Genomic DNA, 72,089 nt, shown 5'->3' with positions numbered 1-72,089 from the left:
ACACATTATTGAAATGAGTGGTAGCTGCTAGCTTAGAGTTTCATTGACTATTTTTCTAGACGGTTTAACAAAACATATAAATTCAGACTAACCGCCTAGTCTAAAGGTGATTGCAGAGTGTGGCTAACGATAGCAGTGCTAGCACCACCAGTCTTTAGTCCTTCCAACAGCCCACATCACAATTTTCTACATCATAATACTCCCAAACTGTTCTCCTCCAACGAGATGCTATCTGTTCACATACTGGTTAACATCCAGGTAGTAGAGCAGGGAGAGCAGGCCTCTTAACCAGAAGTACAGCCAGTCCGTGGCCACAGCCCCAACTAGAAGCTGGTGGTTGCATTACAGTTTGAGCATGAGGGCATTGTGGGCCAAAATATTAATTTGTTTAACCTACTAGTAATTCTTGTGCCGACTGCCGAGGGTGAGAGGTTTAACCATTTAATCAGAATGTGCCATTTAAAGTGTTTTTTCAATGCTGAGGGCAACACAAACACAATTTCATTTACTTCAGTGAATTCAGGTATGAGACAATGCCATGTAAGGCTTGGTTAATTTGAACAAAAGTGATATGTACTTTTGGAGGAACTTGCTCAGGTTTTGTGTTATATGTCGAAGATTACCAACTCCAACCAAGAGGTATACATGGACTTCAATTTGTTGCTCACAGAATTTAAAAAATCTAATTTAAAAACACAAGAGTTCTGATTTATTAGTTCAAAGCTTAGGTTGTGGATTACCCAGACTAAACAAATTTTTATTCTGGAAAAACACTTTGATGAAATTTCCATTTCAATGTGTTTAACACCTCCATTAATAGAGCTGGTGGGAGAATCATGTCATAGTCTATACAAGTATAACACTGTTAGTATGTAGGGGAATGTTGTTCACATTTTAAAACACTAAACAGTTCTGATTCAAACTTTAACTTGTACTATCTGAGTTGTCAGCACCATTTCTGGACATATCTTGGCATTACAATTTGAATGATCTATCTTAGCTATTATGGTAATTACAAGCAAAAATCCGTTTACATCCATTGTGTTGGAGTGGAGGCAGAAGTCTGCCCCAGTCGGAGCGAATATTACCCAGTTTATCTGAATGGCTACAAACCACTGGAGGCAAGTCAAACATAATGTATGTAGGGTGAACTGAACCTTTAGGATCGCTTGCAGTGCCTGAGAAATATCTAAAGAGTATACTACTCTATAATTTCTGTGACTTTTGCAGCAGCTGCAGAAAACACTGGTGTGGTACACTTACAAGACCTTTTCCCTCTGAGGCAGCCCTCAAATATCCGAGGCCAATTCGGCATGGCAATAAGTGAAGAATTACCATGGAAGCACTCCTGATTCGAGCCCTTTAGGTTTCTTCCAGCAGCTTGTTTACAGTCGGGCTTGCTGAAGGTTGACCCCGGCTCTTGTCAACCTTGAGCAGGTCTCTGACCCCAGGCCTGTCCCGTCCAACGCCTCCATCCATTTGTGGATCTTGGAGGGCTGAGGGGTCAGCTCCGTTCTTACACCGTCAAGCCCCCTCGCCTGGATCCTCACTCTGCCAACTCCACTTACTGTCTCCTGCCCCATCTCCTGCTCCCTCTCCAATCTGCCGCTACCTCCGACCGACCCTGATACATAGCAGAGCACTAAGACATGTTTCTCTCTCAGCCAGCTGGGAGGGCTGTGTGTTGTGTTATCTCCCACTATCTGTGCCTTTCTCAAGTTTTTTTTCCTAACTGTCGACTCGGATTGCATTACAGCTGCGTGCTATAAGACTGGAAGCCATTGCAAAGGATCAGCTTCTATTAGGGCGCCTATTATCATCCCAAATCAGTCGCATTTTAGCATTTAAGTGTCGAAAGTTCACGCTGAAATCTCCAGCACCGTGCCTCAAGGTATAGAAGGCACATCAGGCAGCCGCCGACAACATGTTCGCTCTCTTTTTTGCCCCCTCTGCTTCTCTAACACGCTGACTGTTTGTAAAATTACAAGGGATTTCACAGGGCCAGAGTTGGGTGTGATGAAATGCTTGCTGAAAGTTCCTGGCACTAGCAATAAATGTTCACAATGTTCAGCCAGTGTTGCATTGTGCAACAAATATTAAGCTAATCATCAGTCACTTTTGTCTTCTAGGCAACACTGGAGCCCTCTTTATAATCCTATTTACCATTTCCAGTGAAGCCACCCCCTCCCGTACCCACTGCCCACCCCCTGCATCCACACACTCGCCCCCGCCAATCCAACCCGAGGCTGTTCATCTCTAATGAAAGAGAAGATAACGCACAGACAGTCGGGATCACACACTAAGATGCCTGCCCTACATAGTGCCTCTTCTTCCACCAAATACTTCACAAGATGTCACTGACATTATTTAAAGTGATTACATTTAGCAGAAGTGAATGCCACGGAGCAGCACAATTACTCTCATGGCAAATTTAGCCCTTTTGACAATCTCCCCCACAGGTTAGCCCCTCCCCAGGCTCATCACAGTGTGCACCCACACCCACCATGTTTTTAACGCCGACACAAACACAGAGTGTCCTGTCATCCATACTGTGAAAACTATACATCAGGAAACAAAGAAAACGCTGGCTTATGTTTCAGTCCAAGAGGAAACATTTGCTGTCAGGCGAGTTTATTCCAATGAACACTTTGAGGAGACTCGTGTTGGCTCTGTAGCTGCACTATCGGCATCATCACCAGAATAATTTGACTAAAAAAGACTTCATTTGTAAGTGTTCATTTGAGTGCATTCTTTTTATGCACATTTCTTTTTTATTGTTTTTTTTGTTGCTCACATTAGACACCTCGACTAAATGTCATCTAATTCTATAAAAACATTTTTTTTTAACTCAAATCAATGCACCTCACGTGTGGAAAACTTTTTTTGTATTTTTAATATCTACACAACATTACCAATTGTATTTTTAAAAATGCATTAAATTGGAAGATTCAAGGCACACCAGAGATTTCAAGTAATTAACTACATTTATAGCACTCTCTTTTAACCATCAGTTTGATGCAAAATTAAAACTCTAATGTCAACCAATTAAATTGAGCTGAGGCATAGGCAGACTTGTACACACACACACATTCATTCTCACTTACACACACACACACAAGTAATTGAGATTTTTTTTCACAAGGACATGCAGAGCCTGAAGCCAGCGCTTAATTGCAACGAGCTATCATTACACGGAAAATCAACAATTTTAAAAATACACCGAACACCTTTCATCTTCACCCTCCCCTAATCGCACCAGTAAGAGCCGTCTGGAAGGGAGCTTGATGTAGTCAAACTATCTAAACAGCGCCAGCGGGTGCCTCACAATCAGCACCACTGATGCAGATACTTTTGGACATGGCAGAGTGCTGCAATGCTGCCTCACACCGCTGCCATCCTCTCGCCATCTCGTCTCCAGTAGGGAATCAGATGTGACCCGTGTGCCATGCTTGCCTGTTTCGCCCATGGTGAACAGCAGACAAATGAACCAGAATCACAGACACCGACACAAATCTCTCCCCACAGTGTTGGTCTCTATTCGCGTTTGAAAAGCCATTTGGAGATTGGTGTTGAAACCAAACTGTTACTCGTCTCTGTCTTTGTGGAACAGCGAGGATGCACTTGTCTCCCTCCTTTCCAACTGAAGCGCTGCCCTCAGCCCTCAGGGAAATGATATAATGAGGATCCCTATGCCTACACCCTGCCTCATTTCAATTGTAAACGCTGCACACACCCTGCACTTTGGACCAGTGATGGTTGCATTATGGGCCGCGCTCACAATATGACAGTCCATCATGTCCGCACAATGTGCCGCTTCACTTTTCACTGCTGTCTCCTGCACTTTATTTTACACAGACTTCTTTTATTTCTGTGTATGCTGCTTTTGAGAACATGCAGCTTTTTCACAAAGAACTAGCTGCTTGTTAGCGTTCTTATTAACAGCATATTGGCTTTTAATCAGTCATTACAAAGCACCTAAATAATGAATGAATGAATTATCCTGCATTACTACGTTTTAAAGCTAATAGGCCGTTTCAAAACAAGATGAACCTGTAAATAAATCATGATCTCAATTTGAGCTTTTCAGAGGGCCTTATAAAGTGGTCGTAACACAACACTGAGCAAAGTGTGTAAAGATCTCTATTAGTGCACAACAACTTCTGATATTAACACCATTAAGCAGAAAGTAGGAAGTTATTGAGAAATAAGATAATAATACATGATTTAAGTGGCTGATTATTAGCTAATATGCTACTTATTTTTATGCTTTTAAAAAGTAGTTTATGTTTTATGGATGTACTCTAATATACCTTACCTTTTATATATTGGTATTTACCACATATATGTGTTTAGTGGGATGTCTACTGTTGTTGAAACGTCAAAATTCAAACAAATGTTTCCTCAAGTATTGCTTAATAGACCTTCAACATTAACTAAAGCTAGCCCAGCTTTAAGAGGATTAGCACAAGACAATCTTTTTTATAAACAGCTTATATAGTGTTGTTTGTACAACTGAATAATTGAACGTCATTGTTGAGGCTGAACGTGGCAATTAGCAAAGACAAGGTTAGCGAAATGAGCGACATGCAAGGACAAAGGTCAACTCACATTTAAGGTATGCTCTGGCTCCAAACTCCCAATTTACACACACTGGCCCAACCTCTTAGCCTTAATATTGACAAATGCATAACAGCAGTGTCAAGTGCTCAGGGGTGATCTACTTTTTTCCTGATGTGGGGCTCCCTGGAGTACGGTGCAGAAACATATTCTCTTCAAACAATCCCAATGACAGCCAAATAGCCTGCTTGTCGCTTGTAAAAAACCTTCTAATGATGCGTGTCGAGGGAGCGCCCTGCCTTCTTGTAGCAGACGACTCCCTTGTGTACGAGGAAAAGCAGAGGGAAAAAATAATCATGTTTCCCCCCAAATCATTCCTCGTCGTGAAACCCAACAGCACCCGAGCATCTAAACAAACCTTTTCTTCTCTCAGGATCTCTCACGTTTTCTTCAACCTGCTTTTCTGATCTGCTAAGTCAACATTCATTACAATAACCATTAAATTCCCTTTTTCAAACAACATTTACCTACATGCACTGACTGGAATATCTATTGGGGAAAAATTGGACATGATAGGTACATGAGTCGAGGCACAGGGGTCTTCATGCTGCTGTTGCATCAACATAGCAGAGAAGCAAATGTTTCTGTACCGGTGCACACAGCTCGGGTTCCCCCCTCGCCTTTCATCTTATAATCAGAACTCAAATTATACAGAGATGGATGTTTGCTGTCTGGGTTTTAATGTTCCCTCATGAAATGTTGGGGAAAGAACACACTCATGGTTTTCTAAAGCACATCGAGTCTTTGCTTGTCATATGAAATGTGCTACATATATTAACTTGTCTAATGCAACTTTTTGTCAGAGATTTGAGTGTTGGCCGCCGCATATTGGTTTTCCAATGGAACCAACTACAATCAGATAGTTTGGTATTTATTGAAAACGCTGATATTAGTCTTGTGTTTAATATTAATATCTAACAGTATAGGGGTGTAGCAAACAATTATTGTCATGATTAGTTAATCTGAGCAATGATTTATTTGTTTTTATAACAGTTTGTTTAATAAAAAAAACATCCAAAAAGTTTTTCAGTATAAAAGGCATTATTATTAGTGCATTTTTTAAAAGGAAATAAATTGTTTTTATTCCACCTCAAAAGAAAAGAAAACAATCTTGACTCATAACTCAACATAACTGAAATGTTATAACAACATATACTTTAGAATATTATAAAAAATAAGTTTCTGCTTTAACACACCGCAGGTTAACAAAACATACAGTTTTAACAGTTACTTTTAAACATAACCTGACATATATTTAAACACTGAATTCCTAACCCTTTACTCAAGGGTTACATATTTAGGGTACTTAGAACAATGAAAAAAACTCTGTTCACATGTTTTTATGTGTACATGTTAATAAAATAAGTTACAGTACAATTCTATAACTTGAAGAAAACAGGTTCTTTTAAAAGTATTTGACTGAAGTGCTTAGGCAAACCTTATTTATTGACACTCGTGTCACTATGTAGGCTACATACATAATTATCCTGTGCATACAAGATTTTTTTTTTTTACTTTTCAGGACTTCAGGGGCTCTGTACAAATAAAATAATTACTCATATTTAGAAAGAAAATGAAGGAAACAGGAAATAAAGCATTTTATGATCAGATTATTTCATAATAAAAAGTATAATCCATTCATATTTTGACTTCAGCCTCACGCCTTAAAATGTGAAAATCATGAAAAAATTGTGGACCAAATGTTGGGATGTCTATAATAGCATGAGTTAAGAGTATTTTTGCGTCCCTAATTTGGTCTATAAATGATTCTCAAAAATGAGTTAAAGTGGCAGAAGGTTCACATTAAATAAAGTAAAGAAAAGCAGTGTGTCCTCATGGTAAAGAAAACCTAAACAAGGCAACAGTAAGTATTTTTCATGAAGAAAACTGAATGTTTAAAAATGTTTGCCTTTTGATTTCAAGTTGTTGACATGTCATTACAGCTCCATTAAAGTCACATTTCATTACATGTTACTGCTTCTTTATCTAAAGTCTTCCTTATTATGCACCTAAAATAAACCCAATTAGACCATCTGTGTAACTATTGTAATGAGAATCAAAGAAGAACTATCTCAGACTTTAAAAACATGAATTCACTTAGTAATTCAGTGGTTATTAAGATCATTACAGAGGCAGGAGAGCAGTATGTTGATCTTGAGGGAGCGGGCTAGTTCATTGTCAGATCACAGAGCTTTTGTTAAAAACATATCTTTTTCATGTTCACTGAACAGATGACAGGGCGGCCAATGAGAGCGCAGGAGGCTCTGTGTCTTAATGCCAAGAAAGTGGGAGTGCTAACGGGCCCTGATTAGCTCCGTTTATCTCTAATTAATTACCTTTACCTAATTAGATGCTCTGTTTCAGCTAGACACGGAGTCAAGTAGACTAGATTATTAGTGTGCTCATCGGGCCTTTATAAAGAGCTGAAATTAATGTTACGTGCAAAAGAATCCGCTGCCTTAATTGCACAGGTGTTGCCTTATGGCAACACTTCATCATCCAGCGGCTCCCCAGGATTATTAGCAGGGATTCATACAAAGGGACTATTCTGTGAACTGCACCGTCGCACCAGCTCATTAGTTAGGCTTGTTATTGTATTATTTATTACATTTGGCCTTCCCCCATTGCCCATATTGATTCATAGACCCTGTTTTTTTTACCCCCTCTTCTCCTTGACTGTCTGTTGTTTCATAGCCAGTTAGTGAGTCTAATTTCAAAGCCTGTTTTTCTGCAGAACACCAGAAGCTATAAAGATGGAGAAAGTGGAAGTATGTTTTCACACTTATAACTCTTTTATGAAGCAGAGCCCCAATACATTTTCAAATAGCTTTCCTTGATAAACAAAATAATGAACACAACACAAAGACTGTACATAGATGGGCTAACAAAATTAATTTGATATCTATCTTAACATTGATAAAATTTCACGTTTAAATCCCCAGTGTGGATTTTGTGGATTTTGTGGAGAATATTTTGAGAAACACACAAATTTGTGAAGTGTTAGGCAGACAGATTTAAAAAAACAAGCTCTTGGTATTTCCTTTATTAAGACGCCAAACATCAATCGGTTCAACTCGCAGTTTGTTCTTTAATAAAATGTGCGAGTTGCTGCTGTAATATAGGTTTCTAGATTATTTGGAGGTCCCATTCTGCAGAAGAAAACCCTGTTCATTTTATGAATTAGAGCAAATGTCATGCAAACATTTAACATTTTAGCTAAGTGATCAGGAAGCTAGAAACAACACGCTAGCAAGAAGGAGTGGATACAGTCCAGCATTAATTAACTAAAAAAATTAGTTATTATATGACTAATAAAAAGATCAGTACCACTCTCATTTCTGTCATTAAATAATAACAACAAACAGCAGGTAGTTAGCTTAGCATAGCAAACAGCTAAATGACTTAAAAATGGAAAAAATAAGCTAGCTTTGTAAAACTAACAACTTTCCCATAATCAGTCTCTAAAAATAAATAATAATAATAATAGCACTGTGCATATACGTGTCTTCCTTGTCTCCTACCATTGGATAACACCTTGTTGACCGTTTCCCCTCAGCTCTATCTTAGTGTGCTAGGCTAAGCTAGCCACATGCTGGCTCTATAAATTGGCCTGCTACTATGTGTGCTGCTGTGTGGGTTTTATTTGATGTAGTACACTGTAACTCTTGTACGTTTTTCTGAAATTTTGTTTTCTAGTTCTTTCAGTGTTTGTTTCATCACTCTGGGATGTAGCATGTATCTAATTGTGATCTGCAAGACAATTAGCTTGAGGCTAACTCTAGGAAAATATATCACATGTTAGCGTGCATCACTCTCACATCTTTCTGTAACAAATGAAAAAAAAAACAATTTGTAAGAGTAGAGCTTTAACTACCATATCTGCTACACCCCAGTTCAGTTGAATGAAGGTTATTTGTAATATTGAAATGTGAGTATCATTGGTATTTATTGTAACTCCAATTGCAGCTATTTAAAGCTGCCAGGTTGACAGAATTTAAACATTTCAGCTGCCATTGTTTTGAGTACTAATATGTCCTTTTCAGTTCATGTAAAAGTCAAGGATGCATCATGAAAATGTGAGCAACTAGAGACTGATATAACCATTTGTAAAATAAATGTCACAGTGCACTGTCACTTTAAATATTTTTAAAATAACAAGACAGTTGTTTTCAGAATCATGAAAGTAAAACGCTGCTGACTGTAACATAGTGCGGTGAACAGAAAAGGTAAAATAAGGTGTGTGACACACGGGGCCATGACAGTCACAAAAGAAAATGCCTTTAATTGGCAGCGTTAGCGGCTTCAGCTTTCTCTTCCCTGTTTGTGAGGGCTTCCTCTGTACTCATCGCTCTCCAGCTCCACCAGCTGTTTTTTTTCCTTAACTCTCCTCCAATCTCACATCATGTTGTTCTGGGGGAAAAAGCTATGCTGACAGCTTGAGGAAGTCTGATGTCCTGGCTCTTATAGCTCTGGCAAAGGAGTGGATAATGCAGTGAAGTGAGGGATGTGGAGAGAGAGCCTGAGGGAAGCAGTCTACTGGACATGCATATGGTCCTCTCCTGGTTAGCTTCTCCACTGCTTCCTCTTCACCACTTATGGCCCCTCGCAACCCCGTCTTATGGCACCTTTGCCAATAAGAATGGGCAAGGCAGCTGAATCCAAGCATGCTCAAGGCCACTGACCTGGAAATGTGGCTCAACCTAGCAAAGCCCACTCACTAGCCCCTACTGGATTTACATGGCCGGGAGAATGTGAACCCCCACCTTCCCTCCCACTTCGTATCAGGCTGCCCGTAACGCTCAGATTACTGTCAGTGTTATTATCGTTCTAAAATGTATGTGCAAATGCTCAGTCTAAATATGTATACGAGCATGACAAGACACATTAAAATGTCAATACCCTCCAACACGTTTTGTCATGTTAGCATCAGGTATTAGCGTAAAGTGAAGAGAACGCTTCAAAAGCTTAGCAAGTCAAGAGTCTTTGTTTGAGGGTTGTCTTTAAGGTGCTCGACTATAATTCTCTTTGTGATTGATATATTATTAAGCTAAATTTCAAACTACACACACACACCCCCCCCCATCTTTACTTCACTTCATCACACGTCTGTTTGCTATCACACGGTTTGACAATTTCTTAACAAGGCACACTTCAACATTTATTCCACAATAGCCCATCACTTCAGAAACTCTTCACAGAGAAAAGAGCAGGCACGCCATGTTTGTTCAGCAGCTCGGAATGAGTGAAATTAACAAAGATGATGTGACACTATCTGTCATCAGCCATTACAAATCAATGGGCTCTCCGCCCGCTCGGGCATATTCCCAGTGGTTTTACTGCCTTAAAAGTACTGCAGGTATTTTAATGTGTGATGAAAGGTGTGCTTCATAGGCGAAGTTTGAAATATGAGGGACACGTGACGACTGCGATGCGACCTCCTGTCTCAGAAGCTGCTGGTGGAGACGCGACGTGAAATCAAGCGTCACTTTTGAGATGTGACGACAGGCTTTAAACTGAAGTATCTTAACTTGTGTCACGTTTAGAAACAATTAGAGCCCACTGATGTTTGATGGTGGAGTGGGGGAGCGCTCATTTTAGACGTTTAGCATTTCAAGTCGGCTGACATACTCGACTTAAGAGAAAAGGCTGTACTCTGATGGTGTAATGACACACCGCTTTAGCTTGTCTTACACCTGTGTCGTAATCAACTCACGTCAGCATAAAACAAGTAACGCTGACCTAAATTTGCTCCATATCGCCCTTTGATGTTACTTCTTTTATTCTATTATGATACATATATGTATGACAACATGGCAGTGATTTGAAGAAGGATGTTTGCGGCGCTGTTGTTTGCTTGATCATGTATTTCTGAACTTCTGGAGTACCAGGGAGAAGTTGGATGAAGGCCCTGTAGCAGACAAAGGTCACTCCGCCAAGAACACAGAGAACATTCTCCCACTTCCCAACCCCTTTCTTTAGATATGTGGGTGGAGCGTAGGGGTGTCTCTCACACTCTCTATCCCTGACACACTCGCACCGCACTGCTGTCCTCAGCATCTCCGTGGGGCGGTGACTAATTGCCCCCGTAAATCACTGTGCAGGCCACGCGATCCTCCGTTTATTTTTCCTGACAGTAATTTAGTGCTTGCTCTTTTACACACTTGTCATCGCGTGTTTTTCCTCACATTAGAGGCTGGTGGAAAAAGGACGGTAATTAACGGTGCGACGCGCATTCGCCATGGCTCTTTCATCATAGTGTGATAATTGTGCTCCTTGTCTGTCACAGTAACCTCTCAGTTTCCCCTGGAACTTCCTCAGTGCTATTTGTCAACCCTGAGAAATAAGGGAGGATTCTGGGGGCCCTGGCTGCGATTCGGCTCGCCTCGCTACCGGCTTTCCTATTTGTATCAAGACTAGGTCATTTATATTTCACACAAAACTTGTCAGAGATATTAGCCTTATCTTGCAGGGGAAGATAAAAGATATATGGTAAACACACCTGAGTGCTTGATAGCTAAAGGAGCTCCACAGCCTTCTCCATGCTTTTTATTTCCTTAGTGTTTTTTTTATTCCTGATAGGAGGAGGTCGCAGAGGAGGTGGCAGGGACAGGCTAATAAACAGTTCCTCCATTCTCAGTGCTGAGATGCAAAAGCCAGGGCGGTGGGGATGTGCAGAAGAGCTGAGATCGTAGAAAATCCATTCAATGAACTAATCTATTTACAGGAGAGCCCAGTTCACTCATCTCTTTGGAAGTTGCTGTGGAATAATGCAGTGTATATGCTGTACCACATGTCATATTCTATTTTTATCAGCTGAGGGCAGGTGATTCACTGTCTGCCTTGTTATCCTCTGCTGTTCCATGCTGGGGATGCACAGTATCCATCACCCATAACCTGCACCCCAGAGGTTAAGTCATCAATAACTTTGCTGCTGAAAATATTGCAGAGGACTCGCGGGTTTGCGTAAGGTCCTTTGACTGGCTGTCCGCGTCCCGCTCCGCATCCCGCTGCACCTCCTTCTCCCAACTACCCCCAGATTTTTTAATATCTTTATTCTCCTGTCACAGACAGAGGCTAATGGGATGTGTGGTCAAGATTTCAGGATCCATCACTGGCTTGCTGAAGAATTAGCATGGGCCCCATGCATCACCTGCCAAAGCTGTCAGGCCTGCTGTCTCCCGCGCTTCATTATAGCACTGGCACTGTGCTGCCTGTCTCCCCTCTGCGCTTGCTTCTCCCCAGCCAGAAAGCACGGCCGCGGAGAAAAAAGGCCCTACCACGCCCCTCAATGTCAGCCCTGGTCACCAGCCACTAAATTAGGATACACTGTCGCGCTTTTTAGAAATTAGGAAGAGGAGCGGACAGAGCGTGTGTCTGCTGAGGATGCTCTCAGAGACAAGCTGTTCTCCCTCCCTCCTCTTATCCTTTCACTCCTCCTTCTCTCTCTGACATAGCTTTAGGTGTTTTCTTTTCTCTTTTTTATCAGGAGTAAAAAAGTCTTTAAAACTATTAGGGTAATTAAGCAGCATTTGGCCCCTGTCGCGCTGAAGGAACTATTTGATTACTCATGTCCCTGTGGTTACGAGTAGGGGGTACTGCTCATTTTTTTGGTGGCTAACCCCCTTGTGCCTCATTCAGAGCCTGGACCCAGAAACCCCCCCCCTCGAGAGCCATTCTTTATGTCTCCTCTGCAGCGCAGATTAGACCAGCAGTGCTAAGAAGGTCACAGTGAAAATGAAGAGAGCAAAGCAGGACTACAGCTGGGGACCCTGCCCCAGTCCTTTCCCTCTCCCTCTTATTAGCAAATCAAAGCTGCCTCCAGAAAGATTCACACTCCTCACCTGATTTTGTCCTTTTCCGCTAATCACATAGCCACTTTGCCTTGACTGACAGTTTTCTTTATAATTGGCACATGATCTGGCAAGGATCTAATAACCAGAAAATCCCCTCTGAGGGTCCGCCGGGCTTGGGCGACCTGTCTACACACACACACACACACACACACACACACACACACACACACACACACACACACACACACACACACACACACACACACACAAGGAGCCTCCACCATCCCCCTAACACCATCTGCAGAGGGCCGTTGCCATGCCACACTGTTTGTGCACAACAACGGCGAGCTAATCTTAACGTTCAATAATGGTGTGAATATTCAATGAACAGCCCAGGCAGAGGATCCACAGTAGCACACTCTAATTACTGTTCATTTGCCAGAGTATCAAAGCCTAATTACTGTTCATTTTAATGCTCCAGAGAAAAAGGAGGAGAGTCAAGGCAGGGTTAGAGGAAGATGCCCTCGAGAGATCAGCCAGTCAGTCTTTATCCGTCTCTCTCGCTGTCTCTCTCTTTGCCAGTTCATTGTCTTTGTGTGTGTGTGTGTGTCTGTGTACATCCGGCACGCATCCGCACGTCTGTGTGTTTTATTGTGCAAGCAAACATTCAGAATTTCTTCAAACAAACACGTTAATCAATCACAGAGACAGCTTAGAGGAGAGTAACAAAAGAAGACACGAGAGCATGAGACGAAGGCAAGAGACAGGGTCCGTAATCCCGAGCTTATTGTTTCTTTTCTCTTCTTTATCTGTTTAATGTGTTGTGGGTAAATATCAGACAAGAGAAGGGAGGGGACCGCCGTCATATTGTCTTTGACTTCACCAGAAGAAAGCTCCCTTTTTTTTTCTCTCCCTCACCTAATCCTGACAGAAGCCACCACGATCACTATCTGCCACCCGTTTGACAGTTTCTGTCACCAATTAGCAGCTAAATCAGCGTCTCCCCAAACAAGAACACCAAGCGATTTATATGTCTTATAAATCATTATTTAGTGCATGTCTGAGTGGGTTTTCTTCCCTTTTCATTCACACTCTCACTCCTTCACATTAGAAAAACAGACAATCGCAATGCAGTTAGTGGCTCTCTGGTCCTCTCAGATCTTCTGGCTCCCCGCGTCGACGCAGGAGGCCCCTGTGGGCGGGGAATACACCCTGTCTTCACCTATCAGGAAGTTTGTCTTGTCAATCTTCTACCCCTTGCTCCACAAAATTTACAAGGCATCGACAACCTCTTTAATGAGGCACACCAAGCTGTTCTCCAGCTTTTCCCGTGATAGGATGTTAAATGAAAAGCTGCGTGCAACATGCGCGGTTTGTTATCATTCAATCTGCTAGAGACCACAAACTGGTCATTATCCAGCCATTACTTTCCCTGATTTACAATCGCGGGTGGATGAGGCAATTGCCGTGGCTTGTTCTCCCCTCAGTGGGACGGATGGGAACCAGCTTGAAAATTTGCATTTACATGATCTGGCTGAGCAGCTTATTAGATCTGGATATTTATTTTCCACTTAAAGCGATGTTTGATTACACTTTAATAAAGAAGAGGAAAAGCACTGAGCTGGCTGGGACTAACTGATCCTGCTCGGTGGTTTCTGTGGGATTTTGTGTAATAAAATGAGAAGGACAAAAGATGAAGGAGCAACAACAAGGGGGAGCAGAGGGAAGACCCCGCAAGAACCATATCTGTTCCCTCGATACAACCAAACTGTTATTGTAAGAGAGAAGGCAAGCATAAAGGATAATGAAGAGATTTAAAAGACACAGATCAGACAAAGACACTTGTGACAGGTTGAACCAGCTGTTAGGAAGAACACACTAAAACAGATAAAACATGTCATGATGTACAACAAGCAGAGCAGAGATGTCTATGTAGACAAGTAACCACACCGACACACATTCAGCCAGGGTTCAAATGTAGGTAACTTATAGGAGACGAGGGTTTAATTTTAGTGAGATTTACAAACAAACATGGGGCTTTTACTCAAGAGAAAGGTGTTTATAAGGGGTGTTAGTGTCATCTCCATACGATATATCAATAATGGTCAATAATCTGTCCATTAACACAATGTGCAAAACTGTGCAATACTCTTGTAATATCCCACTGTTAATACTGCTCTTAGTATATAATGCTTATTGTGTTTAACTCTCTGCACTTTTGTATGGTACATAGATATGTTTTTTAATAATCTTCAAACACGCTAACATGTGATATATTTTCCTAGAGTTAGCTTCAAGCTAATTGTCTCGCAGATCACAATTCAATAGGCTACTTCCCAGAGTGATGAAACAAACACACTGAAAGAACGATTGCAAATATGCAACGATGATGTCGATATGATTCAATTCAGGGGCCTGCAGTCGAATATTGTGTATCTATTAAACAAAATTATTTAAATTCCACCAAAACAAAAACAAGCAATATTGATGTGTTTTCTGATTTCTGACATTTCAAATTGAAACAAATGTTGTTTTACTGTTAAGTGTTAAATTCCATGTTTATACACAATTTAGTTCCTGATGACCTTTACATTATGAACATAACTATCCACATGTGTATTTTAGGATGGCGCACAGCAGGGCGTAAACTGTGAAACAGGCATGTGGCAGGGATTTCAAAATAAAGGCATATATTAAAGATGATGTCATTTATCAGTGATTTGACTCTCCATCAATTTCATTGGATTATTGTTCAACTAATTGATGGATCGATCCAGATCGAAGGATCGTTACACCCCTAGTGTTCCTTTTAAAACCAAAATTGGATTAAGAACATGTGTAACTTCAAGTAGCATTGGTGTCTAAACCCATAATGCAATGACTTCACAAAGTTAACCAAATGACCCCCATGTATATTCTGTAGGCCTTCTTCTGGACCAATCCTGTTGTTTATGTTTGAGCACTATTGGTCATAGACAGGAGAAATCAATCGACCTATGAGGTCGTATTAGTTGGAGGCGTCATTTAATTAATTAAATATTTACATTACAGAGGGTTCAGAAGAGAGACGGCGCACAGAGAGAGATTAAGCTAAAGATGAAGTCAGGTTTAGGATCTGACCCCTGATGGAGCCTTGCACCTTATGGGTAGTGACTTTTAATGTCAAAAGGTTCATATTCAACACTTATTAAAATTATGAATATGAATAAAACATGACTGCAGTACACACACACCTTTCCCAAACATTAGAGGGTTCAGAAGAGAGATGGCGCACAGAGAGGGATTTCCTGCCTCATGTGAGTTTGACCACTACATCGCCCTTTGAGGATATTTACATCACTCTACTCAAACTGGAGAAGTGAACATAAGCACTGATTATGACAGATTTTTTTACCCAGCAGTCACCAAAGTAAATATTGGAAGACTTTTTTCACAGGTTAAATATTTTCCTTGAACATTCTGTCTCAGAATGACAGTCATCTGAGATCTGGCAATATCACTTTTCTCTAAAGGTCGGGTAAGCAATGTATGTCATATCCATACTTCTCGCTTCAGCCAGTTTAAAATGGGAATAAAGGCGATTTAAAAAGTCTTCAACTTTTGGCAAACAAATGTTGCTTTGCTTAAAAATACTGTTATTGTTTCTTTGAGGGAAAAAGACACCTAGACTGCTTAGAGACAGGAAGTAAATACCATTTATTATAGGCCTATCTTTCACCATGTCATCTGTTTCATCTGTAAAAGAGAATCTTTGTCAATATCTAATATAATGATATAATATACTTGTCTGAATTTTAAAAAATGGTCTGAAGTTAAAAAACTTTAAAATGGCTCAACGACTTTCGAATGGAGAGTACATGTCTTCAGGGTCAGAGGTAAAAATTCAGGATAATGGTTATTGAATAACTATTGACGCAGACTGTACAAGAATGACAGGACATATGGGAATATGAAACAAATGAGGTTGTCAGCCAAAGACAACATGGAAATACGAGGAGACCTACAAGCTGTAATTGCTTATGGACATTTGCTTTAAGTCAAGTGATGTTGCACTTGATTTAATCAATATTTGCCTTGAAAAGTCATTCATAACCGAGTCACAGTCGATGAATAAGTCACCAACAGGGGAGGATCTCTTGGGTAAAGGAAGAGGTCATGATCTGGGGAGGGGGTGGTGTAGACAGTGTGTGTGTTAATGGACACACTGGGTCATTTCTGGACTTCAAGATGATGCATGTAATCCAGACAATAGGCTTATTAAAGCGGCAGACAGAGTGTGAGAAGTGGATCTCCGCATTCTATTAGAGACAATGTCAAATCTTGTCTAGTTTTTTTGGGGTGAACAGATCCGCCATGATTATTCTATTGATGAATACATAAAACCGTTTGGCTATTCAAATACACAGCTCCTATAAATATACAAAAGGAAGTTAGCTTTGTATGTCTGAACTTTAAGCTAGCAGCAATCACTTTCAGAATTCAGTTCCAGCTCATTAAAATCAATGTTTGACATGTTGGGACGACCATTATAACATTACAGGGGGACAAACAAAAGACAAATTAGGGGGAAGGCTTAGATTAATAAAATAGCTTTAAAAAATGACACCAGACTTTCCTACAGGGGAATTGTAAAAAAGGCGACTGTGGAAAACATGAACTATGGAGTGAAACAGAAACATTCTACTGCTGCTTGAGCTCCTGCACAAATGAAATAGATAGGAAGTGATCTTACCAAACGATACGATACCAAACGATACGGCACAGTACGCCACAATGCAGTATGGTACGGTACAGTCCGATACGATATGCTACGATACGATACAATAAGATATGAAACCACACTTAATGATACTAAACGAAACAATACCGAAAACTTTGTTGTTGTGCCTGTAGGGAAATTTGCCTTGGACTCCACAGGCAGACATTATAACAAGAAGGCAAAAAATATTGACAACAGAATATGAAAAATAAATTCAATAAATAAAACAACAAAACTACACCCACATCTCAACACAGGGGAGTTATATGTAAAACGGAGAGGGTAAGTAGCACTTACATTTTTAGGAAGTATACAGAAGAAGAAATTAAGCAATACTCCAACACATTTAGATTCAAAAGTTTGGAGAGCCCTCAGACAAATATAAAGTACAACAGTATAGATGTTGTGTTATTTTTAGTACAAGACAGCTAAAGATGAAGTCATGTAGGCTCTGACCCCTGATGGAGCCTTGCACCTTACGGGAAGTTGACTTTTCATGTCAAAAGGTTGATATCCAACACTTTCTAAAATGATAAATATGAAGAAAACTTGACTGCAGTGGACACACACCTTTCCCACACATAACACAAACCCATTATCCCTCTCCTCCTGTAACTGCAGCTCGTTGTCCAGCGAGCAGCACAGGCACACACAGAGAAAATGCAGAGGTGAGCTTTTGGCCTGGAGTGCCCCTCATTTAAGACGATCGACAAAATCAATAAAATGAAGTATGTTTCCTCGCTCTTTTGGCTCTGTTCCTGCTCCTCAAGCATTCCCTCAAGTAACCCACTGCAGCTGAGTTCTGTAACCGCAGCTCTTCCCCCATGTGTATACATCCTCAACCACTCCATCTTCCCCTCAGCAAATTGAAAACTCCACCAACACAAACTATATGCTCTGCTCTCAATGGTTAACACAGCGGTGAAAAACAAGACAAGTCTCCACACAACTGCAAGAGCACAATCGCAATAGCTTCTGTTTTAAGACTAACACTCTGCCAAGTAACACTTTAACTTATACAATGGACGTTGTTGTTCATTACACCCTGTGCAAGTCTAAAACTGATTTTAAAAACTCAACCACAGGAGCAGAGGAGGGTTTTAGGTGTAATAAGACACAAAGGTTACAAGTTTGTTTCTTACCAATTAAGTGAGTATTCAAGTTAATTCAGTCGATTATAGAGTATAAAGCGACTTTGGCATCCATTGCTTTCACTTGATATTCCATTTGATGTATGAATATTTCCTGTAAAAGTCTTAGCTTAGTCATGCTAGGAGCTTTGGGAGGCTGAAGCTTAGCACAACAGAGATTTGAGCCAAACAGTAAGTTCAGTGAGTAAATGTTGTTATAGTGCAACCACACTGATGTCTGATAGTTTCATTATCTTGCATGTTAGCATCGTTTGCTCATTAACCCTGTACTAAAGGAAATAATAAAATGATGGGAATTTTTCTTGTATTTGGCCGTACACTACAGAAGCTCTGAAAGACAAGTAAGAAAGAAAGATTACAATGGGTTATTTTCAACGTCGTTAAGGCTTAGGAATCCTTGGGGGAAAAGTTTTTTGCCAAAAAAATATCTCCAATCTATTTCTTTACCCTTTGCAAAACCTTTTCCTACACATCTGTGACAAATACCATTAAGAAACTAAGAAGTGAGGTTGTACCAGACTGTAAATATTAATGGATAAAGCTGGAGTGACGTCACCCATCTGTAACTGTAGGGAGCTTTGGAGTCCCCTCGATGGCACTCGCCATGCTGGAAATGCTCTCAACCTGAATTTCAGTCAACCTAACGACAGGCTGAGAGCTGGAGCTCAGGCGAGTTTTAAGCCTCTTGACTAACTGAAAATCGCGCCCACCTATCAATCAGGTCCGCTACATGCCTTATTGTGAATAACAATTATCCTTTAAAAAATCTAAACTGATGAGTCATCAAAAAAATAATCAGCCCTGGTACAGTGTGTGCAGTTCGAGAAACGAGCTAATCAGATCTATTTTGGCTGTAAACATGTTAATTTCTGCCCCGTGTTTCAATGTGGTGTGTAAGTGACTTCTGGTGCATCTTCAGCTGACTTCAACCAACTGCAGGATTTTGCACTTCTGAATTGGCTACATTTTTTATCACAAAAAGTTGCCACTTGGTTTATACTTAATAGAAATTTCCCCTGTGCTTACATCGTAAAATCATGAGGCTTTTTTTTTAAATCAGACTAAATAAATGGATCAATAGATATATTTTTTTCTAACCTGCCACTTAGGGCTTCCATATAAATCAGAGTATTGGGCAAATTGAAATTTTGGCCCAATGCCTGCACTCGATGGGTAGTCAGAGTTCAAGTTCTTCCAATTTATCATCTAGGGAGCTTGACCTGTCTAAATAAAAAGTATTTGTAATAAATGTAATGGTTGTCTAAGAATTTAACTAAAACCAAATATGTAAACATTCCAGAGGAAGAAAACTCAGATCTGAAGTCATAATGAATGTATCCACATTAACAATGAACATTTATGAGAACATCTGTGGTAATAAAATGAATTTGCACTGAATTTAAAATCAGCAGATAAAAAAAAAATTTGATTCATCCTCTGAGGTACACAAATATCTTCAAAATATTTGATGAACACTTTATAAGATACAAAAAGTTTACAGTTTTGTTTTTTTGTAAAGTAACTTGGAGCTACATTCTTGAGTTTGCAATCAATGCGATTTCTCCTCTCACTCCATTTCCTGTTTACCTCTCTCTGCTAACAAAGTATAACCCCATAACCTAAAAAGCAAAAACAACATAAAGCTAACCTTTTTAAAAACAGATTAAGCCTCACTACAAAGATGTTCTAAAAAACATAAACAAAGCTTTGAACTAAACCATCAGCAGATTCAGTAGAGGTGCTTCTTTCTCTTTTTGTATTCCCAGTATGCCCAATTAGCCAGCACCTTGCTGGGTGTGCACCGTCACTCTTGGTTACTGTACAAAAGGGAGGAGTAGTGAATAAATTCAGGGATTTGAGCTCTTTGATTGACACAGAGACATCCCCAGGCTGTGTACCCATCAACATGAAAATCAATCAACAGGAAAATAATCCAGGTGCTGAAAACTGCCATTCTGTTTTACATATGATATCTGTAAAATATTTACTCTTGTTACAAGTCCACTGCCATAAAAACTCGATCCATTCATGAGGAAGTAGCTTTGTTTAACATATATTGTATGTTTTGTGTTCAAAGGCCTTGCTGCTAAACAAGCTAACTACTCGACAGTTGAACACGAGTTAAAAACACAGGTGTAGCTGCTCTCAGATTTTCTAAATTGGGAAGTTTGCTTTCAAACTGTACACTATTAGCCTAGTACACACATAAAACTACAGTCAGGGATTATTAGCTTAGCTTAGTTTAGCTCATTTAAGCAAAAAGACAGTAAACAGCTTCCATTGGAGAAAAATTAGAAGATTCATTGGACACTTCAGACAGGAGAGTATTATCTTAGCTTAGCAAAAAGACTGTTAACAGCTTCCCTGACTTCAAAGCAGGCAAAATATGTCGACGACCCCCTCACAACTTTAACTATAATCATATATCTCTTCTGTTGTGTAATAACATATTGTGGTTATTTATGTGAAGGAAATGTTTCCCCACGTATCAGTTCTTTTAAGCTGCTTTAGCTTGTTTTTAACGCTTGTCTTTTATGACTCTTTTTATATTTTAGTTTCTGTTTTCATTTGATTTGTAACTATTTGCTATAATAACTTTTAAATGCCCTTTGTCATCATGTTTTTGATGTTGTGTGTGACACACTTTGAATGGCCTTGTTGCTGAAATGTTGTTGTGAATAATCTAAAGATAATATTATAAAACACCTGCCTCTTGTAGCTCATCACTTTCATTAAGAAATGAAACAACTTTGTGAAATAACTAAAAATATGAATAAACATTAATAGCCTCATTTTCACAAGTTCTGTAACATTGATTCAATATTATGGGAATTGTTGTCAGTTTACAAAACTTTTAGTGCTACAACAGTGTCGTTGAGCATCATCAGAGATTGAATGTATTATGGGGGTGTATACTGCTTGTCATTGTTCCTCTTAGTTTTTATTGTTTTTCATACATTTATGTTTTTTGTATTCATGTTTTGGTTGATGCTGTGCCCTTTGCCTGGCATTTTAACAACACAATAGTTTTACATTATGATTGAATTAAAAGTTGTATTCAGGGAAAGGTCTGCACTGCCTATGTAGTTACACATTTGGATTCAAGTGAATTAATGGACACTTGAGAGAGACCAACACAGGAGGAGTTTATAGTGTCTTTATGGATTGTAATCATTAATATAAAATAATATGCTGCTGTTCTTTTAATTAAAGGAACCTTTGACTATTTGTGCTCTGTTTGTTAAACGATTAAAAATACCTTTCCTCTGTATACTAATAAGAACTCGTTGAGGTGTGAGAGATGAGGGGAGGGGGGAACAAAGCTCAAGTCTGCAAGGTCAAATCTTTGGGTTCATGGACCCCGAGGAGGTAAATTGATTGTTGAGTGTTCGGGGAGGGGTAGGAGGTAAGCATTTAACTGCTGACAGACAAACTCTGGCCCTGCAGGGGAGAGCAGGCAGCACGTTGCCTGACATCATTTCCACAGGCCTGTGTTCCACAATCCTCTTCTGTTCAATGGGGCAAGACCCGGCGCTTTTGTTACAATTAACCTATTAGAAGAAGCCTTTCATTCGCAGGTGATTCCATACTCCCTTGCCTGCCTCAACAAAACTATTTTGATCGGCCTACAGACGACAGCCTACAGATATTTCACAACTAAATACAGTTTGAAGAGGAAGACGTTTCATTAAAAGGAAATGGTTCACACTGACAAACTTAAAAACAACCTGATGACACAACATTAAACACACTTTTTACCCCTTTTTTTTGGTATGAACGTGTTGTTTTTGCAGAGTATATGTAGTATATGCCCTACAATAAAAACAAATGATGCTTGCCCTCGGTGAAAAACATAAAGGTATTTAAAAATTGACCCCAAGGGTCTGCTTTGTCCGTGGCTGGAGGCATTATTATACCCTGGTTGTCACAAAGTACCCCCTCAGGTCATTACTCCTGAGCAGCCACGGACCCTTTGGCAGAGAGAAGCTGAGCTCCATTATGTGGGACGCAGAGAGGGGCTGAGCAAAGAGGAGAGGGGAACGAGGGGAACGAACTGGCCGTGGATCTGAGGAAAAAGAGATGTAGCGGGAGATGGTACCGTTCTGATGTGACGTTTTCTGGGGCCTGGCCCAGGCCTGGAAGCCGCCCATTTGGGACAGGTTCTAGTGTTAGCTGGCATGTGCTGGCAGAGAAATACTTAACCCAATCAGGAACATAATTGCATATTTTTTCATCTGCTTTTCATTTGATGCATATATTCTCTTTAGTTAAACTGTTTCTTTTTTCGTCAGTTCCAGCCCATTGGAGTGCAGATGAGAGTGATCTGCTTTTTACTGTATTAAATCAAAGCCAAAGCTCATTGTGAAAAAAAACATTACCATTCAGAGGCCAAACAAAGAAAAATGTGTCAGGCCACACAGCCATCACAATGCTCACTGAATAATGTATACTAAAACAATGCATTAGGTCTTTAATATCAAAAGTAGTGTGAGCCTCTGCAGCACACAGGGAGCCGTCCTTCAGTTCTTGGTGTATTTCTGTCATCATCCAGTTAATTGGGTCAAAACAAAAATACAGAGTTCAAGAGTTTGCTTGAGTGTGTCTGAGGGTTTTTGGAGTCATATTGGGGGATTTAATCAGGACTCAGATTTACTCACATTTAATAACATTTGATCACCCAAACAAGATATCAAAGGGATTTAAAGGACCAGACAGTGGACGTCCTTGGCTGCATGACCTCAAGCAAAAAAAAACATTGTGTAACTCACTTCTTAAAGATGTGGTGGTTATACAGTTTGTCAGGTTTTACAAAAGAATCTCTTCACAGACTAATAGATGTCCTTTCTTTGCGTTCGCAGACAAGAAAATGTGGTATTTGTACAGTCTTTTTTTTATGAACAGCCAACAAACAAAGCGAGCCAACAACAACAGTACACTTCAGCGTCTTCTGTGAATGGACAGAGCTTCACCATAACTGTAATAAAAACTGGTTCCCCTTCTCAGACTTACACTCAAGAAACTTTAGATGAATTAAAAGTATTTATAAATTAAAGTTTTATAGTCTTTTTCCTGGCAATGCAAGTCAATGCATTTAGGGGGCTGTTTGAAGGAGCACTGGGAGGAGGGGTGCATTTCTTTGGCTGTTGAGTCCAAATATAAAATGTTACAAAGAAAGTTACTTAAACAGTTTGTTACATTTTATGTCGGCTGTAGCTTTCTGTTTTGGATTTGTTGTCAAAAATAATTATGTTGACATTATGGAAATATTTAGCTTCTTAAATAGGCGACTAATAGAGACTCAGAAAGTATCCACAGTCATGCTGGTAAGTCTGCGGGATGTTTATGATAGGCTAATATAATGAGCTTAATGCTAATCTCAACAAGCTAACATTCTAGCAGAGGCATTGATAACATGCTGTTGCAAAGGAGGTAATGTTGAACATGTTTATCATCTCAGTTTGGTGCATGCCAAATAGCAAGACAACACAAAGAACAGCTGGAGCTAATGCGCTACTGAGAATGTTTCTAACAAAACACTCGACACTCAATTTTTAACCCGAATATAGTGCTAAATTAAAACTTAGAAATTGACAAAGTTATAAGGATTCATCCTCTGATCATTTTGAATGTCTGTAGGGAATTCATTTCAATCTCTTTGATAGATGTCCATAAAACATATTTTGGCATAAAAACAAAGATTTCAGCATTTTGATAGCATTTGGAGAAAAGCCACGCGTTCATTAAAGTCTCAAAGATTCATCTTCTGGAGTGTCTTTATCAAAAATTAACTATCCACCCAAAAGTTGACAAAACATGCCACGGTTAGAAAAATATATTGAAAACTAAGGCCCGACCGATATGAGATTTATGGGGATCTCTAAATTGCAGTTATCAAACAGAGAGTGATGATGCTTGTTGTAATCTATGAAGCACGCTGCTGGTGAAAGAGAAATGATAGTGTTATACAATGAAACTCAACTGAAAAAACAGTCTCATAATATCAGCGCATATCTGCGATTAAGGTAGACGATTACGATAGTCACTGGATCTCATATCGGCCGATATTATCAGCTGGCCGATATATCGGTCTGGCTTTATGAAACAACATTTATGAAATATGATACTGGCCATTGTTTGAATGTTTGATCTGCAGCAGCGTTTTGGATTTTGTGTTTCAGATTTCAGTTTTGATTTTTGGGATCTTTATTTTCCCCTGAAATGAAAATGATGTAATGGGAAAACATTTATAATTGCCTCTGAGGCTTTCCCAGTTCTTTTCAATTTTTTGGTGTACGTGTTCTCTCAACCGAGAAGCTGATGTTTATTTAAATAAATTTGATAATCCAGAGCTGACATCATAATGATGATTGGTTTGCAGGATGGTAGCCGCTTCCTATTTAAGATGTCATGCCCAGTTTGACAAAGTTCTTGCCTGACGAAGGTCTAGTACCGAAACGTTGCCAATAAATGTTTGTTTGCAAGTTGGACAGTGTGCGGGAGTTTATCTGTAAGTTGTTGATGGACACATTGCTTTCCTACACGCCTGTCTTGTGAAGGGGGTGTGCAAATGTTTTTTCCATTGTCCTCTATGAAAACACACCCATGACAGACTGGACTGTTTCTAATTCTAGTCAATAACACTTAAGCTGAATGCCTCCTCTAATCTGTTGCCTCTAAACTTACTTTATCAGGTCTGTAAGCTGCACTCATTGTACCAATAAGTGGTTTAGTTAGAGCATCAAACTGAATTTTTCATAGAGCAAACATTACTTTTATTTGAATTAAAAACAACCTGATTTGAAAATGTAAACACGGTACTTACAAGAAATCGAGTATCAGTGGTAGCAACAATGTTATGTAACTTTAAGCTTAATTTTGCTCCAGGGTTCCTGCAGGCTATTCTAAGCTAAACAGAGAAAAGAGGGAAGCTTTTTTTTAAAGTCACAAAGAAATGAAGAAAGATGGTTTTCTATTTTTATTCAGTTAAATGTTGAATATTAAGTGAGTTCTTGAGATTATTCTGCGTAGCTCCTCTGAAATGCGAAGGTTTCTGGTTTCATGATAACATTTAAAGCCAATAATGTGGATCCAATCTTGCACAGTGTAAGCCGTCATGGAAATTATGTAAATGTCTCTGCATGAACGCTGAGGAAATGTAGAACACTGTTGGTTTTAGTGTAATTACTCATTCATTCAGGAGAACCACCATGTACTGTGTTCTCCTGAATCTCTTCCCCTCGTACAGAGCATCACACGTTCACGTCAGGCCGTCAATCAAACATGGCAGCTGTTTAAACTCACTGGGAGAGATGAAAGGTTCTGGCTCTATCACTCAGGCCCCGTTTACCTAAGAGAATGGGAAAGGAGACAGACAAAGCGGGAAAGAGGCCTGTACATTTTTATATTCTGGGCTGTCGAGGATCCTTTCCTATGGCAGGCACACCGACATGCACACAAACTCACAGCAGCTCTACGGATGTGTGTGCAGCATGAACACACACACACACACACACACACACACACACACACACACACACACACACACACACACACACACACTGTTCCTCAAACTGCAGCTCGGTGCCTTTGATGTTCAAGGTGCTGTTTCTGTTGTGCATGTCGGTCCTCTCAAATCATTTCCAGCACTGAGAGTAAAACATGGAAACAAAGGCAAACAACATATTCAAAAGTGTCAAACGACACATCTGGTGTTTCATGTTAGCTGGATTATGGTGACATGGAAGCAGCTTCAGTCAGAACAGATGCAGGACGGGCTAATTGACACTGGCTGCTGCAGGAGGACGGAGGTTAGAGAGGCAGGAAGTATCCATCTCATACACAATCCACAGAAGACGACTATTTTACACTGTGGGTAAATAGTTACAGGCTGCAAATGTATTATTTCAAAGACGGATAAAGACTGTAATGCAGGCTGTGGTTTTAAAAAGATAAGTAATTAAATAAACTTTGACAACTGGAGAGTTAAACGCACAGTATGTCAATTCTGCCACCAGGGGGCTCTCATTAAAAACAACAACAAAAGATGACGCCGAAGCTGGTGGGGAATCATGGGAGTGATTCTCTCTGAACGGCATCGGTGAGCAGGCCGGAGTGGGAACTTTCTGATTGTTGTTTAACTGTTTGTTCTGTACTCTGTGTTTTGCGTATGTACTGTTCTTTTGGTGGGAATCATCTGTTGGACAAAGACAAGGGTGCTGAGAAAAGGAATTTCCCCATGGGGACAGTAAAGTCTAGGTCTTCCTTTTGCTCTGGTTTTGGTCTACACCACCCCAAAAGAGATCTGACTTACTCCTGGCTATATTCTCTCCTTTGTTCACCAGCTCGTCCTGAACTCAGTTTATCTGTCTTTTAGAGGTTGACAGGAAGAGAACAGTAAATTGAACTTTAACTTAAAAAAAATTAAAAAAACGAAGCTGCCTGAGGTCTAGACGGAGGAGAACAGCACGATATGAAACAGAACATTTTCTTATCAGTCAATGAAATACCAATTGAAAATATACTTGTAGAAATAGTATTCAATCTCTGTTGACAGGGTTAATTGAAGTTGTCATTTCAGTCTGAATATATGATATGATGAAATGTTTGTAAAATATATCCAGTTATGAAGTCAATCATCAATCAAGCTTTATTTGAATAGCGCCATTTCATAACAATGACCATACTCATTGCTATATTACAAAGACCCAACTTCAATCCATCAGGAGCACTTAGCAACATTTAGCAAAGTTGGTAACTTTTAGCATAACAGTGACTAATTCTGAACTCTTGACCTTGAGGTCTGTGCCATGCCTTTCCAGTTTTTATTAAAACAAAAAAGATTTCCTGTTATTCTGTTAGTTTTTTCTTCCTGTTACACGTGATGATTTAAAACTGACGCATAGCTACAAGTAACAATTATGTAATGTGTTCTCTGTTTAACTGGACACTCTTAACATTTAACCTTTTTAATCTCAATCAGATTCTCCTGGTTAAATAAATAAAATATAATGAAATCAAAACAAGTTTTATCTTGAGTTTTAGTAGAGAATGGGCCCTGGTTACTAGTGGAGAATTTAAATGGTGAATTCAAACACGATGTATCGTTGGTTTGTATGTTTAGTAGGGCTGGTTAAAAATATCGATTCATCAATGCATTGCAATTATTATTTTCCCAATTTAATATATCGATTCAGGGAAATCCTGAGATCGATTATGTCCGTTGTAATGACACCGCACTCCAGTGGGGGCACTGTGGGTGCAAACAATAAAATATATTTTTGAGTCAGTTAAACCAATACAAAAAATGCTTACCTCAGAAGGTACTGTGATGAGTTATCTGGGTATTTCTGTCATCTATGCATATTATTAAATCCATATCGTAGCATAGTGATCAATATCAAATCAATATTGAATCGAATCCTTACTTAAAGAACTGAAATCAAACTGATTTGTGATGTTGTGGACAATACCCAGCTCAAGGCCGTTTACTCAAAGGTTATATGTTCTGCACGTTTTCTTGGTTCTTCTAAAGGTGGGTGTATTCCTTCTCTTTAGAAGCTGTTTGTCTCAACACAATTACAAACACAGGCCTGTGATTGTAGAAACACAAACAATGACTCCATCAGTGCTCGTCTTTCACAGGACCTGATCAGTGTCTGTCTGCTAAAGGACAGCTGTGACTTTCAGCTCCAGTAATAACTGCTCACTTCAGTGTGAAACAACACAAAGGCATCCGTCTCGTATACCGTGTGCCAACAGCCGCCTCAGAAATGATAATGAAATGACTCTGAAAGGTGTGCGGGAAAAACAACTCGCTCTCTTTTATAAATCACTTCAGAAAATGATAACAGACGCTAACATAAATTTGACAATTATTGGCTGAGGGGAAACTTTTCAAATAAACAGGTTTATGGTAAGTCATATCACTTGGCAGTTGATCATCATGATCGCTCCTGGATTGTCCCAGAAGGTGGCATATTTATTAGTATGCAACAGATGGGGAGCATGCGTTTTCCTTGCTAAGGCTTGTGAAATTGGTCTTTTGGTAGCAGTATAAATATGATGAACTGTGGCGAATAACAGGCACTGGCTCCCACACAAGGACAAAATGTCCAAATGAGCAGCAAAAGCTGTGCTGCTAGCTACTTTACAGCAGTGCCATCAATGATTGATCTACACCCCGCTGAGCCACTACAGGAAACAAAGTATAGAGCCTATAATTTAGTTGGAAAACAATGCATGAGACCGTCGGCTTGTGCATCCATTTCAGCACAAGCATTCCCCGGTGCAGATAGATCATTAAAGTAGCAGGCGCTTTGCAATATGGTGCAGTCAATGTCACTGAAAAGATGGGACAATAAAGTGAGGTAGGGGGTTGCAACAGCAGGGAGAGAGCATGGAGATGTATTAATGTCACATAGGCTTTAGCCTGCCTCCTTAAGCCCTGCAAAGAGTCACCCAAGCCAATTTCCATTATCATATTGATTGAAATAGTTCATCATAGTGTAATTTTAGGTTTATCGCCACCCGGTTGGGAATAAGACCAAAGCATTATCCAACAAAAGCTATTGTTCCAGGGGACGTTTCGCTGTTCCAGTTCATTGATGGAGTTGATTAAGTTTAAATGAAGCAGACACTGGATAAAAGTGAGGGTATTGACCAGCGAGCGCTGCGCCGCGCTTGAGAAAGCCTGATACATGCGGAAAAGCAAGATTTGCTAAATGCTCTAATCTTCAATCAAATCTAACATCAATACAGACAAAGTTTGGTAATGAGAGATTCAATGAAGCATGCAGCAGAGAGAATTAATCCCCCTCGCCTAAACTGAGTTCAACTTTGAAGCTTGCTCCTCAGGATAGATAGTTATCTAAATGCTAAATAAGAAACGTATTGTACTTTTCACAGCATACTAATCATTTGTTCATTTTGTCTCCATTATTTGTTCTCTCACACATCCTGCTTGTTGATCTGGTGATTAGATCAACCTTGGATAGTGGAGGAGAATGGAATAATGAGGCTGCCGGGGAGATTTGATGCCCAGCAGCACGTAATGTTGGGGCCTGCGGGGCGACGCGACACGACCAGTGTGTAACTGTTACTGTTCACAACGGGGGGAAGCAGGGCTAATAGAATGAAGAGCATTAAATGTGTAGATTAAATAATGTTTTACACAGGTCTATAGGTTATGACAAAAAATAATTAGTGGTTTTAATAGGGTGCAAGACTAATTAATTCTCAGTATATTTTAGAAAATCAGCAATAATAGGTTTTTTCTATACATGCACATCTTCACAGTCTACACTGTAGGTTGTCAACTTTTACAGCCAAAGACCAATTCATATCCTGAACAGACACGTTTAAATACTCATATTTACCTGATATAGTTTATCCAGGAAAAAAGAAAACCTTAATGAGTAAATAGAACAATTTAAAAGAAACATGGTTTGAGGTGCGCTGGTGGCCTAATGTTGAGGTACGGTGGCTATAGCCTTCAAAGCGGACGGCCCTGGTTCAAATCCGACCTGTGGTTGATCATTCCCCACTCTCTCTACCAATTTCCTACTTTCTCCTATCCTAATAAGAGGCATGAAAACACACTCCAGTAGTTTGTGGAAAATATACAACATATCAATGTCTAAATCTTTTGTCAAATCTGGAAGTAGAGGAATATTTTTATTTCTAAAGGTTTAACTGCTGGACTTGAGATGTCTTGGTCTCCTCTGTATATATTTGCATTGGAACCTTTAAGTTTCACAGAACTTGTGTTAAAGTTGTTTACTCGACGACAAGAGGCTCAAGCTGTAGATGCTAGTCTTGAACTTGTGATTCGACTCGTAGAAACTTTTCCCCTTCAGCAATGACAAACTCCACACACTCACTCGCACATCTGTCTGCACAGTGAAGGTGAACCAAAGTTTAGCAACAATGTGAACCCATTTCAGAGTGGAGGGGACAACAAAATCAACAAATGTTGCCTTTTGTGACCAACTTCAGCAAGTTCTCTATGCATATGACCTGATAGCAGGTCAACTACAGAGATTGAACTTCCCAGACTTAAGCTTGTTTAGGCCTAAAGAAATACAGATATCGACTCTTTCACAAACAAAAAATGTGCTGCAAAAATATTGATGTGTTTATCGTTCTCATCCTTAAAATAAGAATGTGACCCCTCAGAGTTATTGTGAGACCTTTAAGGGGCCTCGACCCTCAGGTTAGGAACCAAAGATATCACCAAGCTTTTATAAGTTCTGACATAGGAGTTGAAAAGCCACAAAACTCTCAACCAAGTTTTTCTTTTATCACAGTTTTTTTTTCAGGTAGAGACAAGAGAGTAAAGTCAGTTTACCTTCTCTTCATGTGACCACGCAGAATCAGCACATTTCTCATTTTGTGTAGTTCCTGGCACTGACTTTCCAACAATAGTGATGTTTTTGGTCTAACCAGACTGCAGTCACGCTGAATTAATCCAAACATTGGAGTCCTCATTCACAGCCTACCATTTTTTGCGCCAAAATCCTCCTGTTTACCTGCATTTCCTGGATTCACCTGACATCAGAGTCCAATTTGGCATCGCGTGACTTTAAAAAGGCAAGAATTTATTTTTTTAAGATTGATAAGAGTGTAAAGAAGAGCTAGTACTACAGAATTGATTAATACACGTATTTATTCACCCCTAACTGACTTATTTGTTTCTTTAGGCCTATTTATTTATTCATTTATTATTTAAAAAAAAATCTTGTTGTTAAGGCATATGTGGCAGCTGAAGGTAATGTCGCATGTTATAATTTCGCATTTAATTACAGTTCATTTTATGTTTTTGTTTTGTGTGTTTGTCCACTTTTGGTCCTCCAACAGAAAAAAGTGCAGTTCAGTTTTCGGAATATTATTGGTTCATATTTGTACATTTTTAGAAATGTAACACATCTCCATGGAACTTTGTGGTCGGCCTGAGGAGCCGTCCATTCTGCAGTATGAAGGTGTGTGGAGATTATAAGGTGAGTGTGGGTTTGTATAGCTGCTGTATGTAGGCCTGCAGTGGCAGCCCACGGTGGATCAGCCTCCTGAAAGGTGACTGAGTGACTGAGTGGAGGCTGTGAGGCTGCTGCTGACATGTAGCCTGGTAGCACATAACAGGTGACAACTCCCTGCACTTGAAGTAAATGTTACACATGCCTTGTGAGGTTTCTTCTTCTTCTTCTTCTTCTTTAGAAAGGCTTCCTGCTGGCGACGCCCAAATCCTCAGTGCGTCGCTGCGCATCAAGACAGACTTTTCTTGGGTTTAATTTCTATTTTAGAAATGAAATATAATAATAATACCTGTGCACCAAATCCGTCATGTTTATCACACTATGGATTGTATTTTTAATATGTGTGTCTATATACCCTTGAAACGTCTAAATAAAGATTTCTAGTGCCACCCATCGGGTCTTAAGCGGGCCAGAGTTGATATCAGTTTGTCTTAACTTCCTCTGTTTATTTCCACATGCCACCTCATTATTTGCATTTACTTTCTACAGAATGACGTTAAGTGTTGTCAACGGCGCAGAGTGGATTTTCCAACCCTCTGTTTTTTTTGTTTTTTTTTGTCATTGTTGGAGATATGAGCTGTGGGACATGAAGTCTGAGCTGTGTGTTGTCAGGATCCCATCTAATCTGCATGTTTGTTTCTTAAACAGGGCATGTTCACTTATCCCCCCTTCTTTCTCTGCAAATCGACAGGAGATGCAACCCGGGAGAAGTGCAATAAAACAAACTCTTGCTCTCAAAGGTGCGCGCGGCTTTGTACCGGCGCGTTTTGCCTGTTAGCTGCACATCCTCCGTCTTTTCATCTGTCAGTTATTCCCCCTCATGTTTTGTCATTTGCTCTGTATATTCATTTGTCGCCTGGTATTTTTTTTTCTGTGCCTGCATACACCCGCGGTTGTAATTAAATTTCTGCCTCAAATGTGACAAAGGCAAAGATTTTTTATTTTTTTTTGTTCTGGGATGTGTTTGATGTGATGTTGAGACAATCTGTGCAGCTCCTGCAGACTTGAGCGTCCTGAGAGCAAGCGCGGGGATGTGAGCTTTCAGTAGCCTCTGCAGGTTGATCAAAATTGGGAGGAATCACCTGCAAAAAAAAAAAAAAAAAGGCCTTTCAAGGAGGACTGGAAGTCAGCGTCCCTGCTTGGAGCTCACGGCTCTTCACCCTGCAAAATAAGGAAAACAACCCACCCGGCTGCAGTGGGTTAATGAGTGAGAAATCAGTGCAGGAATTTTGTACCGTCTCAAACATCCACAAAGAATTGCACATGTATGGCTCAGACTGCTTGAAAATGTGTAAGAACAAAAATGCAATATTATGCAATGATCCAGGACTTTAGTTTGAAATGTGTCTCCTTTAATTTCCTCCAATTATGCTATTTTTGTCCCATTTATTTCATTATTATTGTCTGTATCCATTTCAGTGTAACCACTTTGTGTCGATGTGGTTCTCCTTCGTCCTCTCAGAACGAAATGAGCAGCGTCCCCTACCGTCTGAAGTTAGAAGTGCACCTTGACATCAGCACATAAAGCTCCCTGGGCCCGGTGGTTACCAAACAGTTTGTAATCCCATAGAGCCGTTTCACACCTCCTCTAAGTGATTACTAGATACAATCACTACCGTAAACATTCACTTTTGGTGTGAATGATTGAGGGATTTAAAGAACATGTTTTTCTTTATCTGTGTGTGTGAAATAGGAGGGGAGGTGTGGTGCAAAAATGGACAACATATGACTGTATGTGTGTGGTTGGAGGACCATTATAAAAAAGGAAAGCGGTTTCAGTAGTCTGAGTTTAATATGATGGATCACTTAAGACACTTGGGCACAAAAACAGACACGTTAAGATGTGGATTTTTTTTTCTCGTCAGTTTATTCTTTGGCTGTACCCGAAATCCTGCCTGACTCGTCATTTCTGGCTCATATTCTACATTTCTCCCCTCATCCAAATCAAATCCCTCTGTGCGCTCTTACACGGCCTGTCAAGCCTCCAGTTTAGTGATGTAAAAAAAAAAAAAAAAAAAAGGAGGTCAGTCTGAGCCCGGCGGGATGCAGGGCAGCTGCTCCCTGACCGGTTCTCCCGTCACACCTACTGCAGACTGCAGATCTGTTTCTGAAGGCATTTTGTTGGCGAGTAATTAAAAGGAAATAATGATGTTGCCGAAGGTGCGGCATCGCTACCGAGGACGTCAAGACGGGGCATATTGTTGGCTGCATTATTAATCTCTTGACTGTAAATGACACATTGATGCTGGGGAGGATTCTCACCCTTTTTATATTTGTATAGGATTTGATTGAGCTGAAGTAATTGGCAACGTTACGGGAAATTATTCTGTGGGCAAGGTCAGTTTTTCTGTCCAAAAACTTGAAATTGTTGCCCTTTTTTTTTTTGGCAAGTCTGGAATTTAAAAAGATGCAATATTTAAGATTCGGCAGTCAGCCCATACCACTGGTGAACGGTTCTTACATTGAATTATTCTTGGCCCGTTTGTATTTGTAGAGGATATGAGTAAACTGGATAAATTGGCAAAGTAAAGGGGAAATATAGGTTAATTGAAATTATTGCACCTTTTGGCGTATTCTGCGTAAAAACGCACAAATAAAAATGCACCACTCAGCCCATTCACCTAAAAACAACGTGTCACTATAAAGATAATTTTTCATGCGCATTCAAAAATACTCATGCCATTTTACAAACATAATATTCCTTCTTCCAGACAAATAAATAAACCCTCTGACTCAGGTAATTATAGAAGATAATGTAACGTTGTCTGCCCAATTAGCCGAAACAATTATTGCAACTTTGACTTTAATTACATCTCAATTTGAAGCTTCGCGCTGGTCTATAATTCAGTGATTAAAAGCCCTCCATGCCCCACTGCCTTTAGGGCAGCGCGTGATTAGGACCTGTCAGCTGCTGCAGTGAACGGAGGCAGCCATGCGTGTTGTGCAACATGACCCGCTGTTGTTAAACCTTGTCAACATATTAACCTGAACTCCCCAGTCATTATGGACTGAATTGCCTACATATGAAGACAAAAATGAACACATATGTGTGTAATTAAAAAAAAAAAAAAAGATAGCCTAGTACTTTCTCAACAAGGACACACAAACGCCCCAATGCCTAGCTCTTACAATAAGAGCTCATTATGCGTAAGCTGCAGAGTTGACAAAATAAATATATTTGTTAATGTTTTTGTTATGTCAGAATATAAAAGATGAAAGGAGATGACTTCAGACAGGAGTTCAACATGGTCTCAAGTATTCAATCCTGTTGTTAAAAGTGATGTTAAAAAATCATGAGTCATGGGGCTATGTGATCGTTGCATGTAGACAAACAGAAGTAAAGAGGTTTGACAAGAGGAGAAAGAGTGTTTTGGGGAGGGCCAAAAGGTTCATCTGAAGCACACTTGATCCTTGTCAAAATATATTGATTCATGTTCTTTCAAGAGACAGTTGATGTCTTCCTTAATTTCTGACTGGCCATCTGGACGGACTGATGAGGAGAGACTCCTGTTTTCTTTGTAGGTTAAAAGGTGAAATATGTCAGGATCCTGATATGTGAGCTAAAGACAAGACATTCATTATTCAACGTTAAATTAAGATATAAGAAGACATTTTCTTGCATGCATTTCTTAAAAGAATGGGTAACTGATGTCAAAGTGTTTTATGCAGTTTGCAGAGCATATCCACTCACATATTGTAGGAAGTGTTTGCATAAGTTTGCAGGAGTGTCCGAGTAGTGGATGCAGACTGGGCCTGAGGTTTTTATGAATTTCCCTTCAGCCACAATCAGTGCAAGCCAGTTTCCTTTGGTGTATCCAGAGGTGAATAATTTATAAGAGGATAAAAGCGTTTGTGGTGGAGAGCTAGACAGTCAGACAGTAGAAGGAGGCTGGCTGGAGCACCCCCTGCCCCCCCCCTCCCCCCCCATAACTCCTCCAACCTCTCAACCCCTCCAACCGAGCTTGCCCCTCGCCGCGTGGTGGCCTTGCACGATGCCTCCTCGGACGGTTGCTTGAAGTGCAAATCTGTGTTCCAACTTGTTCCCGCTGCCTGTCAGCATGTTTTCCTCTTGTCAGCAGCGATTGAGTGTGGGCCTGTGTCACCCTTGTACCGCCGCTGTAACAGGATCATTGACAGGCCAGTGACACTGCCCAACCAGATAATGGAAACCTATTGATTTTTCTTCTTTTTTTCACACAGGCAGTCTGAATAACTGGCCAAAGGACAGGGTCATGATCAATGGTCCTGATCTCTGGATCACTGCTGCCACAGATGCCAAATGGGGAAAAAAACACACAAGACTAGCGGAATAAAAGTCAAGATTAGCAAATAAAAAGATAGTCCTAGCACACTTTCTGAAGATACAAGAACTTAGATCAGAACAACAAATTGTGAACCATTTCCTGAATAATATGAAAATGCTAAATGAGAGATTATTGGCTAATACAAGAACACAAAAACAACAAAGTTGTTCAAGTTTTTTAATTTTTCCACCAATTTTAATTTGCTTAATCAATAGCAAGTGTTACCTCTAACTAAAATTCAGGTTTGCTCTGTGCTGTGCATACAGGGGTTTGCAGTTTTAATGGAGCAGTCTCCAGAGAGGAGGCCCCTTTGATACCCGTGGCAATGATAAGCATGAATTGGCTGCCTACCATTGGACCCCCGTGGCAGATGGCGAGTGCGGGTCCTGAAACAACACATTTCTTTATGTCAGCCTTGTCCCTCTCTCGCTCTCTCTCTCTCTCTCTCTCTTGAGCCAGCAGAATAATGAAAAGCCCAATTCTGGTCATGGCTAACTCAATCTCATTATAATCTCTCTTTTTATTCATTCAGCCCCTTGGGATGCTGTCTGCCAGCGATGTGGCTTTCAACCTCCAGAGAGAACATCTTTTGAAAGAGCCAGGAGACCTAATGAAGTCACAGAGTGGCACAATTATTTCCCAAAGAAGGAGCATTAATGTACTTCAAAATTCCCTCCGGAGAGGAATGATGACAATTGGTTTGTACAGCTTTGATCGCTGCTTTAAATACTGCCCAGGATAAACTGCAGGGTTAGCCCCCTTTGCCACTGGTAAGTAGAAAACCCAGAAGTGGCTATCCAGCATGAAATACTTCAAATAGTCAGCCTGTAACGCTAAAAACAGAGTTTAAAATAGCACATAGCCCTGAAGTTACTTTCTGTTGGGAATAAGGGTGCAAATCACACGGAAAGCTCTATCTTTCACCCCAAATAACCGCAACAGATTAAATTGGCCTACGTGTTGTGGACAGGGAATGGTAGTTCATCAAATGACTGAGAGGGCGAACTGCAAAAAGTTGGTTCAGGGCTTGGTAGTGAAAGTAGGTGAAGCTTATATAAAACATGACATGAAACATAAACACCAAGATTATTGGAGCTTTTGCATTATCATAACTAAAGAAAAATAGAAATGAATATGAGACAAACTTCAGCTCTCCAAACTCATCTTTTGTTGTATTTTAACTACAGTGTACCACTCTTTCTCATGGTGATGATGGTGTTGAAGTATAACTTCCTGATGGCACCAACCATCTTACATGAACACAAACACTGATGACCAAAAATCTCAAAGTGCCAAAACTTCCTGTGCAGCAGTTAGTTGTCCTCTAAGGTTGAGACAGGGCTGATACATTAATGAATGAAGATCAGCACTATGATAATGAGAACGTATTGACAGGAAGAAATGAATACAGTAATCATTTCAAAGCAGATAAAGCAGACCTATTCATGAAATAGATGAACAGGGGTCATATATTAGAATAGTTTTAATTCAGAGCAGAAGCTAAAGTTGCATTGCTTCAGTGTTTAGTATTTCCTCCTTTCTGGTTGATCTGTCTAAATAAACAGTTATCACTCTTAAATAGAAATGGTCCATCAGTGTCCACACCTTTTTTTTATTCATCATTAATATAACCAGGTCGGTCCCATTGAGATGAAGAACCTATTTTCCAACAGAGACCAGGCCAAGACAAACACAAAGAAAAAACACAAAGTTACAGACGAAGACACAAAGAGAGAAAAAATACAATTTACAAAACACTCAAATTTGCAGTAAAAAGAGAACCAGCCATAAGTCAAATCTGAGAGTCAGTAGTTCAAGCGGTCAAGCTAAAACATGGACATCCTATAGAATTTGCTTCCAAGGCTTTCATTTTAGATTTAAAAACATTTAAGGAAACCAGCTCCTTGAGTTTTAAGTCACTCTGTAACAGATTCCAGGCTGAGGGTGAGCGTTTGGTAAAGAGAGCATAAAGAGGTCCTGAGAACGCAAAGAATACACTCTGGTACTCCTCTGCATTAAAAATAAACATACTGTAGAGTGGGAGCCGACCTTTATACATGAAGGTGTATCAGTGGATGAGCCCGCGAGCTGCAGAGCACGCCATCCTGCAACACAAATGTGTTTGCTAATTGTGATGTCACATCTGAAGTATCCTGAAATGTTTCATATTCCTCAAATCTGAACAACTTAAAAGTTAAGAAAGTAACGAGGCTATTGTTTTAATCAAAATCTGTTTTATTGACATTGTTATTTCTTTACAAATTGTTCAACCAGGTAAAACATCATGTAATGACATCATCAACACGGATTGATGACAAAAGAGGTCAGCTTTATCTTTCTGATGCAAAAAGAACAAATGCTCTCTATGTTATTTAAGATATATCAAAACAGGTTTGTGCAAACAACAATCTTTTTTTAATGCTTAAAATCAAAATGAATGAATTTGTGGTTATCAATCATCAATCAATCATTATTAGTTTAGCGCCAATTCATAACGCTTTACAAAAGAGCATATGGGATAAGATGCAGGCAGGATTTCTCCTTTGTATTCTTGTTGTCCACACTTCCTTGCCGCTGAAGTGGAGGTGGGAGCAGGCGGTGGTTGTGGGGACGACACAGGTTATCATCTTTAACATCAGAGCGGCTGTCAGTTCAACTCCTCCCTCATAAGAATCTTCATTTATAATCAAAAATTCTTTGCATCACAACTCTCTGTTCAATTCAAATCTCAGACATCTTGTTCAACTAACAACTCGAGTAAAACTGTTTGTCCCCTTAACCTGCTGTCAATCATCTTAGATCAATGTTTTTTTACATTATGTCCTTTGAGGAGCTTTAACTGTGTTAGGTGAAATGATCAATCTTCTAATATCTACTTCCTTCTGTTAGAATAGTTGTAGAATAAATGCTTCAGTATATTTGCCTTATTAAATAGAATTCACTATAAGTGTAAGTACCTTTATTGGAACTTTAGACTCATGCTTTTTAATAAACAAAGTTCCTGATCTACAAATCTAAAGATAGCCCGTACAGGTGCAATAACGCCAAAGCCATTTGGTCCATTTGAAACAAACTCTGGTGCGCTTTGTCGGATAGTTTGTTTGAGTTGGGGCGAGGTGAATGCTCAAACGATTCGCCGTCGATGAGAACGCGTTCCAGACCGAACAAGGGAAGTGAACCAAAACGTGGCTAACGTTAGCATTGCTAACAACAACAGCCTTAATACCTGCCTGTGCTACGTGTGGTTACACATCGCCCCAGTCGATATGTTAGTTTAACCTGACGCAGCAGACTTATTACTTTATCTCCATTTAATAGATCAAAATACTGCGCATCAAAATACTGCGCATCAAAATGTGCGGCGCTATGGGATGCCATTCTTCCACTCTCCTGTTGTTTACTTTCAGGTCATAGTGCAGCATTAGGCTGTGTACACTCCAAACACAAATGTATTCATTCGCGCTACAAAAGTACATAGATAGTAAATGGAATGCAAAATCGCATAGTGTGGGCCGATGGACTTGTTGCACGATAAAATGAACGCAAAATGACGCAACATTTGCGTCCCTCACGGCTTTGCGTTAGTTCAAAATATTTAACTTCAGCGACAAATTCGCTTGATGCCTTGACGCGACAGCCAATCATCATTAACAGAAGACAATGACAAGGCTGGAGGAGAAACATCTGGAGCTGCACAACTCGAGTGATTAGCTTGCAGTAGCACTGAAAGTGGTCTTAATCTGGACGTAGTTCCAGAAGAAAACGGTGATATTCACAGAGCTGTGTGAAGCTCCAAAGGATGTCGTAAACACAGAGATGACAGTGTTGGAATCTACAACTTTGGTCAACAGGTAAAAGGCAGCGATAACATCACTGTGGTTGATTGTAGGAGAAGGAGACATTGGTATCTAGGAGACAAGCCCCCCTTGGCTTGTCGCTTCAGGGTCAGACGGGCGAAATTGATGACATTTGCGCAATCCCGCGACGGGAATTTTTTTTTTCGCGTTTGGTGAGTACACACTATTAGGCTGGATGACAGTCACCACTGACCGGAGCTACAGCCCTAACTAGTGATGGGTGGCTATGGTACACATCATTTGACAGGCTTTGGTGCGCTTTACCAATTGCAGTCTGAGAGCAAACTGAACCAAATAAAAACTTCAACCCTGAATCGAGCCCACCGACCTTCATATGTGAAGTGACGTAAGTCTACTAATACTATGCCTGAGTAGGAAAGTAAGATTCACGTTATAGAAATATTGAATAATTGATAAGTGGTAAAGATAAATACTATATGTTTAGGACCTCTATGCTACAGTTGTAAAGTATCAAGTGTAACAGGTTGAATATTTTAAGAACATATAAACAGATAAATTACCTAAAATAACCTTGAGTCATTAAAGCTGTGTTTATGTCAACTTTAGCGTTTCTACATCACGGTTATTCCGTGTCCATTAATGTGCTAACTTAAATATGCTAACATTAGTGAGGCAACAGGCAATTGCAGCTCGAGCAAAGGACAATTGTGTCCACCACTTGCGCTAAACTCCTCCATGCCAGCTCAAGTGGTGGAGGGTTGGAGGTATGTCGCTGGAGGAGAGCGGAGGCTTTTAGTATGGCGGAGGCGGCGCTTAATAGCAATTTGTTTTGGTTTCATGCTGGTGCTCAAGGGCGACGTCTAATGGATCAAAAAGTCGCATACGTGTATTCCTTGTTGTTCATTTAAGAATAACATGATCATTTGTAAAGAGTTGCCACATAAAAAAAAATCTAACTCTAACAATTTTGTTACAACTAAAAAAGTTGTTTTTTTTCAGCTTAAGATTTTGTTTTTCATTAGAAAGAGATGATGTTACTGCTGCTTTAATGAGAGCCTGCTTTCAGAAATTACACTGAAGCCGGAGTTTAAGCAGCAGAGCAATGACAGAACAAACTGTCCCAACATGATGCACATCCTGAATGTCACTTTGATTAAAAGAAACATCATGTTGCTTTGGTAACACATGTCAAATGTCATGCCAATAAAACCCATTGATCCTCTGATACAACACAGAGAGGTGAAATCCTTCAAAGCAACGACAAACCAGAGGCAGCCTTGTGTTCGCTGCTTAACGAGAGCACAGTATTGTTTTATGTCGGCTCCAAGAGTGGAGATGCTACTTTTTACTCTTGTTTTTATCACAAAGTTTCTTTTAAAGGTACAGATGTTTTTTTTTTCTTTTTGTAATGAGAAAATGTAATGATGTAATAAGTTACAAGAATCTGAGAAAATCTGAAGTTTCTTCTTTTTATAATACAAATATTTCCTCATTATATTAAAATGCTCTGTCTTGATAACAAGGCACTTTGATTTATCATAAACAAAGCAGCATTTTCAAACAAGTGCAGATCTGTACTGTTCTGTCTAACTTGTGCAAATAAAGAAAACAAACTATCAGTTGTTTTAGCCAAGTTATTAAGGCAAAGCATGTCAAGAAAGCATCTTATAATAAACCTTATTCAAATATAAAGTGTTTATCAATAAATACTATAAAGTAGTCCAGTTTTACTTTAATATATTTCTACTATGTTATAACGAGTGGAAACAACATTTTGGGCGGCAGCAGCTCAGTCTGTAGGGACTTTGGTTGGGAACAGGACGGTTGCCGGTTCAAGTCCCGGTGCAGAAAATTTCCAAATCTGGAAATTGGTCTTGTAGCTGGAGAGGTGCCAGTCCACTTCCTGGGCACTGCCAAGTTGCCCTTGAGCCAGACACCAGGGGTGTTCGCTGTGGGCAGCCCCCTCACTATGACGTGTTAGTGCATGTCCATTGGATCATGTTTGTGCATGTGTGTGTATTTCAGCCTCTGTGTGTGTAGCATGTTCAAAAACAGTGTAAAATTGAATTCCCCCTCGTGGGATTATTAAAGTATATCTAATCTTATTTCTATAAACACTTACAGGACCAAGTTTAACATTATGCTGATTATAAATCAAACATTGTGCATATTCAGGCTGCTGGAGGGTCTGAAAGCAGAAAACTTTACTCAGGATCTCTGTGTTCGCCAGTCGTACTTGTTTGTATTTTGTGATGAAGATCCAGAACCTCTACCATGCCTGATCCTGAGTGGGGTACGCTGGTGTGCAGGAGGTGCCTCTGTAAATGCCTGATCCAGTCCTCCTGGATAGACAGAGGACCCTGGAAGACGAGGTCACAGAATCTGCAGGAAGAAGAGGAGGAAGAAGCCTTTTAACTGACTCAAGAGTAAATGCAAAAACGATATCTTTATAAACACGTCCTTATGCATCGTTCGTTTTAGTCTGACAGGATTCCTCCTACAGCCAGTTAGATTTAGGTTAGATTATGTATGCAGCTTTCAATACAAGTTCAAATGTTTGCATGAAGTAAGAGAGATATGGGTCGAATGGAAAATAAATATTTATTTTCTGAGTCAGCAGTTAAGTGTGCTAGCTTGCTAGCATTACATTTATGCAAAACAACAGATAAACATTGACTAGTGAATGTCACATTATTTGCAAATGGTCTGACGTCTGTCAAAAGAGCTGATATCGGGTGATACTGATGTTCAACCAATGTTTTGGTTCATCCCTGTTTAATAGTACCTGAGGCAGACAATCAAATTAGATTTGGGTGTTTAATACTTTTATAACCCAGGTTGGCAATTCAAAAATTCTACATCAGCCTACATCTACATGTTATCCATATTTTTTTCGTTAAGACACCAGTCATCAGTTTCAATAAGCACTTGATATAGGCCCGACACTGAAACATATCCAGCTGACTATCTTAGGGCTTCAAGTCATGTCACTGTTGCTTTTAAGTCTTATTTATCTTTAATAGACAAAGCTCATCAGCTAACCAGCTTAATTTAGCTGAGTTCATTAGTGGAACACCCCCCCCATCAAGAAGAACTTTTTTCAAATTCAGAATTGCTTCAATGAAACGTTTTATGTTTTACTTACCAGGTATGTTAGTTATTGAAGAGGAGGTGACTAATGCTGATGATTGGGCATTACATTTAATCTAAGCAATGTTTGAACTAACACAGAGCTGATCCAGCCAAGTACGGGTTTCCCAAAGGAATTGAGAACACACCCCACCTTTTGGGAAAATGGTGTGCCAATGCACACTCTACCTGAGGAATGGCAGCATACTGGGCATTGTGTCACATTGTTCTGTGATTGGTTTGGAAGTGCCTTAAAGCTCCTGTGAGGAGTGTTCAGTTCCTCTTGATGTTGGTGCCCCCTCTGCACAAAGAGGAACATCTTGAATCTTTGCAGAAATTGTCCAGTACCTGTGTACAGTTAGTCAAACGTTTGGACACACCTGATTGAAATGCATGTTATAATCTTAAAGACATTTTGACCTAAAGGCTTAAATGTTGAAGTCTGTTTCTTATATAAATACAAATAGTGAAGTTGATGTATGCATTTTTTCCAAAACAAAAATTATATTTTATTTTTATTGTTTTAATATCTATTATAATTCTAAAATGTGGAAAATGTTAAACATAAAGAGAAACCCTTCTATTGGTAGGTGTGCCCTAGATACAAATTTTTGACTGGTAGTTAGTGTTTTCTGATGAAGAATTTTCCTCTAGTTTCTTTTAACAGTTAAATGTACGACACACTGTCAATCCATGCTGTGGAAAAATTAAATAAAGGGGCTGTTTCTACAGCGAGATGTTAATTACTACAAATGACACCTACCCCCCCTCTCGGCAGCGGCTTCAAAGCTTCAAAGTAACTCTATAGAAATAGTTCATCCTGATATTCTGGGTAGATTTGTAGGTCATAAAGAGGCATCAGTGTTTATTCCAGTCAATTTCATAATAAGCTGAAATCTCCTCACAGGCGCTTTAAGATGCTCGGTGGTTTCTGTTCATGATTCTTTTAGGTGGTCCCAGATAAGGAATCATAATTAGTCCAAGTTTTGACTGGTGTGCTGGTTTATGCATCTTCTCTCTTCATTCAGGGTTTACAAATGAGTGTATCTGAGCGAGACAAGCATTTACCACATCCTAAACTCAGAAAACCATGGTAACATAAGTGACCTTGTGTGTACCTGCAGGTGAGTGTGTATATCTCAGCATTCAAAGAGGGAAAAATCATCTTCTTGAGCCCAGTCCTTGGTCTCGGCTTCTTCTGTTTATAATCATAGCCTAGAAGACAAAACACTGCACTTCTTAATCCGAGGGAATAAGTTATCACTAAAGAGAATCATAAACAAATCATCTTGAAGCAAAACAAGTATTCTCTATCACAGACTGAGCACAGAAAGCCCTCATGTTGAAATTTGCGTTCTAGTGTTTTGTCAGAAACTTACCTTGCCCTTCAAAAATGCTAATCCTCTTCCTGTGTGCATTGGATCCAGGCTGACCTGGAGGCCTGGGGAAGGTGCTGTTACACTCAATTAAGATGGTTTTTGAATCACGATCCTCTGAGAGGAAGGGAAAATAAAAGTCAAAGAAAATGAAGGAAAATGATCACAGCATTTAGGAGGAACTTATTATCGTAGTTTCCACTTGATAAATCTTTTAGAAATATAAAAAGTAATCAAGGTTTTTATGATCATCTGAAGTTTGGTTCTCTTTAGTAGTTAAGGAACAAAGCCTGAGAGATGGTGTTAGGAGTTCACGCAGTAATTTCATTATCAAGCAAAACTGTCAAACCGCCCAGTGTGTGCTCTGCAGTCGTCTTCCACCTGGTTTCATACGTAGCGTCTGATTTGCACTCTCTTGTTTGAAAAGTGTTACCAGTGAAGTTTAACACAATCCTGTGACTTCAGGGGGGCTTTTTTCACATGCACCACCTCCCGAGAATCACAAAGGCTTCATAAAGTACACACATGAAAATCACAGATCTGTTAGTCCTCGACAGAAAACTGGCAAGGACACTGCTGTGCACCAGGGCCTGTTAACAAATATTTAGAGGTGGGATGGAAGAAAATATTCTACACAATCAACCTGGTTTTAATCTTTAATTATTACTAAAAATGTAAGAATCCCAGGATTCAATTAAATGTATCAAAGTAGTTTTTCCATGCTACAGACTTGTTCTAACTAAAACACTGAAGTCTTTGGCTTGTGGTAAAGGTATAATGTTCACTAAATGATGAAACTGTTTTATTGTTCTCATCCTAATTGTATCAAAGATGGTAGGAAGTCATCTTTAGGAGAACATTTCAGTTGAGTAATTGGAAACCTCTAATTCTCGAGAACCAGTGGTGTAGTGCAGGAAATGCACAGGTATCGGGGGATATACTGACTTATTTTTTAGTCTCCACTGCAAACATGAACTTCTAAATCCCCTCTGAAGCGTATCAATCATTGGGTAGTATGCTGCAACCTTTACCTTGGATTGCAAAGGAACAACCCGCCCTACTCTGGCAATTGCTCAATTGGCAAATACTCGATGTTGCGTTTTTTTGGTTGGTTGGGTGAGAATATCAGGGTGAGCACATCAGAGGTGTTGTAGGGTGGGTCATACTTTGCCAACTCATAGTCAGGTGACTGGCGTGGAGAGATGGAGGGCGGAAAGAGCCTCAGAAAGTGGCCGAGTCTGTGGGTCTGCAGCAGTGGCTTATTAATTCACCATCTCTTCAAAGTTTTGCATATTTACATTAGCTGACAACTGCAGAAAACCAGAGATATGAAGATAAACTGAAAAGTTTGGGGCCCTTGTTACTCTGTTGCACCGCACTTGTGAGAACGTTTCAATCGCTACAAACAGCAAAGTCACTGTCAGGACTACTGAAAAACCCTTCCCCTTACATGGCCAGAAGAGTGAAAGCCTACAAACATATTCTCAATATAGATGGGTCAATGATGCTGCTGTTTGAGAAGTGAAGGGCAAGAGGGCAAGCCTAAGTGAGTGGCTAATTAGCTCACATTCAGTAGTAAATGTCACCTAATGACAGTATCAGGATCAGTGTCAGCTGCCACGTGCAGTCAGTGTTCTGGGGCAGTAATGTTGGTTCTAATGTCGTAATATTTCGACTAACACAACATCTTATGGCAGGATTAAGAGAAGTCTGTTCTTTTCATCCCTCACCATGGGACATCCGCTCCTCTCTGAGTTTTTTTTCTCTCACATGGGATTCTGTGGAAGTACAACTCAGAACAGCAACTGTCTTTCAAATTAAAAAGTAAAAAATAATGCTGGTTAAAACATGTAGGGGGCAGCTGAGTACTGTAACTTCTCCTTAGCGGGCAACAGTAGGAAGACTTTCTTGCCCTCCAGGTGGGCGATTCCATAAGAGTGTTATGTCAGGTGAAAAGTATGAAGTATGTCTGTTATGTTCAGTAAGCTGAGTACTCGATTGTGTTGATTTGTACACATTTTCAAAATCCCGCTGAGGAATAAGGAACAGTTCCAGTTCAATATGCTGAATGATGTCATTGTCTTGGCCTAAAGTTTGTGGTCTAGTATGGACTGTAAAATCTGCATCTCTTTAACTCATGATAATTAAATAACGATCCTTACTCTCTGAAGTTACGTAACAATGAACAAATACTGAAGACTACTTTTAGGTGGACTAAACATGCAAAAGCATTCTGACATGTCACTGTTTCTAACGCAGAGTTTCAATCCTGGCATTTTGGGAATAAATTAAGAGTATGAACATTCAAGGCACCAAAAAACAAGAACCATACATTTCAGTTCATCATAAAACTCAACAAAGAGCAATATTAAACTTTCTCAGCATCTTTTTCAGTACCTCACTAGATTTTTGTTTTGGACCGACATTAAACGAAAGCGTGTAAACACGGACAATGAGCTTCCAACTCAACATCAAGAGGACTTCATCATTTTTTCATACAAACTTCAAAGGCTCTGTGGCCACATTCAAACCTACAGTAGTGTTTTTTTTCTCACTAAATCAGATCATTGATATGGAACTATAGACACATTGCTGACCTATCTTCTATCTGCAGTACACAGATCTCTGTGAACAGATTCTGAAATCTGTGATCAACTATTGAGGAAATTCAGAGGAGCTGACGAAAGCATCTGCACTTAAAGTAGTGAATTTGTTTGTAAAAAAATAAAACTGCCCAACTCTTCATTAGTGGAAAATGGGAGTTTGTTGCACCTGCACTTATTTCTTAGCTTTATTTACTGACAAATCCATTCTTACAATAAATTACTAAAAGAATATTTGGGTATTTAGACTGTTGTTGTTCTGATGTCGGTGTTTGAACTAACTGAGCAGTTATTTAGTGTAAAAGTTGATGTGCATGTTTTGGAAATGCTTTAATGCTTTTTTTGAGTTGTTAAAATCCTTCAGTTCAGAATATTTAAAATGTGGAGCTTTTCTTTCACTAAGACTTATTTATTAATTTCCCATCAAATAAACACATTGTTGTATTTCAATTCCCCACCTTTATGACTCACAGGACCAATAGACTAGCTCAGAGTTAATGGTCATCACTGTGTTTATGTTTACATTTTCTCACATTGAGTGCTTTCAGATACTGTGAACAACAATCAGTGTCCACAACAAATTTGTCTCTCTCTTCCTGCTTTAAGGAAAATGTAAATGTGAATAAAGAATCAAATAGCACTCTGCAAGTCACTTAATGGAAACTTCAAAGGGTTCAAAAATCTAATCGAAATCATGTTTAGTGCACAAAAAAAAAAGACTTACTTTGAGGCAGCTTTGGCTCCACTCGGTAATCTTCGCTCAGATCTCTGAGCTTCCTGGTTTTATCGACTTCCTGGTTGATTCTCTCGTTTCTCTGTGTCATCTGGAGTAGTTGAACCAAAGTGCTTTGGGAGGCCTTGGTGCCACTCTGTGCCTCTACCTCGAGCATCTTCTCTTCTTTAAAGTCTATCTTCTGTTTTGGTAGAAAGGGATGTGGACTATTTATTTCATACTGGATTTTGACTGGGACGCCCCTCTGCATGAAGCCCAGGCTTTTGCTCCTGGTGAACTTCTGAGAGGCAAATGAGCGTGATGGGTCCTGGCTCCCGTTGAGGACTTGTAGGATGTTTCGATGTTCCTTGTTGTCCTGTAGCAGCTCATGTAGGATAGACAGCGGAGATTTGCTGGTGCTGGTAACACCAATTCTTTTCAAGTGTCCTCTTACATGGTTAGTGAGGCCAGTCTTAGAATCAAACTGAGACCAGCACAGGGGACATTTGTGCTCTCCTTCTGATTCCGGCTTAACAGCTGTAATATCAGATAAAGTGTCAAAAGTTTAAATAAACGAATAGAAACCCAAAGCAATATTTATTTGATAGTAGAAAATAATGCATAACCTTCCAAAATCAGTATCGCATATCACAGCTGCAAACACAAGGCGGCTATTACTCATATTTTTTATGATAATTTAAATGGCCTTTTAAAAAGTAGGTGATCTCATATTGATTCCGTGTTCATTCTTTCGTTTCCTTTGACACTAATTGCCTAAATTTTACACATTTACACATAGAGGAACAGCAGTTTAGGCCACAGGAAGATGGTTGTTATGCAAAGAAAGCATGGTCAAGACAGAGAATGGGAATATGAAGGCTAAGCTGAGGTCAAAGATACAGATAACAAAAGAGCTAAGATGTTACAGAGTTAGCTGCTCTGTGAGGCTGAGCCCGGCCACAGCTACGCTACGATCAAAAGGCTAATGTGAGTGACATCACTAATGAAATAAGAAGCAAGTTTTTCATTTCGTTATATTAACATGTTAGCATCTCTAGATTTCCTGATAAGCTAACTTGAAACATTATGTAAAGGCTGATTTCTTTGAATTGTAAGTCTGTACCAGATTTTAATTAACCAACAGTTTTTCATATATTTTAGTCTAGACCAGGGGTGGGCAACTGGCGGCCCCCATCAACCCTCAACGTGGCTCTCGGGTCAATTTGTACATATCAATTAATTGGAAACATGATGAAAACATGACAAAATCTGCCATGAAAACATGAAAACCAGAAATATGTCCATAATAACATTTGATCAGTGGTATATGTTGAGTTAAATTTGAGACATAATTGACTGTAATCGTTTTTGTATCCTACAATTTGGCCCCCTGGCAGTGAGAATGAAATGAATGTGGCCCTTGCTGTGACCAAAGTTGTGGGCCAATTGGCATCGTCACCTACAGAGACAAACTAGTTATAGTTTAGCTGACATTATTGCAGGTCTTGAATGACCATCCTGATTTCAAATTTGGATCATGAAGTTTCTTGAGTTATTATGTACTCAGGAGCGTGACCAAAGGGGCAGCCAGGGATGGCATGGGCCCCCCTTGAAATCTGATTGGCAAGTCCAGGTGCCACCCCAAAATCCAAATCAATGATTGGATATTTGCCTATTCAGAGGCCGGACTTAAGTTAAAATCAACTATTCTGGATGTTTTCAACAGTCTGCTGGTAGTTTTCTTTACGTTTAACTGTAGCAACTTTTATGCCATTTTCCGAGTACTTTAAATAGTGACTTTTGCACATCCTTTCTAGCCCCTAAAGAATCAAAGGGTAAGAAATTGAAATTCATTTGTGTATGTGTGGCACCATAAACTTCATGCCACCCCTCCATAAGTCAGTGCCCCAGGTGGGCCACCCTAGTTACCTGTATATATTAGGTAATTTTTTAAATACAATAGGTTGTCTATTAATTTCCTTTGTAAAAAACTTTGTGTGTGGAGTAGTTAGTTTGTAGTTGCATTTGATATTCGTTGATCAGATGCTTGTACCTTTCCTGACTGTCCTCGGGATCCTCCTGCGGAGTCGTTGCCGATGATCCTGCATTGTCACCTGCTCTGGCGGAACGATGTGTCGAGCATTATAGCTCAAGCCAACTCTGTGCAGGTGTCCTCTCACGTGATTTGACAGACCCACTCCGGAATCAAACATGGCGGGGCAGTATGGACAGGGCTTCTGTTCTACCCCTGGTGAGGGGAAAACATCACAGCCCTGACTTGTAGACGTAAAAGGAGGCCCTGGAGGACCATCACACTCTGTGGTTTCTATATACTCCTCCTTGATGATGAGCTGCTCTATGTCACTGCAGTCTTCGTCTCCCCCATCCTCATCCTTGAGTACATGGGGGCTTTGGTCTTGGGCTGAAAACCGCTGCCTCTTTTTGAAGTACCTACGAGCATACGGGTTCCTTTCATTCTCGTTGCTTTCCAAGAGGCTCCCTGTAGCTCCGCTGGTGTCATCACTGAAGTTACTGCTGCCCTCACAGCCTTTATCCATCTTCAGATCTGCAGCATTTTTCTTGTGCCTCTGGCTAAGCCTCTGCAATTTATAACCATTCTTATTGTCAATAGATTTATGCAAGGGTGTCGACATTTTCCTAGTTAATGGAGAGTTTTGGTCTGCTTTCACTTGCAAAGTCCCACTAGCCCGGTCGTTCTTTCTTTCCTGACAGAACATCTGGTCTAATTTAGGATTTCTTGCTGAGAGTAAAAAATCAGCATTTGCAGGATAGTTTTCCTGCTTTGTGCTGCCAAAAGCCTTGCAGTTATCGTTTTCACCATCTTCCTTCATGCAGGTAAAATCACGTGCTGAATCTAATTTTTCCGCAGGTTGTAGGAGTAACTTTCCATGCCGGTCCACCCTCCACAAAGATGGTGAGTCAGCGTTTTTGGTGCAACCCACTTGGTGCCGAAATTGAGGGAAAGTAACTGTATTTTCATTGGTCTTTTGAATATAAACGTCCCTCTTTTTACTGGAACAGTAGGGGAAAAAGGTCCTAGTTCTGATTGGTTTAGACCCCTCAAATCTTGGCTTGTCTGCAACCATTTTTAAATAACTGTCATTTAATTTGTAATATTTCAACTCAGATTTTCTTTCCAAAATGTCTTTGTCTCTGCTGGTGAAAAAACTCTGAGGCTTGTCCACTTCCTCTGCATCTTCAGCATGAGTCCTGAGGTTAGGTCTCTCAGAGTGTGCAACATGCAAGTGTGCTTCCAGTGCCGGCTGTGTCAGTGTTACGTAGTTACACTCCTCACAGAAGTAATAATGCCTCAGATTCGTATGTTTTTTGGCGTGCTGGACAGAGATTTTAGGGCAGTTACAGGCGGATACACACTGAGGGCACTGCACCGTGCGGCCCCTGTCTTCCACTTCTGTGGTTTTGAGACCTTTGATTTCTTCCATAAGTTCTTCCAGCCTGTCTTGGTGAATAATGATGTGGCTCATGAGGGAGTTGCTATCACAGAACAAACGCCCACACTCCCTGCATATAAAAGGCTGTGAAACATTCTCACTGTTCACCTGATTATTCTTGCCTAAATGATACATCATATGTCTATGGAAATGTCCTTCTTCCTTATAATTAACATTGCACTTTGTGCATGAAAAGAGAAGTGGATCTTGTTCAACTTGTTCTGTCTTGAGCTGTTCTACTTTGGGACTCAAACTGTCTTCATCTTCAGGGTCATTTTCCTCATTACCGCCTTCCTGTGCTGAGCTATAAATATGGTGCTCAGAGTCTGAAGCCTTGTTTCTAGAAGGACCTTTCAGGGGAACGATGGAAAACGTAATATCAGACTGTGTACCCAAAGAATCATCTATGTTTGCCATGGCAACATTTTCAACATCATTACAAGCGCAGACACAGAAACGTCGTGGGCATGTGTGATTAAAACTGGTGTTAACCTTTTCCGTGGAGCCCGTCATGCTTTGTACGCGTGTATTGTGCTTCCTGGCTCTTTGGTGCATCACTTTGGTCTCGAGCCTTCTGTCATAGTGCAAGAATCGCTCCCTCGCTGAATCCCATCTGATTGCTTCAGCATCATCATAATCATGCGAGGCGCTCTCTGACCGTTCTGCGTCCCGTCGGGATCTTGTTTTCATTGTCTGTTTTGTCAAAGGTTGGCTAATGTGCATTTGCTCCGCGCCGTCACCTGACAATGTAGAATAGGCCAGTTTAGACTCATTCTCCTCCGAGTGAGACAGTGGCGTGTTGACACCTGGCTGTGTGGCTGGTGTTTTTACGACGGGCCCTGCTGTGTTCTTCCAAGCGTCTGATTGAAGCTCACTAGGTGGTGGTAACACCTCGGGGCGTGTGTCCTTCTCCGCTTGCCACGCGGCATCCAGGACATTGTTGGATAAAACAGTGCCTTTGTTCAGGACACAGTGTACCTCTGAGGTGGGGTGTGAACCAGGTCCATTAACAAGTGCTCCTGAAGGCAATGAATTGCCTGCATGGGGAACAGCAGGGACACTGCTGTATACAAATGGATTCGGCTGGGTTCCATTTAAAGGGTTTTCGTGTTCATCTGAGGACAGACCTGCAGCATTGTTCTTCAGGGAGAATGTGTGACTCTGTAATGGCTCCTGAGCACGACCTGGGCTGACAGACACAGATTCCACGTCTTTGTCCTTTTGTGCATCTGGCTTCAGATCAGACATAGTAGCACTCCTTTCTGAAATATAAAAAAATATATCAAAAGATTTTGAATTGTACACTTTATTTCCTGTAGTCAAGTAAAACAAGATATGTTTTTCAAGCATTACATTGCCTTTAATTTAAAAAATAATACAATTTAAAAGTGATGATATTGGTTCAGTTGTTTTTTTAGCTTTTCATCACAAAATGAGAGAGGTATTATTCTGCGCCGCATTATGATTTTCAACACCCTCTTTCCCCACCTCTATTCACAACAAACCCTGCTGTTAGCCCCTGAATACCCTGGTGAGGATACTTAATTATGTGAGCGTACCTCTGGGATAAAACCTTCCTGCTTCTCCACCTTAAGTTCTCACTCGTCTGCTAAAATTGACCAATTTCCATGGGAACAAAGTACACCTCCAATGAGATCATATTGCGTCTTATCACTCTGTGATGGTGCAAACACAGATCCCAGCATGAGACTGTTGTTACTTGAATCCTGACAAATTGACAGGCGCACAATCTGTCTGTAACGCAAACAAAGACCGACCCACAAAATGAAAGCATATGCCTCTGTGCAAACACTCGGATGGATGCAATAATTCTCTAATGAATACTTGGATTTGGGCAAGAGCAAAATAATCTCTAGTATTTTTTTTTTTTTTAATTTATGAGCTGATGTCTTTGAGTGATTAAACCTGATTATAAGCAGCTTGAAATAAAAACTGTGTATGCTTCATCTCTCACAGATGACGTTGTTCTCCTCCAAAGATTTTAAAATGTATGCTCAGAGGATTTGACATCCCGGGCTGATCGTTTTCTACAGGAAGCTGTGTTGCTAACGAAGTGGTAAATTCAGTGTTAATGAGTGGCTTCACTGTTACCACCTCGGAGGTAAAACCTTCCAAGCTCCATATTCTCCCCATCTGTTATGGTGTTAGAGGTTCGAAAGGGGAACAGACGCTCTGCATTTACAGCGACCTTCATTATTACCTCCAAACGGCAGGGTGGCAAAAACCATCAAAATATCTTTGTTCAAAGTGTGTGAGGCTCATTAGCAGCCAGCACACACACTCTATCATACTATCTATATATATATATATATATATATATATATATATATATACTGTATATGTATAAAAGCACAGAAGCTCGACAGAAATATAATTTCTTAAAAACTAATTTGCTTCTATTCACTTCACTTAGTCAATGTTAAAAGGCTGACTTTGCCTTGCCTGAAGATATTTACAGGGATTATAAGATTTAATACAGTTAAGCTGTATGAACAGATCAATCTGCTATGAGCCTTCACTAACCCGGTGTGCTGTTTTCCCCGAGACACTAGCCTCGATTTTCAGTTTGCTAAATGAGATTTAATGGGGGCATCAGCATTGCTCACTGTTTACAAAAGAAAACACCTCACAGCTTTGTATTGAAGAGTCTTTGGACTTTGACTTTTCTCTACTTGCACAGTTCACTTCTGGTCTTTATTAAGTCATCTGAAAAACAGGATGTAAACTCGTACATCGGCCCTGCAAATAACTGTGATAGTAAGATCTGTTACATATAACATGTCCTGGTTTGACTAAAGTATAATAAATATCCACTTAGTGGTTCTCTCATTAGGAACAATGGTACAACGATATGCGAAACGATACCGCTCCTTAGTGCTCTACCACTGCATTCCCTTTACCTCGGAACTCGGATCTCGAAGCAGGTAAAGACTCACTAAATTTTTGAGTCGTAGAACTAATGTTGAAGTCTGGATGAATATCAGCCTGATCGTGCATTTTTAGCTGTGCAGTGTTCACTGAGGCATTATGACCGATCACAGCCCGATCAGCTGCTGCTCCATGATTTTCTGGCATGTTTGAAATTTTGGTTCTACAACTGCACACACTCGCACAATGAGAGCAGAGCCACACATCGATTCAGGAGCTTTTGTTTCCCTGATTGTGCCTGCACAAACTAGGCCACAGTCCTCGACACGCTGGTTGTTTAACTCCAAGACTGTGATGATTTGGTGAATGACAAATCTCTTTCCCGTCTGTCTTCAGCTGTCCTATCAATTAAGGCAAAAGGCCATAAATAATGTTTAAGAAAAGAAACGTACATTGTTACATTACTAATGAATGTAAAGTTATGTATCTTCAAAAGAAGTCAATTTCTAAACCATGGGATTGATCCTCTGGATCAAAGTCAAGTGTTTCTGTTTTATCTATGGCTCCAAACAGCCGACTCGAGCAGACCTTTGTATCCTAACTTATTCAAATAACTTCAACAGAATATTTCAGGGTGGCACCCAGCACTAATGCCAGAGGGGAACCTATAGCGTCACAGTTTGTGGTGCTGGACCTCTTTCCAAGATGCTGGATTGGACAAATTGGGAGTAGAAATTTGCCTTGTGAGTCGGTCTCGGTCGTCCCATCAACACACGTGTGACACTCCTTAATAAAAGACAATCATTTTTAATTTGTAAAGAAATTATTGAGCTTGTTGTATTGGCAACAACTGGATTTTACAGTTGTGTTTCTTAAACTACATTAAAGTTTAAGTTTTCATTTTGTACCAACAGAAGAAATGAAATAAGTTAAAGTTAAAATGATCTCCTGCAGCATGCTTTGACGTTTGGTGGGCTGGGAAGCGTGCCATGTACTCACATCACTTTAGTCTCAGAGTGCGCCTCACAACCTCAGCTCATGTCAGGCTCTGTTCTCTTTTATCTTCCTGTCATTTCACACCATGCACAATCTCATTTCAGGAAAATGCTTCATTTCTCTGTGTAACATTTGCCCTTGATTTTTTTGTTTTTCCTGAAAAACTTGTTTCATTACACCACAATGGGTAACTGTGTTAGTCATAACTTTTGTCAATGTTGTGATATTTGCAGAAGTAAATGACCTACTGGCATCAAAATAACACAGATAAATATATTTGTGCCAGTATTTTCTAATATTTCATATTTCAAGGACCTTTTATGCCTGAAAGTTGAAATCTAAAGCTGTGGAAAGAGTATATCTATATATTGAGTAAAATAAGCCAAGGAGCTAGTGTAATTTCTTTTACATAAATATGTAGATTACAAAGTTTTTAGACATTTGATATATAAAGATGAACTATGATATCAGCACGTTATTAGTACCAACATTTTGTGGATGACAAAATTTAAGAAATATTTGTGGTTCAATACCAAACAGCAACCTCAAGTCTTGAAAAATGAAGCCAAAGCAGAAGTGCAAAATCATGCAGTTCCTTTAGTGTCCACTTGAGGCTGCTCCCTGCCGTAACTGATGGCTGACGTCACTCAGGCTTTGTCCATTAATATTTACAGTCTATGGTTAATACACAAAAAAATACATGTTAGCTGCATCCTAAAACTATAACCTGACTAGTCACTATGAAGGGCATTGGATTGAAATTCGTAAAATGTATTTGCATTTTAGACCATTCTGAAATAAAAACGAATGAAACACCCAAACTTTAAGTCTGATGAGGAAGACAATCGTTGGAGGAGACAGAGTTTGGGGCTGTAGAACTGTAAGGCTGTCGAGTCTGTGCAAGTTGCCTCTTCTCGTTCAACTGAAGACCCAGTCTGGCAGCACAATGGAGCCAGCGCTGAAAACCAACTGGGACCAGTCAGCCAAACCATTCTGACTGCTGGAGCTGTCTGTACGGATAAACAGCCAACCTCACATCGCTCTCCCATCGCCTTTACTGGAGAAATGTCTAAACAAGCGGAGCCACGGTCCCTCAAGCACGGCATTACCACAACTTCCTCAGCTAATGGGATCTATTGATTTATTTGACACAATGAGAATTTATGAAGCTGCCTCTTAAGTGTCAGCGTATCAAAGTGTGGCTCAAAACAAACAGAGATCCAACTTGTCACTCTTGTAATCCCAAAGGTGAGTGTTTTCACTCAGCAAAGGTGCCCCAGCAGAAGAGAACCCACACTGTTCAATTCTTCCTCTGCCTTTTTAGCTGTGCCGTTCTACACACAGTATCAAACAAGAGATAAAACAAGGGAAAATTAGCAATATGCCTAAGAATACTTTCCTCATTGTGACAAACTCTTTGATTTCACAGACAATGGTGAAAAGTAAAAAAAACGTAAAAAATAAAAAGCAAATAAAAAAAAACTTAATTTCTTAGAAGAGAAGCTAAAGAGAGAGGCTTCACATGATGTCTTTGTCTGGATTACGCTCTCTTTTATCCCTCTGAATTCTTGTCACCCAAAGGTCATTTCCATAATAATGGTCTCTATTCTCCCTAATGGGATTTTGGCTGTGATTATGTATGCCAGCATCTTGTGCAGACACTATCAGCCCTGTCATCCTGAATTGCACAAATGTAATTACACAAAGCCTTTGATAACTAAACAATGTAATTTACTGCTTGACTGAAAATATATACTGGAGGAATATGACTGGAATTATACACTAAAGGAAAACATATGAGTACCATAGGTCGTGTGTTGCATAGAAAAGTCTGTTCTTTAGATTAAGAACTAATTGAATGCTAATGTATGCTGAAACAACAGAAACACATGTTCAACAAAGCAAGTTAAGAAAAGAAACATATTCACATATCAGTATCTTCAGACATAACTTTAACGTTTAATGTAGAATTTTATTTGAATGTTTACAATAAAATATCTACATAAACTAAAAATGGACTAAACCTATATAATATATATCTTTTGATGATGAGTACTTACATTACCTCAAATAGTTCCAAACATTATCAAAGCCAGACAAATCTGTCATTTTTTAGTTGTTACAGGACATGTCTTGTCGTGGCAGAACCCATGACAGAGGCGCCATGACGGCAACAAATTTTTTTGGGATGTTGTATCAAAGACCGCTGCATGAGGAAGCAAGAATTGCTACTGAAAGTTGCCGTTTGTTTTGGGGGGGCGGGGAGGGGCAGAGAGTATCACTCCAATGATTCCCCCGCCAGCCTTGACGACATCTTTTGTCATTGTTTTGATTAAGAGCCCCCTGGTGGTGGGATCTACATACTGTGCCTTTAACAACAATCTTGGTTGCTTCGTTGCTATAATTCATAAACGAACTAAACTCCCATGTCTGATTAATATAAGGCAAAAAGATCAGTCAGCATAGATTTGCTTGGGCAAAAGGTAAAAACAAATATCTAAATTGACAAAAGTACTGTCAGAGTAATGATGAGATGCATGGTGGCTGGGTGTAGATAGATATAGAGCATGCATTAAAAAGAGGAAGTGAAACAAGAACTTCCAGGTCAAGAAGAAAAAAACTCATTCAAAATCCTACTGACATTGATAACTTCAAAATCACTTCAAATCCAGACCTGGTACATAATCGTACTCAACAGTATGTAGTGTGGTTCACCTTAACTGTCTTTATATTAACGTCATGTCAACTACAAAAATCTTATATTGTTGCGTACTTAATATTTCTGTTTCTAGAAACACAGTTTCACATACGCCAGAGACCACGTTGAGTTAAACGTCACAGCTTTACAGAAGTCAACAGACAAGTCAAGAGGCAGAAACTCTTTCAGAGGATAAACTACAGAAGGACAGGCACAGCAGAGATTACAGCTGAGTAATTAAATTATGAAGATCATTTGTGAGTAGAATCAATATATGGACCAAAACAGAGTAAGATGATATTTTAAAACTAATGATGACATCTTTAAAAGCAAGTGTTGTTCAGATGTTGATGAGTAGGGGTGGGAATTTCAGGTTAACCACTATATTAAATGATAAGATACAATATGATATGTGATACGGTAAGGGTCCATGACAATGATAATATCCCAGAACAATCAAATAATAATACATCAAAATATCTGTAAATAAAGATGTCTCTTAAAAAAGTCAAGTGTACAGTGAATTTATGCATTCTTTGCTATTTGGTGTAAGTTTGACCTCTAAAAATGTTTCATCCTTTAACTTCTTTTCACTGTAGTCCAACCTTCTTCTACTTTTATCCTGTTGTCAACTTCTTGTTTGGCCACTTCTGTTCATAGTACCCTCGTTCATGTCTCACCATGAGGAGTCATAAAGTAGTGATGCAAAGAGTCCAAACGGCAGGACTTTTGTAATATTTTGTTAAAAATCCCCATGTCCTATCTTTAGGCTGAGCTAGGCTAACAACTGACTGCTGACTGGAGCTTCACATTACCCAGACACAATTGAGTCTGGTGTAAATCTTTATAAATAAACTTTTCTCAAGATAACAAAGTGTGTTGCCCAAATTGTCAAACCATAGCCTCAACAAATCTAAATGTAATTGTATAACAAAACTCTTCTACTTGCATCATAAACTCTCATCCAAAGGGTCCTGCAAAGAATGGACAAAGACTGAACTGACCAGATAACTGATAGAACCAAAGGTAAGAGAGAGGCATGTCCACTCTAGGGCTGCTGATATTCCCATCTGAATATTTCTGCTTTATCATTTTTAATATTCAAATATATTCAATTTTGTTAAAATTAAGTAGGCTACTATTTACCCTATACGATAACTAAAGGCAATTTAACTAATTACTGCGGCACACCTTGCTCCCATACTGCACGTAATATTATCTATCATGAAGCTTTGGCAAAGAATAACATTTGCTTGGACGTATGCATTGACCATCGTATTTTTAATATGTCCTAAACAGAGCAACGCAGCACGACGCGGCTCGCCGTTTTTTACCCTGATGCACGCCGTTTCTATTTCCCTCTCTGTCGCTCACGTCGACAGACGAGTGACAAGGAAGGTAGGGGCTCTACAAGACACTGACACTCGCTTTTCTCATTCAGCACAGCTTGTTAACCAATTATCTATTTATAACAAAATGACATATTCGAATGGCAATTAAATATTCAAATATTGTTATTATTTTAAATTTTCGAATGTAATTCGATTTTCAAATTCCGTTCCTGCAGCCCTAGTTCACACTTATGATACGAAACTAAGAAATATGATACCATCCGGTAAGATACTATGCAATACGATACCATACAATATGATCTAATACTATGCAATACGATACCATACACTATCAATACTATGTTTGTCAAGACTAGAAATACTTGGTCATAAAGGCCCCAAAACAGAAACTTTTTGAAACACTACTGACCCCATTTGATCTTTCCCAATAGCCAGAGTTCAAAAAAGCAAGGACTTTTTTTTTTAAAGTGCCCCTCAACCTGCCCCTGACAAACTTCTCCTTTTCCCCCTCTGCTCAAAAAGAGGGGGAACGAGGAATGGCTGTGATGCTGGATTTACTAATGAAAAAAGGTGAAGCGAGAACATTGGGAGTGATAAAAGGGGACAGGGAGCGAGTGACAGTTGGGTTAAGACAGAAGTCATGTTCAATAGCAGGTAGAAACATCAAACAGCGAGTTCACAGGAAACCCATGCAACCTTGTCTTGAAGGAGGATTTTCTGTTGTGTGGAGTAGATTATATCTGTTCAAGCTGCTGACACGGCCTCATTTGCTGCCCGTAGTGTTGGAGGGGGATTAAACGATATAAACTTTAAAGCTTTAAACAATACCTTTCAAAATTAAATGGATTAAGGGAGGGATGTCTGATGGGGATTTCCCAAGGCTTTGTTAGTTTTAAACTCTACTCCTTTTAAAGAGGGGAAGGAGAGAGATGAGAAAAAAAAAACAGCGGTTAGAAATTTCTCAGGCATGTGACCGTTTTAATGAGGCTGCTCTCACGTTGAGGAGGGCAGCGGGCGCAGGAGGGCTGCCAAGCAGATGGCTCTCATAAACATCATATCTGCTCTGTTTAGATACATGACTCCTCATCTTCCAACACTGAGAGGAAAAACAAACCCCACCACCACCACAAGCACTACCCACTTGCCCGCTTTTGGCAAGCTGTGCCGGCTCGTTGAAATGGCACATTTCCATTTCTTGCATTTCTCCTTCATAACAATATGCATGAGCTGTGAGAGTGATATACATAACCTCTAATCTGTTATAAGTATGCAGAGGAGATGCAGCGATTGCGGCGGTGGTTATTTTTGTTTAGCGGCAGTTAGGATGTTGACTTTTATTAAATGTTATTATTACCATATAAGTGAAAGTACACACATACCAAGCAAGGCAGAAGTTGTTGCTATCATTAGGAATGCTTTTTCTCTGCAGTTGAGATGGAAGAAAAATGGAACATATATATAAATATATATCAAACTTTGTTGCTGCCGCTTTTCTGCAGACATGTGACCATTCAGATGAAAGGGAGTCGGTGTCAAACTACTCTCCGAATTGAGGACAGGCTCCACATTGCTGATCAGACATCAGTGAGCTTCCATTTGGAGGCATGTCAAGAATCGGAGGATGAAATCTGTCATTATCTTTCTTTTAAAACATAATATGAATGCAGAAATGTGTGTGGGGGGGGCTCGTGTAGTCACTAATGGCAACCAAAGTGAGTCCTCCGTAGTCACCTCAGGAGTTCTATTATTGAACCAGGACACACAACTTTAACTGGATCAAGTGCTTTGTTTACGGCCTCTGATTGGGTAAAGAGGCCAGGAAGTGGCTAAAATAAGCAGCACTTTGGGGTTGGAGAAGTGGACTGAATAAAGGGTCTGTAGCGAACAAAGAAGTGATTCTCTGAAGAGAAAAGACAAAAAAAAAAAAAAAAACCTGCGACTGTCAAAAAGTCAAGCAGAATTCAGAGGGCCAACAAAAACCTATTTATCTCACTTTATTAGGAAAAGTGGACAGCTCCAGCGCAGTAGCCTTGACAGCAGTGGGATTCCCTTGTCATTTCCCAAGGTCCACACACTCACACTTACACACACACACACAGACACATGTAAGACGATTATTCAGTACTGCTCGTCAATTGTACCTTTTCAACCCGGATCAATGAGTCGTCTTGCACCAGGGGCCTGTATCAACGCCAGTCATTAACATGTGAGTGGCACTCTATCAGCTCCAGCTCCAAATAAATCAAAGGGTCGGCCACAGAAGAAAAGGGGCTAATATTTCCTCAATAACCCCAGAGAGACACCATGGAGAGATGCAAATTGCCTCCCAGGAGACCCCGGGGGATGTGAAGGAGAAACTTGCTGGGAGGCAACGGGAAGCTAATGAGTATAATGGTAAATGTATACAAGGAGAGGGAGAAAGCCCCCTCTCTATTCATACCAATTAATACAATCTTATCAATGGAGGTGTACTGTAGAAGGAAGGCCCGTGTCTAGCCCTTTGCCCTCCTCCCCACTTTCCACCTCGCAAGCGTCTGTATTATTCAACGCGGGCCCAGCTACGGTCATTAGCCCTGTGGGAGGCTGGGCCAGGCCTGGGGAGTTAAGGAGATTTTAAAAACCACTCACTCCTCACATCAAAACAAATCGGGCCGAATCAAAGGGGCTCAAATATGTCCTTTCTTCAGAGGGGTGAGGGAGGGAAGCTGCCATTGTTGTCAAAGCCGGCGTTTTCTGCAGCGTCCATGTACTAACGCAAGAGAAGAGCAAGATAGCAGCGGATAGAAAGAGCTTCCTCAATCATCCTGCACTTGAAGAAACAAAGGGGATTACTGATAATTATTATGTCATGACATTAAATTGTATAACTTTAAACCATAATGGTGTTAAATGCCTTTGCATAATGAGTAGAAAATGAAGGCATCGATACTTTTAATTAATTAAATGGTGCCTACTAACTGTGACATTTAAGCTTTCATTATTTTTTATCGCTATCATTAGCGGATTAGCAGGATTTCTTTTCTGTCGCTTGTTAGAGAAGATCACTTTTATCACTGACACTGAGGGGACTGACGCTTCAACACAGATCTGAGCTGGTGAAATAAAATAAAAACATGCAAACTATTTCAAAAACACTTAAGAAATCACACTTCCCAGAAATTGCCTTTAATAAAAAAAAAAATCTAAATTAATGAAACAAAAGGCTTAAAGACCTAATGATCATAAACTACTTGCTAATTAGCATGCATGTCATGACACAGCAACCATTAATGAGTGATTGAGAACATCATGTTGTCTCCCTGCTTTCTTAAAGTAAGTTACTCATCAATTATGACCTTATTATTAGGCTTGGTATTGGTCTAATTATACAGTAGGACCACCAAACCGAGCAAAGCATGTTGAGTAATTCACTTACAGGTCATTTCTCATCTATCTTCAATAAGCAGTCATAAGCATGTTATCAAAAGTAGAGACAGATTATGACCAAGAAGAGTTTTTCAATGACTAAAAGGCCTGTGTGCTACAAATGTGCATCCTTATGAACATCTACTAAATAGATCAACAGATAAACCACAACTATTCAAACATATAACTTACACTTCTCTGGGTGTTTTTGGAGCGCTCATGAAAAATCTGTAAATATAAATGTAGTTTTTTTCTTTGTTGAAGTTGTTTCTGATGAGTACATTTGATTGTAACAACTAAACCAGTGCAGCATGGGGCGCTGATAGCCTAGTGGTTATGTTGTGCACCCCATGTACGGAGGCTATAGTCCTCATTGTAACGGCTGTGGGTTCGAATCCGACCTTGGCCCTTTGCTGCATGTCACCCCCCAGCTCTCTCCTCTAAACATTTCCAGTCTCTTTTCAGCTTTTGGCAATAATGCCCAAATAAATCCACTTCAAATATCTACTGAAATCACCAACCATCAGCCTGAAAACTTGAAGTAAATGTGAAAAATTTGCCCAAAATGATCATAGAAAACATGATTCCCATCACTATATGTGATAACTTTACTTTAGTCACCTAGCCATGTAAAGAGTGCCCAACACTTTCTATCAAAGGTCAAACAATCCCTGATGAAACCTACAGTGTTCCCTGTGGAGGTGTCATGCAAACTAACAAGATATCTTTACATTTACACACAGAAAAACTAAACAGGGAACCCATTCATCCCAGCTTTCTCCATAGTGCCACCAGTGGTGTAAAACTACACAGTGGCCCTTTAAGTTGCCTCTCAATCGATACGGATGAACAGCTGAAAGAAAATCAAGACGGGATGTAGTTTAGGGAAGCATTTGAACTGTCTGAAAGGGCAAACAAATGCTTGAAAAGCAGAAAAAGAAAAATGCCTGGATCTATCATTTTGAAGGTCATTTATCAGGGTGGAAAAATAAACCTGACAGCAGCTGATTGGAGGAGGATTTGCCTCTCAGAGATCACCGAGGGGACTGAAATGAAGGTTAATCACTATATAACTTTCCACATGTATAATCCTATACTCCACATTTCATCGAGCATGGCTGAAAAAGCCCTCCGTCAGCATAATTGTGCCTAACCTGTGCCCCGCGTGCTCAAATCTCTAAAATATCACATCCAACTCGGAGAATAAGTGGGAAATTAATGAGGAAAGTGCTGAGCTCAACCTCAGGCAGGTATCACTGAAAGGGTTAGCCGCCTCGCAGCTCATGTACAATAGCTGCTCGCTAATCCAAACCCTCAAAGACAGAGGTTGTTTGGACTTCAGAATTGTTCTGAGGGATGAATACACGACCAGAGTGATTTGACACTCCTGCTGACGAGGGTTCATACGGATCAGGCCGACCATGTATGAAAAACAATAAGTGTTAGTGTTGTAGTTAAGATGTGTTGCTGCATTAAGGATATAAAGGTAATTAATCCAGATACTAATAATGTAATTTCATTTCATTATTCAGTAAATATATTGACTTCATGGCCAGTTCATCTGTTAATAACATGATGGATTTTACTTTGAGTGCGTTATTTTGTTTCAGGTTTCTTATAATAAAAACTTGCATCTAAAAGTTTTAAAATCATAGGATGTTCTCTGAGTCATTCCTTTTATTATCTTCTTCTGCCTAATGTGATTTCACAGGCTGCATTAACTACAGTTGCATTCAATGCATCGTCCCTTTGAGCGAGGCCTGTGAGGATCAGTGATCATATTCTGCCCCTTAGTGGAGAAAGAGGGCCATAACCTGTGTGAAAACAAGATGACAGAAGACCTTGTGAGCTGCAGAGCAGGGATTGTGGAAAACTGCAGCTTACAGGGACTTCATCCAGCATTTGTTGGACAGAAAGCAATCTCATCAGCCCGTCCCGTCAGATTTTAAGTAGCTGCAATCTTAGTGTCCTTTAAAAACTAACTCCTAAACAAGAGGACGGTCACATCTCTACAAAAGCTGAGTGCAGCTTAATTTACATGAACATGCAGGTTTGTCAAAGTGATAAAAGATCAACACTAAAATAAATTAAATCCAACTTTTGTGGATTTTTCACGACATGATTTGGCTTCTAAAGCTGCTTTTTAAAAAAAAAAAACATATTTCATACAATCAAACTGTGGTATTTGTCAGAGAATTAAAAACATGAGAATGAACCCTCATCACAGGAAAGTCATCCAATTTGTTTTTTTGCAGATTGCTCTCAGCTCAGCTGCCGTTACAAATTAAAGAAATAAAAGTGTTTCTTCATTCTGTTTGCTACAATGGCAGCCATGATGAAGGTTCACTGATATGAAGTGAAAGTAGAAAGACACATTTTTAAGCTCAAACTGAAGAACAATAGCTGAAATGATTTGTACTTACTTACACCTGCAGTATGCACGTGTTAGACTAATGAAATGTTTCTGATCCTTCCTGTGACAACTATCAAGTGTGAAACAATAAGATGCTTGAAATGTGATCTAACCACATACAACATATGGATACAATAAGACTGGGATGGGGGCACCGGTAGCCTAATGGTTGGTGTGTGTGCCCCATGTGCGGAGGCTGTGGTCCTCCAAGCGGGCGGCCCAGGTTCGCAAGGACCTGTGGATGTCATTCCCCACTCTCTCTGTCTCTGATTTCTGTCTCTATTTAATGTCCTATCTCTAAAATAAAGGCTTAAAAAGCCCCAAAATAGAAACCTTTAAAAAGAAAAAGAAATGGGATGGTTGTATAATGTAAGTCCTATAAGGTCATAAAGCATGGAGGTTATCAAATCTTACGTTACAGTCTGACTCAACGTTAAACATTTTAACTGATGCTTTTAATAGATGGTATTCCATACATTTGCTTCAATACTATTTTATGATATCTGACACCAGCACATATAGATACAGGCATTCAATAGTCATGAAATGATCATGTACTACAGAGATGAGACGACAACATTGGGGCTGCAAATAATTATTTTCTTATTGTTAGTGATCAAAAGATTATATATTTTTTCTATTTAAGTTCATTGTTCGGCCTTTTTGACTTCTTTTTGACGTCGGCTGGAGGGACACAGGAAATGCTGGGAGGAGACAATGTGGGGGCTACATGCAGCAAAGGGACCAGGTCAGACTGAAACCCACAGCCACACAATGAGGACTACGGCCTCTGTACATGGAGCGTGCAACATAACCACTAGGCTCTTAAGATATTTTTAGGTGAACGATCATTATGTTGGTCTTTGAAGAGTCACAAAGCGGTGAAGAGTTCTACAGTACATCCCTTTTTGTCCAAACAACAACCTAAAACCTGTAGATATAGACTTCACTCTCACATCAGATAAAGAATGGCTGCAAGTCTTCACAGGTCAGAGAGGAACTAGTTTGGTATTATAGTTTGGAATATAACTCAATACGCTTAAAAGTTCTAAATGGTTGACAGGTTATTTTCTGTCATAAGGTTACATCCATAGGCCAGTGTAGGTATGTCCTCAATGAAACAGAAAGAATCGATTACAAACATCCTTATTTAACATTTATAAACCGAGTATCACAGCCGAGTTACATCAGAAGAAATACAAGCTACAAGCTCAGAACAAGTTCATAACACAATATTGGTATTTTTCACATTTGCTGGTTTGTTGTCCAAGATAAAAGGCAATCTGTTTTTGTTGCTAATCTTTTAAAGGAGGTCTATTATGCTTATCCATATTTAAATACATGTAATGTTTAGGATGTTGGGTGTCCGTACTAAACCTTGGCAAAGGTTTTTTAAACACAAGATGCACAGCTGTTGGTGTAATCCCTGGACGTTGTTTCCTGCTGCTCTGAACGTGAACGTTAAGAGAACTTGGCGAGACTTGACCAGAACCTAACGTCAGGTTCCGCCGACATATTCGAGCAAAGCATTGAGCAACATTGTAGGACACGCCCACCCGGAGGCTCACTCAAATTTCCCTGCGACTGCAGATAGAGCGGTCCCAGGAAAGTGGGCACTAAGAGAGCGGGGGGGGGGGTCTTCAAGAGTATCAGATAAAGAAGGAGGTCTTTGAGCTACACATTTCGCAACACTACTCAATAGGGGTCCAATGTTCTATTATGAGTATATCCATGAAGGTTCAAAACAGTTCAAAGGTCAACTCACTAATGATTCAGCGTTTTGTGGAGTCACAGAGGAAATGTGTTAAACCGTATTAGACCTCTGAGCTATGCTCCTGATTTAATGATCTCATGATGAATTTCAAAGTCGTGACAATTTCAGCACCAAAACTCCCAATAATGTTTTACATTTTAAGAAATTGAACAAAGACAGGAGGGTGGTAAACACAAGTTGTGTGTCAGTGATTCTGTTTCACACTGGAAAATAATCAACAGCCAGCTTGTCACTCTCTGCAACCTGCCAAGCGTAGGAGTGGGAGCACTGACACATGTTACTGACATCTCAGATTTAATTTGACTGGTAATCACACCCAGCTATAGTTTCAGAGCATTTCACACATCTGAGCTACAGTTTCAGGTGTTAAGCCGGTAAGGAGACATACAACTGTGCCTCTGAATGATAACACCTTTTCAGAGACGGTGACATTTTGGGTTTGTGCTCTGCCATTGTGATTATAATAATGATAGGAGAATTAGACTCCACACAACACACATTTTCCTGCTTTTCAATTTTAATTGAAACACTTCACCCAATCGGATAGATTATAGACTTGTGTCACTTCACAGGAGGTCACCTTGTTGTTATTTAGACAGAATTGTAAACAATGAACACATAATGTCTCTCCTAATACGAGACAGAAATCCACTAATACACCCGTGTTTGTCAAATCTGAGAAAGCGGATGCAGAATATTTCGCAAAACAGTTTATGAAACAAAACCAAAAAAAAAAAAGGAAGCGGTGGATGTGTACTTGCCAGTCTAGGTTGAATCACTGATTACACCACATGGCTCCAGAAGAAAACAACTGTAACAGAGACAAATGGTGAGAAAACTGTGACAGACACACTCTGTCTCTCAGATGATATGTGTCTCTATAAATACACACTCTGTTCTGGGAGACTTAACTGAAACATTGGGACATTTAGTATTAAAAAAAACCCATCTGAGAATGATTAAAACAGTGTTGAAATCAGCTACAAGTTGATTACTCAGTTGACCAGAGTAGATATATTTGAATGAATATCTAATATATCTGACAGCTCATCTGATGTAATGATATATTTATCTGTGTGGGGAAATGTTTCTTGGTTACAATTGTTGTCTTGATTTAGCAATGGTATGACTCAATAGTTGGAAAGAAGATAGGCCCGCACACTTGCTCAACTGTTGCAAAAAAGGGTGTTTTAATGATCACATCACTATGTTTTGACCAGAGGTCTTCTTCAGGTGATAATTTTTTGGCTCAATAGTTAACAATACTCTCAGCTAAGGGTGGAAATCAAGAGTAACTCACAATATGATACAATACCACGCGATACAATACCTCAAGATACGGTCAGGATATTATACGACATGATACAATACAATACGATACGACATGATATGATACAATAGGATACGATACTAGGGCTGGGTATTTCCCACAACCCCACGATACAATGCGTATCACGATACAGATGCAATGATGCGTGATAAACACTGGTTTTGGATAGTGACCATGTCCTACACAGGACTCACTACAATCTAACCTTTATCCAGGTTAGTCCCATTAAGATCAAGGATCTCTTTTTCAAGAGAGTCCGGGCCACGAACAGATCACACAGTTTCAACAACTAAAACTAAAACTCATACAGTACACTATTCATCAGCTAAAACCACAGCATATAGAACGTTTGGATTCAAGACTTTTCACTAAGGAATACATTACCCTACGATACCATACGATACGGGATACATGGTCCAAGATCATGATCATATCGCAATAAAGGGATTGTGCAATAATTGATATGATGCAATCCAGAATGATACATCAAAATATCTGATTAACTGGAGATTAACAAAAAGGGTTGAAAGATTGAAGTGCAAGTAAAATGTATTTGCAGTATGTACTGTCAGTTTGGTGTCATTCTTTAACATCTGTTGTCTTATTTTTATTCTTGTTTAATCCAGTTGTCAACCTTTCATTTTCATTATCCTCTTGTATGTCCTATGCCGAGAGCTGAGGAGTCATAAAGACGGGATGCAGGGACATTTGTTTAGAGTGCTGTATTGTAAAAATTGATGTTTGGCACCAGCTATTTCATCATTGTTACAAAAGTCAGGACAACGATATGTTGCAGCATCAATATTTTGTCCCACCCCTAATCTCAACACCCTCTGCAGCACATGTAGTGAACCATCACAGGTAAGCGGGCCATGCTCTGCCCTAGAACCTGTTGACAATGATAAAGACAGGGGCAGGTGCATTATGCAGGTGCAGCTACAGCTCCACCATTAACAAAAACTCCCAAGTTTGGCTACTTCAGTCTGCACTGGAAGATTCTTCTCCAGGCCTAGCTTGTGTTGTTGTTATCCAAAGAAACAGCAGAATACAATATTTGACCATGCCAAAGGTCATCTTATAGGGTAGTGGTGGGGGTAATTTAACAGTTACTCTGGGTTTAAGAGTGCAGGGGTGCCCATGTAGGCTACCATAGCAAAGAACTAGAAGAGAAATATTTTTAAGGTGGTGATTAATACCACAAAATAGGTGTCCCTTTGTTATTTATTATATGAAAAAAAAAGATAATATTTGACTCTCTAAATGAATTTTTTCTCAAGGCCACTAGGGGTCCAGTGAGTCACCTAGACAAAAGCAAACATAACAGGGCCCATTCTCTTGCTTACTACTGTACGTGATAAAATGTTCTATCATAGATGTATTGTAATCCCACAATGCAATGGAATAGCTTGAACCCCCTGTCAGAAACTAAATACGCTGTCCTTATTTCCCTTCTTCTGGATACATTTCTGCAGTACTCTGTGTTCTTGCTGGAGCCACCTGATTACTAAAATATCTCATCTCTGCAGCTGCTGCTCAGCTGAGTCGCTAATTCAGGCCAGTGTTCTCCCATTTAAGTAGTCCCCGGTGTGTTCGTTTAAAGCTGTGTAAGCAGCAGCCGGCCAGGCCAGTAGAGAACACCAAACTGTTTGCTATGCTGAGCAGTCGGGGATTTCAGGCATCTTGGTTAAAATATTTGACCTTGTCAACTGACATATAATCAATTTGTGGATAACATGCCTCGACCATCTGATTTATTTAGCCAGGCGGTTGACTCCTTTACTCTCTGTGGTATCTAATGCAGTATAAAACCTTCACTAGGCTCTTAAGCTTTCACTGGATTTTCTTTCCTTCAGCCATGAAAGGTTGTCCTTAGACACCTGCAGGGAGTGATGGACTCACTTATGTAGCTCCACACTTTGATTTTGTATTTATATATAAAACTTCCATTCCTGTTAGTTGCTGATAACATCTCAGTGTAAATAAAGTCTCCTGGTCCCTGTGTTGCTGTAGTTCTTCTACAATCAAACACAACATCTTCAAGCACAAACCATTCATTCACTGCATTGCTCACCTGCGGTAAAATACTAAAAATCCACATAAAATTCAATCAAACCTTTAAAAAAACGACCTACGTGATATTATCAAAAGCCTCTGAAGCCATATTGAATAATTTGATGTATTTGGCCCCCTTATTGCAAAGTAATCTCAACCAGACATTACATTTAACAAATTGATAGCTGGAGTTGAAAATAACTTTCACCATTAACAAAAGAAAGTAGAAGGAGAAACCGACTGGGCACTGAGGTCTGGACTGAATGATTGGGTCATACATCATAACACATATACAGCAAAATGTTGCTTTATAAAGCAGACAATTTACCAGCAGAGATGGAACAAAACATGTATCTATCCATTTATCTATCTGGATGGTGAGTCAATGGGACATCCAAACTATATAGAGCTAAACAGTGACCGCCCACTTTTTCGGTGACTCTGGTTCCAGAAGTAATTTTCCCCGTTGAAATCCTCCCTTGATTTTTTAACAAAATCCTTATATCAAGAGATTGGCATCTGGAACCAAGACAACCAGCTACCCCAATACTTGTGACTATAGAACATTTCATTCGGCACCAAAACGGCGTCAAAAACTGGGAAATAAGGCAAAGGTACAAGACTGTGTACATAATTCTATCCGGAGTCAAGGAACTATCCCACAATCCATTGCGAATAATATCATCTCTTCCTAAAAGTAACTTTTGTTCATTGTTATACTGGTAATGCAAGTGTTGTACTATCTTGTTGTTTGTGTTGAGGAAAATATAAACTACATTCAGTGTGGCATGACAAGGTTATTAGTACATTTCATGTTAGCTAACTAACAAGACTTCATGTAAAATCAAATCCAGAAAGTTGGCCACAACTTGACACCCATGATGTGTTTGTAGTTCATTACTGTCAAGCCGGCTGCTCAGTTGCCAATTTATCAGACAGCACCCATGTTGAGGTTATTTATGGAATACATGTACTGTATGTCCCACACATTTAACTAACTGGACTATTTGGCTTTAACATAGCCTAATAGTTTTAAGAATTTGAGAATAAATATGAAAAACTGTGATTAGTTTGTTTGGTGAGTATCATTTAAAATCAGAGATCTGAATGTGGCCTACCTAACTTGGATGCTTTTCATGTCATGTTCTGCTGTCCTCTTTCTAAACCATCACTGTGGTCCTGCACTGAAAAGGGGGTTAGACTTACTCAATCACTTTGGCATTTAAGAACGTCCATATAGACTAATTAGGCATTAAGAGGGTCTTTCCCCACAATCACACATAGCCTTGCATTAATATTTGTCGCACTGTTTTATTTCTTTGGCAGTTTTAGGTCAGATACGAAGACTACGGAATTGTAAAAAATATATTATGCGTAACCTACAGCAAAAGTTAATATCTCAAGCTCACATATATGTTGTTCCCACAAGTTATAAAGGTGATAATAAAGATAATAATCTGTAGAAAACAGATATCAACTTGAGAAACGACGTTTACTACAGTCATGTAACTCTGAATAAAATGTGGCTGTAAACTTTAACTTGTCTTTTGAAGTCAAAGCAGCTCTTTCTAAGCAGCCACACACAGACTGTCCTTCAGTACAAAGTGAAACATTTCAGCTGCCTAGCTTAGAGCTGCTCCTCTGTTTTGACCATACACTGTAGTCTATGCTTTTGACAGGCTATGCGACAGAAAGCTATCTGTTCTGCTCTGCACTCTGAGCCACAGACAGGAAACTCTGCCAGCTGTGTCCGGAGGAGAGACGTTTTGTTGCAATAACAGACTAAACCATCTAAAAGATGTAACAGATACTGATACACTGCAGTGTTCTCACTCTTCCCCACTGGCCCACGAAAGCGACACTGACTGATAACGACACCTGGCTGCGATGTATCACTGCGCACATCAAAGTTCAGGCTACACCCCTGTGTGACTTACCTTACCTCAGGACGACGGCGGCTCAGCTCGAGGTGTCCTCAAGTTTATCATTGCACCTGACATCGCAGCCCGTTCCCCCCCCTCTCTTCCACTGTCGCCATTTTGGTTCAAAAACACGCAGGTTGCACTCTGGTCCAGAGCAGAGGGATGTTCAGGGCGGATGATGAGACATGAGCGTCACTTTATACCGACTCACCTATTTCCAGTTCTGCTCCCTGAAGCGCTAAGACAAGCTGACTAACTCTCAAAACTACAGCAGGCGACAAATAGTCCAGTAATACTTTGAAACGTAAACTAAAAACATCTCTCGTCAGCCTGGAGTTTTATCATTTCATTGTTGAATTGTTTTATAGTGATTTAAATGTATTAATCTTTAACTCTTTATTTATTATTCATCAGTGCTTTTTTTTATTAGGCTATTTTAACTAGGCCTATATGTATTTTTGTTACTTTTTTTAATGTAATTTATTTTTCAACTAG

General features: G+C 39.8%; 1 protein-coding gene across 1 annotated transcript; it reads right to left on the bottom strand.

Moving 5' to 3' along the window:
* Positions 1 to 37,565: 37,565 nt before the first annotated feature.
* znf644b (zinc finger protein 644b) lies at positions 37,566 to 71,742 on the bottom strand. Its single transcript, XM_065956082.1, has 6 exons — positions 71,615 to 71,742; positions 49,344 to 52,025; positions 47,303 to 47,827; positions 43,979 to 44,092; positions 43,718 to 43,814; positions 37,566 to 41,852 (listed from the first exon to the last, which is right to left on the bottom strand). The coding sequence occupies exons 2-6, from the start codon at positions 52,009 to 52,011 to the stop codon at positions 41,675 to 41,677; spliced, it is 3,582 nt and encodes a 1,193-aa protein (XP_065812154.1). The 5' UTR covers positions 52,012 to 52,025; positions 71,615 to 71,742; the 3' UTR covers positions 37,566 to 41,674.
* Positions 71,743 to 72,089: the final 347 nt, after the last annotated feature.

Source organism: Labrus bergylta, chromosome 6, assembly GCF_963930695.1.
Source record: "Labrus bergylta chromosome 6, fLabBer1.1, whole genome shotgun sequence".
In the NCBI taxonomy this organism is placed as follows: Eukaryota; Metazoa; Chordata; class Actinopteri; order Labriformes; family Labridae; genus Labrus; species Labrus bergylta.
This window is presented reverse-complemented; position numbering and strand designations above follow the sequence as displayed.

Excerpts from the sequence above, each read along its gene's own strand:
- znf644b (XM_065956082.1), bottom strand. The coding sequence starts at position 52,011 with ATGTCTGATCTGAAGCCAGATGCACAAAAGGACAAAGACGTGGAATCT. Across the intron at positions 44,093-47,302 it reads GGAGCCAAAGCTGCCTCAAA|AGGATCGTGATTCAAAAACC; the intron begins GTAAGTCTTTTT and ends CCTTCCTCTCAG. Across the intron at positions 41,853-43,717 it reads ATATACACACTCACCTGCAG|ATTCTGTGACCTCGTCTTCC; the intron begins GTACACACAAGG and ends TTCTTCCTGCAG.